Source organism: Coregonus lavaretus (assembly GCF_964263955.1).
Source record: "Coregonus lavaretus genome assembly, contig: HAP1_SCAFFOLD_57, whole genome shotgun sequence".
Classification (NCBI taxonomy): Eukaryota; Metazoa; Chordata; class Actinopteri; order Salmoniformes; family Salmonidae; genus Coregonus; species Coregonus lavaretus.
Window position 1 is genome coordinate 2,637,913 of NW_028160194.1, and position 72,089 is coordinate 2,710,001.

Below are 72,089 nucleotides of genomic sequence, written 5' to 3' on the forward strand. Positions count from 1 at the left end.
AAACGATACGTGACAGTTCACGAATAACAGACTTGAAACAAGATCCCACAAACAGGATCCCAGAAACAGACAGTTTAAATATGGCTCCCAATCAGAGACAACCAAAGACAGCTGACACTCGTTGCCTCTGATTGGGAGCCACTCAGGCCAACATAGAAAATCACATACTAGATAACCAAATGAAATGCACACCCTGGCTCAACATACAAGTGTCCCCAGAGCCAGGGCGTGACATGGTTGACTGGGTGGTACTGATACCCTCTGCAGTTTTCTGTGGGAATGAGCTAGTAGACACAACATGTATCAGATAGAGATGGTGTGATGATCAGTTTTCACCATTAGTTTGGGTGGATACTTTTTGTTTATTAAATTGTATTTTAAAACTAGATGAGTTGTTTAAGTCATTAATAGTCATTAAGGCTTAATTCAAGCCTGTTTAATTTATCTGCCAATGAAAAATATTGTGTATATGAATTTGTACTTTTGTTTTTCTTCTCTTTTGTGTAATGAATTACCAAAAAACTATGTTTCAAGTGACATATTTACTGTTGTTCTGAAGCTGAACAAGACAGGAAGTTTAAATGAGCATCACAAAGCTAAATCTGACCTATTCACTAACATGTTTTGTCAGCATAAGCAGCTGTGAGACATGCTAGAGTACTGTAACATTACTGATCTACTGAATCATTGTAGTTGTTGGGGGTTATCTTTACAGTAAATATAATGGTGGTGGATAAGCCTTCAATGCAAGCTGCATGGGTTGCCTTTCAACAAGATGATTCTGACATTTTAAAGGTTAAAAAGGTGGACTTTGTGGACTTTATCGCAATGGTGATTAACGCACTGCCAAGGTGGAGAAAATATATAGGAAGATATAAAAAATTTTGGTTGCGGCGGAACGGTTCCTGGGGCTGAAAGATTTATTGGCAAAAGAGTTACATGGAATATTGTAAAAAGCCGTACCACCATCTCAGGTCCTAGAGACTGAGAAGGGAGATATGGAGATTTAAAGGAAGGAAGAAATTGGAGTTTTGTTTGTTTTGGCAATGTACTATTTTTATTAGGGTGGAGTAAGTTAGTATCACTATTAAGTATGGATGTATTTTTTATTTAATTTATTTTGTGGTTTCAAACCGTCCAGTTGGTGGCGGCAATGCAACTTTTGGAAGTAGTCTGCCATAAAACCCACAGAAGAAGAAGAAGATGTCGCGGATGCTCTGTGGTAGTGAGGAACTTCCGGGGACGCGCGCAACATTCTTCAGAACAAAGAAAACGTCAGGACTGTGCTTTCCGTTTCTCTTTATTACTACAGGTATGTAATAGCACTTTTACACTGTCTAATATCGAAATAACGTCATAACATGTTAGATAACAAATCAGTCAAGGTATTATCACATTAAGGGAAAGGTTTTGTGTAATGTTTGTGTCAATCTGAGTGATTGAAGAACGTGATAAAATATATTTTACAAGCACACGGCGCGGCGTCCATTACACGTGTTCATTTGTGAGGCTTTCCAGGTTCGTATATAGGTCAGTGCGTTTCGCCTGGGCATGTTCAGTACAAAAACGTTTTTGAAAGTTGCAGATAGAAATGCCCTGAATAGAGCTGACATGATTCGTTAGAATCAGAGGCATGTTTGCTCTACATAATACATTTGTATCTGATCATGGCCAACTTCTCTGTCCTCCTGCTGGACGCAGCTACTTATGTGAAACTAGTCATGATAATGATTAGCCACAATAGTGGAATTTGCGGTTCGCCCTCAAAATAAAAGGCCCTCATTGAAAGTGATGCAAACTGATACAAAATATTGGAATCATGTCAAATGTTGTTACTTAATTTAAAATGAATTACAAAAACTAATTATTTTGAGAAAATAAAACGGTTGAAATCCCACTCTGTAGGTATTAGACCACATAATTGCATTGGGGGCGTTCATATATGCACTTATGAAATGGGTTGGATTGTGCTCCCATGGAACGGGTGACACCCACAGAAAACAATTCTCAAGAGTTTATACAAATGTTAGCGTCTTAGCTCTTATTGCAGGACTTTGACTGTGAAAAATCACCTTCCCAGTCAGTCTATTGCAGGGGTACTCCAGTACTATTTGAGAAGGTCCGGTCACACAAATTTCCTAGGTGGCAAAGGTCCGGATGGATATTGTCATTTATTGGTGTAGTAACAAACCCCCAACTTGTGACCCCAAACTGTTCACAATCCACTTGTTGGCGGAGAGAACATTTAGCAGTTTTAAAGCTAATATCCTGTAATTCTACACATTTTATGACAGGGCTGAGATGTTTTGTTGTTGCTGTTTTTAAGCAATTCTACATGATTCCATGTCTTATGTGTGTTAATATGATACCAGGGGTTGAAGCCCAACCAAAACAGTATTATTATATTATTTTTGGGGGCACCTGTGGTCCATATTGACCCCGTTCTGGGTCCGGACCGCATTCAACCAGTTGAGTATGCTGTTTCTTTTGTTTGTATTGGACATTCATATTGCACTGTACAGCCCTACCTATGTATTGTTCAGCCTACTCAGTGACACCCACAGAACACAACTATGTAGACTTTTCACAAATATTAGCGTCTTCACTCTATTGCAGGACTCTGAAACCCCTGTTGTCCGGGAGTTTAACCCTGTCAGCTAAATTGTCATGATAATCAGTGGTTTCAAGTTTGTCTCTGTACATTTTTGACGAGATGATCATAGCAAAAAAAAAATAATACTTCTGCATTTCCCGCTGTGCAAATGCATTGTTTCTCATTGCAAATAGGCTCAGGATAACTCCTGATAAAGTTGGGTAGCTGATAGGCCTTTTCAGAGCTTAAATAGCCAAAATGATTAGTCACAGGGCTCCCGAGTGGCGCAGCGGTCTAAGGCACTGCATCTGGCACTACAGACCCTGGTTGGATTCCAGGCTGTATCACAATCCGGCCGTGATTGGGAGTTGCATAGGGCGGTGCAAAATTGGCCCAGTGTCGGCCGGGTAAGCCATCATTGTAAATAAGAATTTGTTCTTAACTGACTTGGGCCAAACATTAGACCGGACCAAATCTGAACCAATCACTCAGACATCATTAGGCAGGTTTCCATTGACCCAGGTGCATTCGACAAAAGCAATGTTGCAAAAAATATATATTTGCGACGTGTGTAATGGAAGCGGCAGATATAAGAGAAATGTTCTAAAGCTCAACAACCATTTTTAATCGTTGGACGGGTGGGTTTTTCTTTTGTCAAAGTTTCTTTATTCTGACAGGTGAGGATTGAAACAGTGTTTTTTAAATAAATGATGATTGCCAAATCATTTTGACAGTACAGGGTGAGTCATTACATCCAGCTGTTTTTATCGACACAAGTTACAGTGTGGGAAAAACGTATTTAGTCAGCCACCAATTGTGCAAGTTCTCCCACTTAAAAAGATGAGAGGCCTGTAATTTTCATCATAGGTACACGTCAACTATGACAGACAAAATGAGGGGGAAAAATCCTGAAAATCACATTGTAGGATTTTTTATGAATTTATTTGCAAATTATGGTGGAAAATAAGTATTTGGTCAATAACAAAAGTTTCTCAATACTTTGTTATATACCCTTTGTTGGCAATGACACAGGTCAAACGTTTTCTGTAAGTCTTCACAAGGTTTTCACACACTGTTGCTGGTATTTTGGCCCATTCCTCCATGCAGATCTCCTCTAGAGCAGTGATGTTTTGGGGCTGTCGCTGGGCAACACAGACTTTCAACTCCCTCCAAAGATTTTCTATGGGGTTGAGATCTGGAGACTGGCTAGGCCACTCCAGGACCTTGAAATGCTTCTTACGAAGCCACTCCTTCATTGCCCGGGCGGTGTGTTTGGGATCATTGTCATGCTGAAAGACCCAGCCACGTTTAATCTTCAATGCCCTTGCTGATGGAAGGAGGTTTTCACTCAAAATCTCACGATACATGGCCCCATTCATTCTTTCTTTTACACGGATCAGTCGTCCTGGTCCCTTTGCAGAAAAACAGCCCCAAGGCATGATGTTTCCACCCCCATGCTTCACAGTAGGTATGGTGTTCTTTGGATGCAACTCAGCATTCTTTGTCCTCCAAACACGACGAGTTGAGTTTTTACCAAAAAGTTCTATTTTGGTTTCATCTGACCATATGACGTTCTCCCAATCCTCTTCTGGATCATCCAAATGCACTCTAGCAAACTTCAGACGGGCCTGGACATGTACTGGCTTAAGCAGGGGGACACGTCTTGCACTGCAGGATTTGAGTCCCTGGCGGCGTAGTGTGTTACTGATGGTGGGCTTTGTTACTTTGGTCCCAGCTCTCTGCAGGTCATTCACTAGGTCCCCCCGTGTGGTTCTGGGATTTTTGCTCACCGTTCTTGTGATCATTTTGACCCCACGGGGTGAGATCTTGCGTGGAGCCCCAGATCGAGGCAGATTATCAGTGGTCTTGAATGTCTTCCATTTCCTAATAATTGCTCCCACCGTTGATTTCTTCAAACCAAGCTGCTTACCTATTGCAGATTCAGTCTTCCCAGCCTGGTGCAGGTCTACAATTTTGTTTCTGGTGTCCTTTGACAGCTCTTTGGTCTTGGCCATAGTGGAGTTTGGAGTGTGACTGTTTGAGGTTGTGGACAGGTGTCTTTTTATACTGATAACAAGTTCAAACAGGTGCCATTAATACAGGTAACGAGTGGAGGACAGAGGAGCCTCTTAAAGAAGAAGTTACAGGTCTGTGAGAGCCAGAAATCTTGCTTGTTTGTAGGTGACCAAATACTTATTTTCCACCATAATTTGCAAATAAATTCATTAAAAATCCTACAATGTGATTTTCTGGATTTTTTTTTATTCTCAATTTGTCTGTCATAGTTGACGTGTACCTATGATGAAAATTACAGGCCTCTCTCATCTTTTTAAGTGGGAGAACTTGCACAATTGGTGGCTGACTAAATACTTTTCCCCCCCACTGTAGTTACATGGAAACACACCCTAGAGGGCAATTGTCCTATCTATTTTCTATGCAAACTTTTTCTAAATGTCCAGAAAAAAATCACTGGACAAGTTATTGGAAACATAGCTACTGTTTCACAAGATTGGAAAGTACAGTACAGCAGAGTACAGGAAAGAAAAGTTCAGTATAGTACAGTATAACGTAATGTACTCTGTTTAACCTGCTTTTTTTTGTTGGCAATAATCACTGATCTGGCTTTCAAGTTGGTCTATGAAAATTCAATTTTTTGTTACAAATGGACTAATTTATTGTAGCAGGCATTAGGCTATAGAAAATGAACACAGGTCTCATCAACAATCTCTCAAGCTCACGTGCTAGTGATTAACCAGCTAATCTTTATATTTCAAGATTAGCCAACTTGGATCTATTTGCTAACAAGGTTGAACAGTTGAGTTGTTATGAACACACCATTCTGTCTGTCTCCAACTGTTTGAAAAGCATGTTAGCCTGTCCACTTTGTTCAGATGTTGAAATCAAGTGGCCTACCTTATTTCTTAGAATGAGAACGAGTTGCCAATTCCTTACAGTGGATTCAGAAAGTATTCAGACCCCTCCCCTTTTTCCATATATTCAGACACATTCAGTTGTTTCTATCTTTATCTATAATTGTTATTATGGTGTGAACGGGACATACAATTGGTTTTTGATTGAAATAATACAGTGAAGACGGTTATTAAGGAAAATATTACATAGTGCTGCCTAAAACAAACTGCAACCTTGTACTAAATGGTTTTTGAGTCATTTATGAGAATTTCTGAAATCTACTATAGGTTAAGTGCACTTACATGGTTTAATTCAAAGTGTGCAATTTGTGTCTAATGTGAAATTAATAAATGGTTTGTTGTCAATGCTTAGCTACCTGATCTAATATATTTTTAGAGGATAAAGAAAGTGCCAGAAATGTCAAGACTAACTTTTGTGTCCGTTTCTCTATATTACTACTGGACGACTCAGATTAAGTCTGAGGCCGGTAACATCAACAGTGAGGACAAACCCAGCCTGCCTCTCTCCTTCCACACTGAGTCCAAACCTACAGTCACTGGGTCCTGATTGTGACAGTGGAGCCCAGTTTACTGCAGGATCCAGAGATGACATCAGTGAAGCTGGAAGACTGCAGTCAAACACTGGAGCTGAATGTCAACATTAAAGATGAAGAAGAGGAGGAGGAGATTGGGAAATCTGTTTCTCATGGTAAGAGCAGGTTCTATCTAACTATAAATTATATATTTTTTGTCAAGCAGTGGCAAATATACAGCACCTACTCATTCAAGGGTTGTTCTTAATTTTTACTATTTTCTACATTGTAGAGTAATAGTGAAGACATCTAAACTATAAAATAACACATATGGAATCATGTAGTAACCAAAAAAGTGTTAAACAAACCAAAATATATTTTTGATTTTAGATTCTTCAAAGTAGCCACCCTTTGCCTTGATGACAGATTTGCACACTCTTGGCATTCTCTCAACCAGCTTCACCTGGAATGCTTTTCCAATAGTCTTGAAGAAGTTCACACACATGCTGAGCACTTGTTGGCTGCTTTTCCTTCACTCTGCGGTCCAACTCATCCCAAACCATCTCAATTGTGTTGAGGTCGGTTGATTGTGGAGGCCAGGTCATCTGATGCAGCACTCCATCACTCTCCTTCTTGGTCAAATAGCCCTTACACAGCCTGGAGGTGTGTTGGGTCATTGTCCTGTTGAAAAACAAATGATAATCCCACTAAGCGCAAACCAGATGGGATGGCGTATCGCTGCAGAATGCTGTGGTAGCCATGCTGGTTAAGTGTGCCTTGAATTCTAAATAAATCACCAGCAAAGCACCATCACACTTCCTCCTCCATGCTTCACGGTGGGAACCACACATGTAGAGATCATCCATTCACCTACTCTGCATCTCACAAAGAAACTGCGGTTTAAACTAAAAATCTCAAATTTGGACACATCAGACCAAAGGACAGATTTCCACCGGTCTAATGTCCATTGCTCATGTTTTTTGGCCCAAGCAAGTCTCTTCTTCTTGTTGGTGTCCTTTAGTAGTGGTTTCTTGCAGCAATTCGACCATGAAGGCCTGATTCACGCAGGCTCCTCTGAACAGTTGATGTTGATGTGTCTGTTACTTGAACTATGTGAAGCATTTATTTGGGCTGCAATTTCTGAGGCTGGTAACTCTAATGATCTTATCCTCTGCAGCAGAGGTAACTCAGGGTCTTCCTTTCCTGTGACGGTTCTCATGAGAGCCAGTTTCATCAATGCGCTTGTTAGTTTTTGCGACTGCACTTGAAGAATCTTAAAGTAAAAATGGACTGTTTCTCTTTGCTTATTTGAGCTGTTCTTGCAATAATATGGACTTGGTATTTTACCAAATAGGCCTATCTTCTGTATACCACCCCTACCATGTCACTACTCAACTGATTGGCTCAAGCGCATTAAGAAATTCCACAAATGAACTTTTAACAAGGCACACCTGTTAATTGAAATGTATTCCAGGAGAATACCTCATGAAGTTGGTAGAGATAATGCCAAGAGTGTGCAAAGCTGTCATCAAGGCAAAGGTTGCTTACTTTAAAGAATACAAAATATATATATTGATTTGTTTAACACTTTGTTGGTTACTACATGATTCCATATGTTATTTCATAGTTGTGATGTTTTCACTATTATTATACAATGTAGAAAATAGTAAAAATAAAGAACCCCTGGAATGAGTAGGTGTTCTAAAACTTTTGACTGGTACTGTATGTGAATTTGGGAATATCTACTATAGGTTAAGTACCGGCACCTCAAATATCTAGTGCTTGAGCTCCTGTTCCTCTTATAGAATGTTAGCTCAACAGTATTGTGGAGCTCCTGCACCTAAATATAATAAATAAATAAATAATTAGTCATTTAGCAGACGCTCTTATCCAGAGCGACTTACAGGAGCAATTAGGGTTAAGTGCCTTGCTCAAGGGCACATCGACAGATTTTTCACCTAGTCGGCTCGGGGATTAGAACCAGCGACCTTTCGGTTACTGGCACAATGCTCTTAACCACTAAGCTACCTGCCGCAACAGTACCGGCACCCAAAATGAGTACCGGCACCTATTTCAGTCCGAGTCAAACACTGAAGTAGATAATTTAACTATTGTCATGACATAATTGACTAAGAAAAAATATCTATTTTTAGAGAATAAAGAAAGTGCCAGAACTGTCAAGACAATAACTTTTTGTGTCTGTTTCTCATTGTTACTACAGGACGACTAGAATTAAATCTGAGGCCGGTAACATCAATAGTGAGGACAAACCCAACCTGCCTCTCTCCTTCCACACTGAGTCCAAACCTACAGTCACTGGGTCCTGATTGTGACAGTGGAGCCCAGTTTGCTAAGCAGGATCCAGAGATGGCATCAGTGAAGCTGGAAAACTGCAGTCAAACACTGGAGTTGAATGTCATCATTAAAGATGAAGAAGAGGAGGAGAAGATTGGGAAATCTGTTTCTCACGGTAAGAGCAGGTTCTATCTAACTAAGTTTGTGTTATTCATTCCAACTTCCCACTGTGCATGAAAAGTTGCAGTAGAACTGTTTCATGATGAACTGTTTCAATGAGAAGGTAGATATTATTTCATGCTACTGACCCTTGCATGGTTTTACACCAGTATTGCCAGCATGTGTTTTATTCACTGGGCTATCTGGAGTGATCAGAGAGTAGACTAAAGAAGTCAAGTAGACAAACTGCCAGTGTTTTAAAGTTCTATTAAATGAGTCTGTGTAGTTACTAACCCTTGTGATAGTGAGTGGAGGATGACACTAACCCTTGTTATAGTGAGTGGAGGATGATATGGCTTCTACATCTGCATTGCTTGCTCTTTGGGGATTTAGGGTGGGTTTCTGTAAAGCACTTTGTGACAACTTCTGATGTAAAAAGGGCTTCATAAAATACATTTGATTGACATGTATATCATACCAACTGACTGGTTATTCTGTTGTTGTTCACACAGGAGACCATGTTGAGACATTCTCTACATCCAGCGAGCAACAGCAGGAAGATCACAGAGCTAAGAGGTCTCACCACTGCCCACATTGTGAGGAGAGTTTCTCCATTTTATCAAAGTTAAAAATACACCTAAAAATACACACAGGAGAGAATCTGTTTTCCTGTACTGACTGTGGGAAGAATTTCACAACATCAAAGCCTCTGACAGTTAATCAGAGAGTGCACACAGGAGAGAAGTCTTACTCCTGCTCTGACTGTGGAAAGAGTTTCTCTCAACTGGGCCACTTAAAACAACATGAACTTATACACACAGGAGAGAAGCCTTACTCCTGCTCTGATTGTGGAAAATGCTTCAGAACATCAACTGGGCTAAAAGTTCATCAGAGAACACACACAGGAGAGAAGCCTTTCTCCTGCTCTGACTGTGGAAAATGCTTCAGAACATCAAAGGTGCTAATAGTTCATCAGAGAACACACACAGGAGAGAAGCCTTACTCCTGCTCTAATTGTGTAAAATGCTTCACAACATCAACTGAGCTAAGAGTTCATCAGAGATCACACACAGGAGAGAAGCCTTACTCCTGCTCTGATTGTGTAAAATGCTTTACAACATCAACTCAGCTAAGAGTTCATCAGAGAACACACAAAGGAGAGAAGCCTTACTCCTGCTCAGACTGTGGGAAGAGTTTCTCTCGACTGGACACCTTAAAAAGACACCAAGGTAAACATAAAGGAGAGAAGCCTTACCTCTGATCTTAATGTGGCAAGAGTTTATCCTGATTTGGGCAATGTAAAAACACACCAACGGATACACACTGGAGAGAAGCCTCATCACTGCACTGACTGTGAGAAGAGATTCTACAGATTGGGCCATTTAAAAAGACACCAATGTATAAAGGTGAAATCCTCATCAGTTCTCTCAGACCAGCTAAGATTAGTCACTCCACTTAATTCTCATCTCATAAAAGAAGTGGTAACAGTTAATTGGATCAAATGAAGAAAGCGTAGAACACTATTGTAATCCTATTGTTTCTCACTGTGAGAGAACTGTGCAGAGGAAAGGGAGCGTTATAGAATGTTAGCATCTCTTTACTTTACTGATCAGTGTTCACCTGGTCAGTTTTGTTGTGTTTTGTTAGCTTCTACTGTAATGATATTGAGATTACCTTGGATTTGCCCTTAGAGTTGAATATCCTCTTTGAGGCGTCTCACAATGGAGTCTGATGGTTGACTGGGTGGTACTGCTTCCTTCTGCAGTTTTCTGTGGGAATGAGCTGTTAGACACAACATACACTGTGTGTACAAAACATTATGGACACCAGCTATTTCCATGACATTGACTGAACGCTATGATCCTTAATGATGTAGTTTTTGTGTATTTATTATAGATCCCCATTAGCTTTCAGCAAGAAACGGCAGTTGCAGTGGGCTATGGAATGAACACTGGACACTGGAGAATTTGAAAAGCATTGCCTGATTTGATGAGTTTTGTACTGATGGGAGGACTAGGGTTTGGGAAATAAACATGAGTACATGCATCCATGCTGTGTGTCAGTGTTTCAGGCTGGTGGTGATGGTGTGTTTTCATGGCACACATTGGGCCCCTTGATAAAAGTGCAGCAACTTTTGAATGCCACAGGATATCTAAACATCATTGCCAATCAGGTGCATCCCTTCATGGCAGCAGTGTATCCATCTGTAAATGAATGAGGAAAATGTGGAATTGGAATTTGGGTTACTTTGTGAATTGACTGTAATTGAAATGGAATTGACCGTGACATTTGCTAACCCTTGTGATAGTGAGTGGGGGATGATATTGCTAATCATTTTCAAAGGGAAGCTGGTTTTGAAGTTTCTGTCCTATATTTCAGAGATTAAGAAAGATAAGTAAAATATATATATATATATATATATATATAGAAATTAACACCTTTTTTGGGCACTCAGTACTTCAATATTTACTTCCACAAATGTTTTAAACTGGTACCTGCTACCTTCAGACACTTGTAGGCGTCCTAGAGCGAAACAACAGACATGAACTTGTTGGTGAGTCTCACCTTTAGATGTGTAGGCCAAACTTCTCGGATGCTACAGACAGAAGTCTCCTGGTCTGACAAACAACACTGTAGTTCTTCCACCGCAGATGAGGAAGGCCGACCTCAGAGGATGTGGTGGATTGAGACGCAGCCCATGCAAAAAATACATCTCTAGCTTAAACAGACAGATTTTGATGGGGATTGTTATTATGATGCTAATTTGATTTCCACAGGGGTGCTCTAGGGTTTGTTAAAGCACATCAACGTATACATAAGGAAGAGATGCCGGTAACACTTCCTTTTATGGGGTCCTTATTACAGTGTAATTACATGTGTAACTACACTGTAAACAAGTATTGTAGTTAACTGTAATGACACACAGTTACAATGTAATAACATGTACCTGGTAGTAATTGTGGTCTGTGATTCCGATTTATTAACAACTGTGACAAAGGTTGGGATCCCTTGTGGATGCTCTGGGTGTCTGAGATATTATAGCCTATGCTCAATGGGCTCTAATTAATATTTGCCAGCAATATACTCCCCTTCATCACACTGCTAGCTAGCCTCTGAAGCTAAGCAGGGTTGGTCCTGGTCGGTCCCTGGATGGGAGACCAGATGCTGCTGGAAGTGGTGTTGAAGGGCCAGCAGGAAGCACTCTTTCCTTTGGTCAAAACAAATAACACCCCAATGCCCCAGGGCAATGATTGGGGACATTGTCCTGTGTGCCGTCTTTCAGATGGGACGTGAAGCGGGTGCCCTGACTGTCTGCGGTCACTAAAGATCCCTTGCTACTTATCGTAAGAGTAGGGGTGTTAACCCCAGTGTCCTGGCTGAATTACCAATCTGGCCCTCATACCATCATGGCCACCTAATCATCCCCAGCTTCCAATCGGCTCATTCATCCCCCATCCTCTCCGCTGTAACTATTTCCCAGGTTGTTGCTGTAAATGAGAATGTATTCTCAGTCAACTTACCTGGTAAAATAAAAAATAATTTACTTAAACATGAATGTGCACTGTTCAAAATATATCTCCAGTCAATGTTGTTGCTAGCACTTGCCTCCAAAATAAAGCGTCCCATCTGGGTTAACTTAGTTGAGTTTATGAAAACCGATCCAACACAAGTGTCTATGTATGCGGATGACTCAACACTATACATGTCAGCTACTACAGCGACTGAAATGACTGCAACACTTAACAAAGAGCTGCAGTTAGTTTCAGAGTGGGTGGAAAGGAATAAGTTAGTCCTAAATATTTCTAAAACTAAAAGCATTGTATTTGGGACAAATCATTCACTAAACCCTAAACCTCAACTAAATCTTGTAATAAATAATGTGGAAATTGAGCAAGTTGAGGTGACTAAACTGCTTGGAGTAACCCTGGATTTTAAACTTTTCATGGTCAAAAAATATTGATACAACAGAAGCTAAGATGGGGAAAAATATGTCCATAATAAAGCGCTGCTCTACCTTCTTAACAGCACTATCAACAAGGCAGGTCCTACAGGCCCTAGTTTTGTCACACCTGGACTACTGTACAGTCGTGTGGTCAGGTGCCACAAAAAAGGACTTAAGAAAATTGCAATTGGCTCAGAACAGGGCAGCACGGCTGGCCCTTGGATGTACACAGAGAGCTAATATTAATAATATGCATCTCTCATGGCTCAAAGTGGAGGTGTTGACATGTTGGGTGCACCGAGCTGTCTGTTTGAGCTACTGGCGCACAGCTCGGTCACCCATGCATACCTTACAAGACATGCCACCAGAGGTCTCTTCACAGTCCCCAAGTCCAGAACAGACTATGAGAGGTGCACAGTACTACACAGAGCCATGACTACATGGAACTCTATTCCACATCAAGTAACTGATGCAAGTAGTACAATTAGATTTAAAAAACAGATTTAAAAAAACACCTTATCGAACAGCGGGGACTGTGAAGCAACACAAACATAGGCGCAGACACATGCATACACACACACACGATAACATACGCACTATACACACACGTACACATGGATTTTTGTACTGTAGATATGTGGTAGTGGTGGAGTAGGGGCCTGAGGGCACACAGTGTGTTGTGAAATCTGTGAATTTAAAATGTTTTTTATGAACTGCCTTAATTTTGCTGGATCCCAGGAAGTGTAGCTGCTGCCAAGGCAGCAGCTAAAGGGGATCCATAATAAATACAAGTCCCAGATGAAGAATAACATTACCCATCCTGACAACCTGGCCCTCAATTTAAAGCTTGTGGAAGTGACATCCAAGTGGGAGAATAAATACACTAGTACACCACTGATAGAATAATTTGGTAATGACTAATTATTACACTCCGATTCTTTGTGAAATGTGTTAGAATCATAAAACTACAATCTGATAATGTGTTTAGCTTAGTTAGAAGTAAAACAAGGGCTTTGGCTTATTGTTATATCTATGCAAGCAGAATGCAACTGTGAAACCAACAACAGAAAACAGGATGTGAAACTAGACACTGAAAAACATGTCCCCACCTAGGGTGAGGACAGTGAGAGAGCTTAGAGAGTTAATCATATGTGCTTGTATAAGATGCATATTTGCCCAGCTACAGAGTATTTGTGTCTTGTGAAACCAGTAAAGGAAGTCTGTGTATGTGTGACCTGATACTGGAGGAACCAGAAAAGCAACCACATGAACACAGCTGGAGTGTGAAATAGATACAGGAAGAAACAACTAGGTTGGTATAAAAAACGTTGTGCATTGTATGATTTTCAGAGCTCTCATGAATAAAGAATGACCATTGCAGTAAGGGGTCTGTTGAATTTATTTAAACTAGAGATTTATACCTCTGGGAATTATTCAAAGATTTAAGAAGTGTTTGACTTCAACCATTGAGATAACAAAATTCTCGTGACAACCACAGAGTATCTGTATAGGAAAATCATTAAGAGCAAACTGTGCTGCCAATCACAGTGTAGGGCGCGACATTTTGCGGGTGAGGAGAGCTCGTTAGAGGATAGAGGATGCTTGCATTGAAGAGCTGGGCATCGTGTTATGACCTGCATTATCTGAATTAGGCCCACAGAATTATACCTACGGAGGAGCGGCTTCTATGGAGGAACTTTGAATGTCTTTGAACTTCAGAGTTGGTTTAACGTTGGAACAGAGCAGATGTTAGCTAGCTAGCTAACTACCTTGTTTGTGCAGTGCAGTGTAGCACTAGAATTAAAAACAGGTCGTACCTTTATGTCGTTAATAAATCCAATGTGAAACGTGGTGACTATAGTATCCTTAACTAGCATTGAAAAAGTTCATCCATTTTTCTCAAATTAAACATATCTCCCTAATTTCTGAATCATGCTTGTAACGTTGTCAGTAGGATACAGTAACCTATGCTTCAGAGGGGAGGAGCAGGTAGTTTCCACACGCACACCCACTGGCAAAGGTTTCCATTTCAGCTGGCAGGCAGAAACTGGAATACGTTTCTAGAGTGAGCTTTGTTGCGATTTTTGTGGGACTGGAGAAAAATACCCGGAAAGGAAAATAAGGTTATTACCTGGATTACATGCTTTTAAAATAACTGCTGTTCCTGAAAAGTATAGAACACTTTAGTTTCCGGTTCTTTTTAACGTTATTTTTCAGTTCTGTTCCCTGAACCGGTTCCAACCCTAGAGAAATTATTTGGATGAAGGTCATGCTTAGCATAATAAACTATAAAGGGAAATAAATTGCTACAGTTTACACTTTTTTAGTAATTTAATGAAATGTTGTAATCTGATCTCGGAATGCACGGACCGTTAGTAGTGGGGGAACAGGAAGTTCCGGGCAGGCGGGCACCATTCTTCACAATAAAGAAAGCGCCAGAACTGTGCAGTCAAGAAGATAACCTTTGTGTCCGTTTCTATTTATTACTAGAGGTATGTAATAGCACGTTTAAACTTTCTAATGTCGAAAGAACATGTCATACCATGCTAGGTAACACATTCGTTAAGGTATTATCACGTTTGGTAAAGGTTTGATGTGTTATTTTTGTGTCAAACCAAGTGAAGAACGTGATAACTATTTTACAAGTCACTTAGCTAGAGACTTTGGGTTTGTCTGAGTGGGTGGACATCATTTTCTCAAGGTAATTTCATAAAGAATCAATTCATTTGAGATTTCTGTGTTCGTTTAGCATATTATTGGTTTTGTGTAAAATTCCCAAGCTGGTAAAATGGCGGCTACTCTCGGTCAGCGTCAACGGACTTCAGTGAGGACAGTGCGGGTGCATCAGATAGAGACAATTTCACGGTCGCACTACTGTTTTGAAGTAGAATGTAATGATTATCAGTTTTCTACATGTGTACTAATATTCAGACACATTCTGTTGTTTCTGTCTTTATCAATAAATGTTGCTATGGTGTGAACAGGAAATACAATTGGTTTTTGATTGAAGTAATACAGTGAAGACAAGTTTTAAGGAAATTAGCACACAGTGCTGTCTAAAACAAACTGTAACCTTGTACTAAATGGATTTTCAGTCATGTATGCATTGATCTACTATAGGTTAGGTATTAGCTCAAAAGTATTGTGGAGCTCCTGCACCTTAATATAAACAGTACAGCGCCCAAAATGTGTATTAGCACCTATTTCAGTCCAATTCAAGCACTGAATTAGATAATTGAACAAGAAAAATTTGAAAATATTTTTAGAGTATAAAGAAAGTGCCAGAACTGTCAAGACAATAACTTTTTGTATCTGTTTCTCTTTATTACTACAGGCCGATTCAGGTAAGTCTGAGGCCGGTAACATCAACAGTGAGGACAAAACCCAGCCTGCCTCTCTCCTTCCACACTGAGTCCAAACCTACAGTCACTGGGTCCTGATTGTGACAGTGGAGCCCAGTTTGCACTGCAGGATCCAGAGATGGCATCAGTGAAGCTGGAAGACTGCAGTCAAACACTGGAGCTGAATGTCAACAATAAAGATAAAGAAGAGGAGGAGAAGATTGGGAAATCTGTTTCTCAGGGTAAGAGCAGGTTCTATCTATCTAAGTTTGTTGGACATGATTTGGAAAGGCACACACCTGTCTATATACAGTGCATTCGAAAAGTATTCAGACCCCTTGACTTTTTCGACATTTTGTTACGTTACAACCTTATTGTAAAATTGAATAAAATGTTTTTTTCCCTCATCAATCTACACACAATACCCCATAATGATAAAGCAAAAACAACAACAACTGAACAATCACATTTACATAAGTATTCAGACCCTTTACTCAGTACTTTGTTTAAGCACCTTTGGCAGTGATTGCAGCCAAAGTCTTAATGTGTATGACGCTACAAGCTTGGCACACCTGTATTTGGGGAGTTTCTCCCATTCCTCTCTGCAGATCCTCAAGCTCTGTCAGGTTGGATGGGGTGCGTTGCTGCACAGCTATTTTCAGGTCTCCAGAGATGTTCGATTGGGTTTAAGTCCCGGCTCTGGCTGGGCCACTCAAGGACATTCAGAGACTTGTCCCGAAGCCACTCCTGCGTTGTCTTGGCTGTGTGCTTAGGGTCATTGTCCTGTTGGAAGGTGAACCTTCGCCCCGGTCTTGAGATCCTGAGCGCACTGGAGGAGGTTTTCATCAAGGATCTCTCTGTACTTTGCTCCAATCATCTTTCCCTCGATCCTGACTAGGCTCCCAGTCCCTGCCACTTAACAACATCACCGCAGCATGATGCTTCCACCACCATGCTTCACCATAAGGATGGTGCCAGGTTTCCTCCAGACGTGACGCTTGGCATTCAGGCCAAAGAGTTCAATCTCGGCTTCATCACACCAAAGAATCTTGTTTCTCATGGTCCGAGTCCTTTAGGTGCCTTTGGCAAACTCCAAGCGGGCTGTCATGTGCCTTTTGCTGAGGAGTGGCTTCCGTCTGGCCACTCTACCATAAAGGCCTGATTGGTGGAGTGCTGAAGAGATGGTTGTCCTTCTGGAAGGTTCTCACATTTCCAAAGAGGAACTCTGGAGCTCTGTCAGAGTGACCATCATGTTCTTGGTCACCTATATAGACAGTTGTGTGACTTTCCAAATCATCTCCAATCAATTGAATTTACCACAGTTGGACTCCAATTAAGTTTTAGAAACATCTCAAGGATGATCAATGGAAACAGGATCCACCTGAGCTCAATTTCGAGTTTCATAGCAAAGGGTTTTAATACTTATGTAAACAAGGTATTTCTGCTGTTTTTATTTTTAATACATTTGCAAAAATGTCTAAGAACCTGTTTTCACTTTGTCATTATGAGGTATTGTGTGTAGATTGATGAGGATTTTTTTTATTTAATCCATTTCAGAATAAGGCTGTAACGAATCAAATTGTGGAAAAAGTCAAGGGGTCTGAATACTTTCCAAAAGTGGACCTAGAAGTTTGTCCTTAAATATCTATATGGAGCCCATCTGGACCTTCCGCTTTACCTCCCTTCATATTGAAAATAGCATCAGATATTTCAACACCATCCAATTCCTTTTCCAGATCCAATTTAGTGTCTTCTGAAGTAGATGGAAAATCAAGACCTGACTAGTTCAGTTCTCAGGAGATTCAGAGTTGTAAAGTGTGTTGTAGTAGGAAGCAAATGTTTTGTTTATTTCTACAGGATCCATTGATAATTGGCCTTGTAAATTATGAATTGCATTAAAGGCTGAATTTTACTTCTTAATGTGCCAGGCCCGCAATTTACCAGGTTTTTCACCTTGATCATAGATAGGACTGTTTCAGCCTAGTTAAGCTGTTTAAAGCCTTTGAGGTGGGAAGTTCTTCATACTGAGCTTTAAGACCAAATCATTCCTTGTTTACTTCTACTGAGTTATCCAAAAAAGCTTCCCTCTCCAATTCTCTAATTTTGCTATCCGTCTCTCATTTTCTGATTTATTAGATTTGAAACTGGTAAAATGTATAACTTGCCCTGAAATATGTGCTTTGAAAGCCTCCCATCTGGTACTCGCTGATGTTTGGACAGTGTTCAATGTCAAATAAACATCTATATGCACTCCAACGTAATGTAAGAAGTCTGGGTCCTGTAACCATCTGGGATGCAAACGCCATCTAGAGGATCATTTTACTAGTTTTGTATCCCTATAGAATAATCACACAAGGGAATGGTCATTCAAAACAATAGTATCATATCCATTTCCTGCTACATTGGGAAGCAATGAGCAAGAAACTAAAAAGTAGTCTACATGAGAATATGATTTAAATGTTGACGAGTAACATGAATTCTCCCTTTTACTCGGGTTCTGAGTCCTCCAAGGTTCACATAGATTTAAGTCCTTAATGAAATGCTGTAATTTCTTTCTACTCTGCGAGTGGGAAGTGTCTAAACCAGAGGAGCTATCTAGATGAAGATCAATAGTGCAATTAAAGTCCCCTGCCATTAGGACCTTACCAGGAATGGAGGCTATCAATAGAAATACATTCTCATAGAATTTGGGATTATCATCATTAGGACCATAAACATTAACCAGATTAATATGCTAATTCAAAAGAGTTCCCTGTATCAAAATGTATCTACCAGCTGTATCAGTTGTAATAGTATCCTCTTGAAACGGAACAGATTAGTGAATTAAAACCATAACACCATGAGAATGAGAGGAGAAACAGGATGCTACTACTTGCCCTTGTCATCTTCTGCATACTTTAAGTAGCTCATCCTTTGTGAGTTTCTTGTAGGAACACAATAGATGAATGAAGTTGTTTAAGCCTAGTAATAACCTGTTTTAAGCTTGGATAGTTTACAAACTCCACAGACATTCCACAAAGTATATTTAAGTTTTGCATTTGAAGTCATTTAATCAAAGATGTAAACATGGAATAAGCTATAGCATAAAGGCATATCTAAAATCAGTTTAGTAACCACAAGGACCGCAGGAATATTTTGTAGTGAGGAAAATATGTAAAGATCTGTTGAAACATACATAGATATTTCCTAACAGTAAAACACTGAACCCCATTCCACTGTCTCCCTAACCAAGACCATCAACGCCTGGTGGACGACTGATCCATTAAAGGGAGCAGTCTAACCTAAGCGACGCTAAACAAAACAAAGTATCTCCTACCTTCTCTCTGCCATTACTTCTCACAAACAAAATACATATCTTGCAAGATGTTATGTGAAATATCACAACAAAAGGCCTATCTAGCAAGATAATATGTGAAATATCACGTAGTATTTGTTTGAGAAGTAGCAAAGAATAGCTCCACCTGAAACAGTAACGCTAGTTAGTGAAGCCTGAGACTAACGTTAACGTTACAGTATGGACCGTCCAAAATAGTGGTAGGTGATCCACAACACAGGGTCTGCTGCTAGTAGCTACCAAGTAACAATATGACCCATACGTATAGCGGTAATGTAGTATACCATGATACATTTATAAACCAAAAAAAGTATAAAAGATCAGAAATGAACAGCCTATGTGAGAAAAAGAGAGAGTTGAATATGTGCTACGTTACCCAAAGGCCCTTTGCACATGATGTTTGCACCTGAGTGTCAATCATTTTAGTCCAAGGATATGATCGAAAGGCCTCCATCATTCTTAAATGGAAGAAGTGTGGAACCACCAATACTTTTTCAAGAGCTGGCTGCCCGGACAAACTAAGCTATAGCGGGAGAGAAGGGCCTTGGTCAGGGAGGTCACCAAGAAGCCGGTGGTCACTGAGTTCCTCTGGAGATGGGAGAACCTTCCAGAAGGACAACCATCTCTGCAGCACTCCACCAATCAGGCCTTTATGGTAGAGTGGCTCGACGGAAGCCACTCCTCATGAAAAGGCACATGACTGCTCGCTGGGATTTTGCCAAAAGACACCTAAAGGACTCTCAGACCATGAGAAACAAGATTCTCTGGTCTTATGAAACCAAGATTGAACTCTTTGGCCTGAATGCCAAGCGTCACTTCTGGAGGAAGCATGGTGGGGGCAGCATCATGCTGTGGTGGTGTTTTTCAGTGGCAGGGACTGGGAGACTAGTCAGGATAAAGGGAAAGATGAACAGAGCAAAGTACAGAGAGACCTGAAAATAGCTGTGTGGCGACACTCCCCATCTAACCTGACAAGCTTCAGAGGATCTGCAGAGAAACTCCTCAAATACAGGTATGCCAAGCGTCATACCCAAGAAGACTTGAGGCTGTAATCACTGCCAAAGGTGCTTCAACAAAGTACTGAGTAAAGTCTGAATACAATTTTTTTGTTATTTTAGCAAAAATTGTGTCATAAAACGTAGCGGTCAAACAGGGAAATGCTTCCAATCATTTTTCATTTTTATTCATTTTAGAAACACTTAAAATAAGGGCTGTTTTGTGTAGGCTTACCCTGGCGTGACTTTTAGCAATATATTCGGCTCTATTTCCTCTCAGATTATAAAACACTAGTTATCATCAAAGTAGACATCATGCAAAACAACAAATCACTGCTGCAATCTCCTGCACGTCATCTCTAGCTGACACCTTTGCTAACAGGTATTGTGTCAATTTAAAACTTGCACAAGACAGTTCACAGAATTGACCATTTAAATAAATGTATCCTATTTATTCATTACAAAATTTAGCTAACATTAGATAGTTAACCCAGAGATCCTTACCTTTGACTCGATTCGGCAATTTTGTCCAGATCATCATGGCATTTGTAGTTCTTTATGATAGCTACATTAGCAGCTAATTACCATTTCATTTTTGTAGGGGTAAATACAGGCCAATATATTGATAAAAGTCACCTTGTCCTAGAGAGATTCACACGGTTATCAAAACGCCACGCCAGGATAAGCCTACATGAAACACAGCCCTTCTTTTAAGTGTTTCTAAAATCCCCTATGAGAGAAATGAATGGTGTAAAAATGATTGGAACCATTTCCCTGATTGACTGCTAGGTTTTATGGGTATTATCATTTATACTGTGGTACTCCATTGGTGTGTAGCTACCCGAAGCTAGTGGGGTGTGGATGAGGTGAGACACGTGGTAAGATGGCAGACAAGAAAAAAGTGGAATGGGGGATTGCAGTGGGGGATGCACAAACCTTCTGGAAGATCTGATGAAGGAGAAGATGGAGGACAAAGGAGAAAAGTGGAATATGTTTTGAGTGAATATGGAATGGAAGATCACACAGAACTTTTAGAAGAGCTACAGGAGGAAAGTGAACGTGACGAGAGTGAGGATGAATTAACTGTGGTGGCAGGTGCAGTGATGACCGCTGAGAAGGAGCTGAGTGTAGAGGGAAGCAGTGTGGTGAGGGAGGTTATAGTCTAGTGTATAAAGAGGGATACGTCCTCCAGTAGCTCAGAGATGGAACCTGGTGAGAGTGAGGATGAATTACCTGCGGTGAGGAACTCCGAGTTCAGGCCTCGTTCCAAGGATGATAAGGATGAATCTGGCCCAGTGGGAGTGATATTTGTAGAGAGAATAGATCCATATGTGGTGTCAGGTTAGGTGGAGAAGAGGTTGGGGACTGTTGAGTTGGTGAAGGTAACTCTGAGTGGACTCGTGATGATTTATTGTTTCTCCTCTGCTCAGAGGGAGCGGGTGCTGCGGATTATGTGATTAGAGACAGGAATTGTGACTTGAATTGCTCTCTGGAACAGGGTGGCATTGAAAGGAGTGATAACGGGGTTAGGTTTAAGTGTTGAGGATGTGCAGTTGAAATGGAAGATTCCAGATGTCTGTGACACCCTCCATTTGATGAGACGTAGATCTGGTGTAGAGCGTGGGGAAACAGAGAATACATTATTTGTCATGCTGGATTTTGATGCATAGTCTCTGCCAGATAAGACCAAGGTAGGAAGTGTCAGTTATCCCGTGAGCGATTTTGTTCCGTAAATACTACAGTGTTTTAGGGGTGAAGTTTATGGGCCTGTTGCAGCAGTGTGTAGGCGTGAGATGCCTAGATGTGACAAGTGTGCAGGAGGGCATGAGATGAAGAAATGTGTGGTATCGGTGGAGAAAGTTCTGTGTGTTAGTTGTGGGGGTGCTAACGGGCTGGAGATCTGAGGTGTCAGGTGAGAGAAAGGCAGATTGAGGTTGCCAGGGTTACAGTAGTACAGAAAGTGTTGTATGCCGAAGCAGTGAAGAGAGTGGTAGAGGAAGATGGGTACAGGGTGAGGGATCTTGAGAGGATTCCTGTGAGTAGGCAGAGACCAAGAGAGAGTGCTGGGAAGAATATGTGCTTCGGTAAGGTGGGCTTTTTAGCATTTATAGCAATGGTTGTCAATTGTACTGCAGAAATTGATCAAAAGTCCCAGAAAATAGAGGCTGTGGTGGCAGCGGCAGAGAAGTACTTGGGATTGAGAGGATTTACTGCAGAACAGCTGCAGGGGGTGTTGAGTGGTAGTGGTCTGGCGTAGGACTAGATGGTGTTAAATAGTGGAATGGGGTGGTTGGTTTTTGTCGTGAAAATTTCCACGAAGGGACTCAAAGTAAAACTTAAATTAATAATTATTTTTTATCAGCAAGCTGGACAGGTTTCAACAAACTTAAAAGCAAAAGGCCAAAATCGCTGCTGCAGTGTGTGCAAACCTGGTCAAGACCTACAGGAAACATATGATCTCTGTAATTGCAAAAAAAGGTTTCTGTACCAAATATTAAGTTCTGCTTTTCTGATGTATCAAATACTTATGTCATGCAATAAAATGCAAATTAATTACTTAAAAATCATACAATGTGATTTTCTGGATTTTCTGAGCTCTATGGAAAATACCTTCGACCTCATGGCTTGGTTTTTGCTCTGACATGCACTGTCAACTGTGGGACCTTATATAGACAGGTATGTGTCTTTCCAAATAATTTCCAATCAATTGAATTTATCACAGGTGGACTCCAATCAAATTGTAGAAACATCAAGGGTGATCAATGGAAAAAGGATGCACCAGAGATGTCCACATACTTTTGGTCATGTAGTGTATGTTTTCCCGCGATTGTATTTTGAAATAGTGATATACCTGGCTTGGCCTCTACTTGTCGCAGACAGGCTCAACTCAACAATAATCTGCCCAAATTGCACACGCTGCCTTTCCTTCTGACTGTAGACAATCCACAACTTATTTATTTTTCAAGAAGCTAATGACCCTGTGGCCAAATCATGGTTTAGTAGCCTATTTTGAATGTTTATATTTATTTATTTATAGACAGGAGTAGGCTAATTAGGCTATATAATTTTGGCAATTTAATTCAATTTACGCACGTAACCTCCATTCACTATTCGACTGCATGCTACGGATGACATGCTTGTTTTGGTGGGCCGTTCTAAATCAAAAATAATTCCACACATATATTAGTGGGCTGTATGTAAAGACCAGATTAAATTGAGAATAGTCTGATGGTTGAGAATATTATCAAGGGGGCTCGTCAAATTGTGAACGAGAGACTGATGAAGTGTGTGCAGCCTGCGAAAGAAACAGAGCAGAGCTCGTGCCTTTAGAGTCGCATCATGCAGCCTTAGAATGTATAAAAAATCTAAACATATAGCCTAATGTTTATATCCCAACTAAAGTTAAACAAATAACTCTAAATTATGCATATAGGAGGAGCTGTTTCTTAACGCTGAACACAGAATAGTGCGCATTTCCTCAAATATTTTGGGGAATATTTTTTTTATTTAAGCTATGTTCAATTGTCTTCTTACTATATAGCCAGATCAGGGCCTAACATAAGGACAAATCAGAATATGCTATTCTGTTCTTCTGAAATAGACTACATTTTCTTTATATGTTTCTTTAGACATGTATAAAATAAATAATGGATTTATTGTGATGGTGTAGGCTATATTAAATTGATTTATTATACTTTAATAAATGTAGATGTTTCAAAAGGTCCACATCAGTGTCTTGTAGGCTATGCATGGAAGCCAGGAGATGCTGAACATGTTTAGGTTAATTACCGGTCAATTACCATGAGACCGGTAGTTATTTCTTTGACAATCACTGGCTGACATGGACGCCAGAGCAGTAGTAAGGCTTCTCTCCTGTGTGTATACGCTCATGTGTTTTAAAAGTGGCCAAGTCGAGAGAAACTCGCCCCACAGTCAGTGCAGAAGTAATGAACCAACTAAAAACAAAGGCTGAATGTACTGCCTATATTTTGAGGGAAACGCACTGTCTATTATTTAATTTGATCAGGGCAGGGCAGGGCAGCACATACAGTGGGGAGAACAAGTATTTGATACACTGCAGATTTTGCAGGTTTTCCTACTGACAAAGCATGTAGAGGTCTGTCATTTTTATCATAGGTACACTTCAACTGTGAGAGACGGAATCTAAAACAAAAATCCAGAAAATCACGTTGTATGATTTTTAAGTAATTAATTTGCATTTTATTGGATGACATAAGTATTTGATACATCAGAAAAGCAGAACTTAATATTTGGTACAGAAACCTGTTTGCAAATACAGAGATCATACGTTTCCTGTAGGTCTTGACCAGGTTTGCACACACTGCAGCAGGGATTTTGGCCCACTCCTCCATACAGACCTTCTCCAGATCCTTCAGGTTTCGGGGCTGTCGCTGGGCAATACAGACTTTCAGCTCCCTCCAAAGATTTTCTATTGGGTTCAGGTCTGGAGACTGGCAAGGCCATTCCAGGACCTTGAGATGCTTCTTACGGAGCCACTCCTTAGTTGCCCTGGCTGTGTGTTTCGGGTCGTTGTCATGCTGGAAGACCCAGCCACGACCCATCTTCAATGCTCTTACTGAGGGAAGGAGGTTGTTGGTCAAGATCTCGCGATACATGGCCCCATCCATCCTCCCCTCAATACGGTGCAGTTGTCCTGTCCCCCTTTGCAGAAAATCATCCTCAAAGAATGATGTTTTCACTTCCATGCTTCACGGTTGGGATGGTGTTCTTGGGGTTGTACTCATCCTTCTTCTCCCTCCAAACACGACGAGTGGAGTTTAGACCAAAAAGCTCTATTTTTGTCTTCCTCCTCTGGATCATCCAGATAGTCATTGGCAAACTTCAGACGGGCCTGGACATGCGCTGGCTTGAGCAGGGGGACCTTGAGTGCGCTGCAGGATTTTAATCCATGACGGCGTAGTGTGTTACTAATGTTTTTTTTTTTTTTTACTCCTGAGTGGCGCAGTGGTCTAAGGCACTGCATCGCAGTGCTAACTGTGTCACTAGAGATCCTGGTTCGAATCCAGGCTCTGTCGCAGCCGGCCGCGACCAGGAGACTCATGGGCGGCGCACAATTGGCCCAGCGTCGTCCAGGGTAGGGGAGGGAATGGCCGGCAGGGATGTAGCTCAGTTGATAGAGCATGGCGTTTGCAACGGCAGGGTTGCGGGTTCGATTCCCACGGGGGGCCAGTATAAAAAAAAAAAAAAATATTCACTAACTGTAAGTCGCTCTGGATAAGAGCGTCTGCTAAAATGACTAAAATGTAAATGTAAATGTAAATGTTTTCTTTGAGACTGTGGTCCCAGCTCTCTTCAGGTCATTGACCAGGTCCTGCCATGTAGTTCTGGGCTGATCCCTCACCTTCCTCATGATCATTGATGCCCCACGAGGTGAGATCTTGCATGGAGCCCCAGACCGAGGATGATTGACCGTCATCTTGAACTTCTTCCATTTTCTAATAATTGCGCCAACAGTTGTTGCCTTCTCACCAAGCTGCTTGCCTATTGTCCTGTAGCCCATCCCAGCCTTGTGCAGGTCTACAATTGTATCCCTGATGTCCTTACATAGCTCTCTGGTCTTGGCCATTGTGGAGAGGTTGGAGTCTGTTTGAGTGTGTGGACAGGTGTCTTTTATACAGGTAATGAGTGGAGAACAGGAGGGCTTCTTAAAGAAAAACTAACAGGTCTGTGAGAGCCGGAATTCTTACTGGTTGCTGGTGATCCTTTACTTATGTCATGCAATAAAATGCAAATTAATTACTTAAAAATCTAACAATGTGATTTTCTGGATTTTTGTTTTAGATTCCGTCTCTCACAGTTGAAGTGTACCTATGATAAAAATTACAGACCTCTACATGCTTTGTAAGTAGGAAAACCTGCAAAATCGGCAGTGTATCAAATACTTGTTCTCCCCACTGTATATACAGTGCATTGGGAAATTATTCAGACCCCTTGACTTTTTCCACATTTAGGTATGTTACAGCCTTATTCTAAAATAGATTAAGTTGTTTGTTTCCCTCATTAATCTACACACAATACCCCATAATGACAAAGCAAAAACGTGTTTTTATCAATTGTTGCTAACATTTTTTTAACAAATATAATAAAACATACGGAAATATCACATTTACATAAGTATTCAGACCCTTTACGCAGTACTTTGTTTAAGCACCTTTGTCAGCGATTACAGCCTCGAGTCTTCTTTGGTATGACGCTACAAGCTTGGCACACCTGTATTTGGAGAGTTTCTCCCATTCTTCTCTGCAGATCCTCTCAAGCTCTGTCAGATTGGATGGAGAGCGTCGCTGCACAGCTATTTTCTGGTCTCTCCGGAGATGTTAGATTGGGTTGAAGTACGGGCTCTGGCTGGGTCACTCAAGGACGTTCAGAGACTTGTCCCAAAGCCACTCCTGCGTTGTCTTGGCTGTGTGCTTAGGGTAGTTGTCCTGTTGAAAGGTGAACCTTCGCCCCAGTCTGAGGTCCTGAGCATTCTGGAGCAGGTTTCATCAAGGATCTCTCTGTACTTTGCTCCGTTCATCTTTCCCTCGATCTTGACTAGTGTCCTAGTCCCTGCCGCTGAAAAACATCCCCACAGCATGATGCTGACACCACCACGCTTCACTGTAGGGATGGTGCCAGGTTTCCTCCAGATGTGATGCTTGTGATTCAGGCCAAAGAGTTCAATATTGGTTTCATCAGACCAGAGAATCTTCCTTCTCATGGTCTGAGAGTCTTGAGGTGGCAGGTGCCTTTTGGCAAACTCCAAGTGGGCTGTCATGTGCCCTTTCCTATTCCAAGATGGCGTAGCAGTGCGGTCGCATTCTTTGTTGTGTGTCTGTGTAAATAGCCAGTTTTTTGTATTTTTCGTACATATTTTCCTATCACACTTTTCATCCTTCTACAACATATACTTTCCTGCAACCCGCCTCACTCAATGTGGAACGGATTCTATTATTGACTTACCCTTATCTGGAATCTCCAGTTGAAACTAGCTAGCCAGCTAACTAGCTACTTGCTATTAGCCATTGTTAGCGGTTTTCACCCAGAACATCGGATTCTACTTCCGGAATAACTGATTCACTGGACATTTAACACCGGATCACAACTAGCTAGCCGCAACCGATTGGATGTTGCTGTTTGGCTGATCACCACTGCCCCAGAAGCAAGCACCAGTTAGCCGTGAGCTAGCCTCGAGCCAGGCCCATATCCCGGCTATCTACCTCTCTGTCTACCGGACGGGAGTAGCCAGCTAACTAGCTACTTGCTATTAGCCACCATCAGCAGTTTTTCACCATTGTCTGTGGCCTGCACTACCTCTAGCCTGGACTATTATCAGCCAGTCTGCACTGTCTGCACAGCGTGTTATCGACCCAGAACATCGGTTTTTCTGCCTGAATCACTGGACTTTTAACACCAGATCATCGCAGCTAGCTGCAACCAAATGGACGTTGTTGTGGGTAATCAGCCTTGAGCTAGCCTAAAGCCCATCACCCGGCTATCTACCTCTCTGTCAACCGGACGGGATCTCCTAGTGTTTACACGGAGCCCCGCCGATCCAACACGACTGGTCTGCCGACGAAATCAGCTCTGCTGAAATCGTCTGATGTGGTTACAGCAGGCTTCCCATTACGACGTCGACCACGAAGACCCATCTGCTAGCCCTGGCCCGCTAGTACACGCTAGCCATGGCCTCTTGCTCGCCAGTGCTATAGCAGCCTCCGAACTACCTCCGAACTCTCCTATTGCTGTTCACCGGACCTTATGATAACTCAGCTATACAGCTGATGTCTGCTGGACTGTTCCTTTCTACGGTACCGCATCCTGTTTATGTTTAGCCTCAGCCCAAACCTTGTTGCCATTACTAGCTGTTGTCTTAGCTCTCTCGAATAACACCTGTGATTGCTTTATGCCTCTCTCCCATGTCAATATGCCTTGCTTATTGCTGTTTCGGTTATTTCTTATTGTACTATTTCACTGTAGATCCCCCAGCCCAGCTCAACCTACCTTAGATAGCTCCTTTGTCCCACCCCCCATACACACGGAGACCGACTCAATCGGTGCCTCCAGTGATGCTATCTCTTTCATCGTTACCCAATGCTTAGGTTTACCTCCACTGTACTCATATCCTTCCATATCCTTGTCTGTACATAATGCCCTGAATCTTTTCTACAACACATGGAAATCTGCCCCTTTTTTTTTCTCTGTACTCAACACACTAGAAGACCAGTACTTAAAGCCTTTAGCCGTATTCTTATTCTACTCCTCCTCTGTTCCTCTTGTGATGTAGAGGTTAACCCAGGCCCTGTAGCCCCCAGTATCACTCATACTCCCCAGGCGTTATCATTTGTTGACTTCTGTAACCGTAAAAGCCTTGGCTTCTTGCACGTTAACATCCAAAGCCTCCTCCCTAAGTTTGAGTTATTCACTGCGTTAGCACACTCCGCCAACCCTGATGTTCTAGCAGTGTCTGAATCCTGGCTTAGGAAGGCCACCAGAAATGTCCATCTCCAACTACAACATTTTCCGTCTCGATAGAACTGCCAAAGGGAGTGGGGTTGCAATCTACTGTAGAGAGAGCCTGCAGAGCTCTATCGTACTATCCAGGTCTGTGCCCAAACAGTTTGAGCTTCTACTTCTAAAAATCAACCTTTCCAGAAATAAGTCTCTCACTGTTGCCGCTTGCTACAGACCCCCCTCAGCCCAGAGCTGTGCCCTGGACACCATATGGGAACTGATCGCCCCCCATCTATCCTCAGAGTTCGTACTGCTTGGTGACCGAACTGGGATATGCTTAACACCCCGGCCAACCTACAATCTAAACTAGATGCCCTTAATCTCACACAAATTATCAACGAACCTACCAGGTACAACCCCAAATCTGTAAACATGGGCACCCTCATTGATATCATCCTGACAAATATATCCTCTAAATAGACCTCCGCTGTCTTCAACCAGGATCTCAGCGATTACTGCCTTATTGCCTGCGTCCGTAATGGGTCCGCGGTCAAACGACCACTCCTCATCACTGTCAAACACTCCCTAAAACACTTCAGCGAGCAGGCCTTTCTAATTGACCTGGCCCGGGTATCCTGGATGGATATTGACCTCATTCCGTCAGTAGAGGATGCCTGGTTGTTCTTTAAAAGTGCTTTCCTCTCAATCTTAAATAAGCATGCCCCATTCAAAAAATTATCCTCAGACTTGACTGCCCTTGACCAGCACAAAAACATCCTGTGGCGTACTGCATTAGCATCGAACAGCCCCCGCGATATGCAACTTTTTAGGGAAGTCAGGAACCAATATACACAATCAGTTAGGAAAGCAAAGGCTAGCTTTTTCAAACAGAAATGTGCATCCTGTAGCACTAACTCCAAAAAGTTTTGGGACACTGTAGTCCATGGAAAATAAGCGCACCTCCTCCCAACTGCCCACTGCACTGAGGGTAGGAAACACTGTCACCACAGATAAATCTACAATGATCGAGAATTTCAACAAGCATTTTGCTACGGCTGGCCATGCTTTCCACCTGGCTACCACTACCCCGGACCCCAGCTCTGCACCCTCCGCTGCAACGTGCCCATGCCCCCCCCTATAAAAAAAAAATCTGGACCCCTACAAATCAGCAGGGCCAGACAATCTGGACCTTTTCTTTCTAAAATTAGCCGCCGAAATTGTCACAACCCCTATTACTAGCCTGTTCAACCTCTCTTTCGTAACGTCTGAGATCCCAGGAGATTGGAAAGCTGCCGCGGTCATCCCCCTCTTCAAAGGGGTGACACTCTAGATCCAAACTGTTACACACCTATATCCATCCTGCCCTGCCCTTCGAAAGTATTTGAAAGCCAAGTTAACAAACAGATCACCGTCCATTTCGAATCCCACCGTACCTTCTCCGCTATGCAATCCGGTTTCCGAGCTGGACATGGGTGCACCTCAGCCACGCTCAAGGTGGGATGGGGGTGCCACAGGGTTCAATTCTCGGGCCGACTCTATTCTCTGTGTATATCAATGATGTCCTTCTTGCTGCTGGTGACGCTCGGATCCACCTCTATGCGCACGGCACCATTTTGTATACATCTGGCCCTTCATTGGACACTATGTTAACAAACCTCCAAACGAGCTTCAACGCCATACAACACTCCTTCCGTAGCCTCCAACTGCTCTTAAACACGAGTAATACTAAATGCATGCTCTTCAACCGAACGCTGCCTGCACCCGCCCACCCGACTAGAATCACTACTCTCGGCGGGTCTGACCTAGAGTATGTGGACAACTACAAATACCTAGGTGTATGGTTAGACTGTAAACTATCCTTCCAGACTCACATTAAGCATCTCCATTCAAAAGTTAGATCTAGAATCGGCTTCCTATTTCGCAACAAAGCCTCCTTCACTCATGCTGCCAAACATGCCCTCGTAAAACGGACTATCCTACCGATCCTTGACTTTGGCGATGTCATTTACAAATCAGCCTCCAACACTCTACTCAGCAAATTGGATGTAGTCTATCACAGTGCCATCCGTTTTGTCACCAAAGCCCCATATACTACCCAACATTGTGACCTGTACGCTCTTGTTGGCTGGCCCTCACTACATATTCGTCGCCAAACCCACTGGCTCCAGGTCATCTATAAATCACTGCTAGGCAAATCCCCATCTTATCTTAGCTCACTGGTCACCATAGCAACACCCACCCGTAGTCTGCGCTCCAGCAGGTATATCTCACTGGTCATCCCCAAACCCAACACCTCCTTTGGCCGCCATTCCTTCCAGTTCTCTGCTGCCAATGACTAGAACGACCTGCAAAAATCTCTGAAGCTGGAGACTCTTATCTCCCTTACTAACTTTAAGTGTCAGTTGTCAGAGCAGCTTACCGATCACTGCACCTGTACACAGACATTCTGAAATTAGCCCACCCAACTACCTCATCCCCATATTGTTATTTATTTTGCTAATTTGCACCCCAGTATCTCTATTTGCACATCATATTTTGCACATCTATCATTCCAGTGTTAATACGAAGTTGTAACTATTTTGCACTATGGCCTATTTATTGCCTTATCTCCATAACTTACTACATTTGCACACACTGTATATATATTTTCTGTTGTATTTTTGACTTTATGTTTTGTTTACTCCATATGTAACCCTGTTGTTGTTTTTATCGCACTGCTTTGCTTTATCTTGGCCAGGTCGCAGTTGTAAATGAGAACTTGTTCTCAACTGGCTTACCTGGTTAAATAAAATTACTGAGGAGTGGCTTCCGTCTGGCCACTCTACCATAATGGCCTGATTGGTGGAGTGCTGCAGAGATGGTTGTCCTTTTGGAAGTTTCTCCTATCTCTACTCTGGAGCTCTGTCAGAGTGACCATCGGCTTCTTGGTCACCTTCTTGACTAACGTCCTTCACCCCCGATTGCTCACTTTGTCCAGGCGGCCAGCTCTAGGAAGAGACTTGGTGGTGTGTGTGTATGTACAGTGAGGGAAAAAAGTATTTGATTCCCTGCTGATTTTTTACATTTGCCCACTGACAAAGACATGATCAGTCTATAATTTTAATGGTAGGTTTTTTGAACAGTGAGAGATAGAATAACATTTTTAAAAACATCCAGAAAAACTAATGTCAAAAATGTTATAAATGTATTTGCATTTTAATGAGGGAAATAAGTATTTGACCCCTCTGCAAAACATGACTTAGTACTTGGTGGCAAAACCCTTGTTGGCAATCCCAGAGGTCAGACATTTCTTGTAATTGGCCACCAGGTTTGCAGACATCTCAGGAGGGATTTTGTCCCAGTCCTCTTTGCAGATCTTCTCCAAGTCATTAAGGTTTTGAGGCTGACGTTTGGCAACTCGAACCTTCAGCTCCCTCCACAGATTTTCTATGGGATTAAGGTCTGGAAACTGGCTAGGCCACTCCAGGACCTTGATGTGCTTCTTCTTGAGCTACTCCTTTGTTGCCTTGGCTGTGTGTTTTGGGTCAATATCATGCTGGAATACCCATCCACGACCCATTTTCAATGCCCTGGCTGAGGGAAGGAGGTTCTCACCCAAGATTTGACAGTACATGGCCCCGTCCATCGTCTCTTTGATGCGGTGAAGTTGTCCTGTCCCCTTAGCAGAAAAACACCCCCAAAGCATAATGTTTTCACCTCCGTGTTTGACGGTGGGGATGGTGTTCTTGGGGTCATAGGTGTCGTAGAAATATTTGACTCAAAAATAGTCATCTCAAAAATATCTCTCAAGACATCGGAGCTTGTGAATCTAAGAATTAGACTTTATTATTTGCATAACAAAGCCGAGCTTGCTCCATGGAGCAACAACTGTCTCTCTTTGGCTTAGAGCTCCCTTTTTATACACACAAATGCATAATCATGTTACATAGCATATACAGTCCCTCCCCTTAGGGCAAATGATAACTTATTTTAGTGCCACTCTACCCTTATCTTTCAACGTCCAGATGTCACATGTGGTTTACTCCAAAAGGTCATGGGCGCTTTTCCATAGGAAGCCTCTTCCCTAATCTCATTATATTGGTAGCAGACCCTTTCCCTAATCTCATTATATTGGTAGCAGACCCTTTCTTTACAAATAATACACGTACATACATTAAGGCATTTATCATTTACCACCCTCCCTGGCCCTTGAGATTATGTGCATGTGGCCATGTGTCAGGTCATAGGGTCATAAGCAAAACAAATGATGACACTAGGTCCATTGTTACTCCAATCTCCACACAGCCATCACATGTCATTGACATACCCAGACCAGCTGCAGGGAGTTTATGAAAAACACATAAATGTCTCTGCTCTGTATTAACCCTTCAACTGGTTCTCAATCCATAAACATTTTAAGGCATATAGGTGTTTAATTCTACAACATATGTACTTTAAAATCATCCATATAGGCAGCATTCCTCCTCCTCCAAACACGGCGAGTTGAGTTGATGCCAAAGAGTTTGATTTTGGTCTCATCTGACCACAACACTTTCACCCAGTTCTCCTTTGAATCATTCAGATGTTCATTCAGATGTTCATTGGCAAACTTCAGACGGGCCTGTATATGTGCTTTCTCGAGCAGGGGGACCTTGCGGGCGCTGCAGGATTTCAGTCCTTCACGGCGTAGTGTGTTACCAATTGTTTTCTTGGTGACTATGGTCCCAGCTGCCTTGAGATCATTGACAAGATCCTCCCGTGTAGTTCTGGGCTGATTCCTCACCGTTCTTATGATCATTGCAACTCCACGAGGTGAGTTCTTGCATGGAGCCCCAGGCCGAGGGAGATTGACAGGTCTTTTGTGTTTCTTCCATTTGCGAATAATTGCACCAACTGTTGTCACCTTCTCACCAAGCTGCTTGGCGATGGTCTTGTAGCCCATTCCAGCCTTGTGTAGCGCTACAATCTTGTCCCTGACATCCTTGGAGAGCTCTTTGGTCTTGGCCATGGTGGAGAGTTTGGAATCTGATTGATTGCAAAAGGTGGCTTTTATACAGGTAACAAGCTGAGATTAGGAGCATTCCCTTTAAGAGTGTGCTCCTAATCTCAGTTCGTTACCAGTATAAAAGACACCTGGGAGCCAGACATATTTCTGATTGAGAGGGGGTCAAATACTTATTTCCCTCATTAAAATGCAAATCAATGTATAACATTTTTGACATGCGTTTTTTCTGGATTATTTTGTTGTTATTCTGTCTCTCACTGTTCAAATAAACCTACCATTAAAATTATAGACTGATCATTTCTTTGTCAGTGGGCAAACGTACAAAATCAGCAGGGGATCAAATACTTTTTTCCCCTCACTTTCTTATCTATCTAAAAAATACTATGGTATTTATGGTATAAATAAACCTTTATAATCAAAGTACAGCGTCAGCGGATCTTTTTATCATCACAGCATTATCAGCATAGTTGTCTTTACACCACACTATCTATCTATTTATATATATATATATATATATATATATAGATATATAGATATATATATATATATATAGATATAGATAGATGCATATATATATAAAATACTATGGTAGTGGGGGAACAGGAAGTTCCGCCATTCGTCAGAATATAGAAAGCGCCAGAACTGCGATGTCAAGAAGATAACTTTTGTGTCCGTTTCAACTCATTACTACAGGTATGTAATAGCACAGTTAAACTTTCCAATGTCTAAAGAACATGCATACCATGCTAGGTAACACATCCATTAACATATTACCACGTTTGGTGAAGGTTGCTATGTGTTGTTCAGTGGGGAAAAAAAGTATTTAGTCAGCCACCAATTGTGCAAGTTCTCCCACTTAAAAAGATGAGGCCTGTAATTTTCATCATAGGTACACGTCAACTATGACAGACAAAATGAGAAAAAGAAATCCTGAAAATCACATTGTAGAATTTTTTATGAATTTGTTTGCAAATTATGGTGGAAAATAAGTATTTGGTCAATAACAAAAGTTTCTCAATACTTTGTATATACCCTTTGTTGGCAATGACACAGGTCAAACGTTTTCTGTAAGTCTTCACAAAGTTTTCACACACTGTTGCTGGTATTTTGGCCCATTCCTCCATGCAGATCTCCTCTAGAGCAGTGATGTTTTGGGGCTGTCGCTGGGCAACACAGACTTTCAACTCCCTCCAAAGATTTTCTATGGGGTTGAGATCTGGAGACTGGCTAGGCCACTCCAGGACCTTGAAATGCTTCTTACGAAGCCACTCCTTCGTTGCCCGGGCGGTGTGTTTGGGATCATTGTCATGCTGAAAGACCCAGCCACGTTTCATCTTCAATGCCCTTGCTGATGGAAGGAGGTTTTCACTCAAAATCTCACGATACATGGCCCCATTCATTCTTTCCTTTACACGGATCAGTCGTCCTGGTCCCTTTGCAGAAAAACAGCCCAAAAGCATGATGTTTCCACCCCCATGCTTCACAGTAGGTATGTTGTTCTTTGGATGCAACTCAGCATTCTTTGTCCTCCAAACACGACGAGTTGAGTTTTTACCAAAAAGTTCTATTTTGGTTTCATCTGACCATATGACATTCTCCCAATCCTCTTCTGGATCATCCAAATGCACTCTAGCAAACTTCAGACGGGCCTGGACATGTACTGGCTTAAGCATGGGGACACGCCTGGCACTGCAGGATTTGAGTCCCTGGCGGCGTAGTGTGTTACTGATGGTAGGCTTTGTTACTTTGGTCCCAGCTCTCTGCAGGTCATTCACTAGGTCCCCCCGTGTGGTTCTGGGATTTTTGCTCACTGTTCTTGTGATCATTTTGACCCCACGGGGTGAGATCTTGCATGGTGCCCCAGATCGAGGGAGATTATCAGTGGTCTTTTATGTCTTCCATTTCCTAATAATTGCTCCCACAGTTGATTTCTTCAAACCAAGCTGCTTACCTATTGCAGATTCAGTCTTCCCAGCCTGGTGCAGGTCTACAATTTTGTTTCTGGTGTCCTTTGACAGCTCTTTGGTCTTGGCCATAGTGGAGTTTGGAGTGTGACTGTTTGAGGTTGTGAACAGGTGTCTTTTATACTGATAACAAGTTCAAACAGGTGCCATTAATACAGGTAACGAGTGGAGGACAGAGGAGCCTCTTAAAGAAGAAGTTACAGGTCTGTCTCCTGAGTGGCGCAGTGGTCTAAGGCCCTGCATCGCAGTGCTAACTGTGCCACTAGAGATCCTGGTTCGAATCCAGGCTCTGTCGCAGCCGGCCGCGACCGGGAGACTCATGGGCGGCGCACAATTGGCCCAGCGTCGTCCAGGGTAGGGGAGGGAATGGCCGGCAGGGATGTAGCTCAGTTGACAGAGCATGGCGTTTGCAACGCCAGGGTTGTGGGTTCGATTCCCACAGGGGCTAGTATAAAAAAAATATGTATTCACTAACTGTAAGTCGCTCTGGATAAGAGCGTCTGCTAAATGACTAAAATGTAAATGTAAATGTCTGTGAGAGCCAGAAATCTTGCTTGTTTGTAGGTGACCAAATACTTATTTTCCACCATAATTTGCAAATAAATTCATTAAAAATCCTACAATGTGATTTTCTGGAAAATGTTTTCTCAATTTGTCTGTCATAGTTGACGTGTACCTATGATGCAAATTGGTGGCTGACTAAATACTTTTTTTCTCCACTGTACCATGCTAGGTAACAAATTAATTAAGATATTACCACGTTTGGTGAAGGTTGCTATGTGTTGTTTTTGTTTCAAACCGAGTGAAGAACGTGATAACTATTTTACAAGTCACATAGCTAGAGACTTTGGGTTTGTCTGAGTGGATGTACATCATTTTGTCAAGGTAATTTCATAAATAATTTATTTATTTGAGATTTCTGAGTTCATTTAGCATGTTATTGTTTTTTTGTCAAAATTCACGAGCTGGTAAAATGCCGGCGCCCTTTCGGTCAGCGTCAACGGACTACAGTGCGGACAGTGCGGGTCCATCAGAGAGCGACAATTTCACGGTTGCACTACTGTTTTGAAACTTAATATAATGATTATCGGTTTTCTACATGTGTAGAACTATTCAGACACATTCCGTTGTTTCTATCTATAAATGTTAATGGTGTGAACAGGAAATACAATTGCTTTTAACGCCCTTCTCCCCCGATTGCTCACTTCGGCCAGCTCTAGGAAGAGTCTTGGGGTGTGTGTGTGTGTGTGTATATATATGTATATATATATATATATATATATATATATATATATATATATATATATGTGTGTGTATATATATATATATATATCAGTTGAAGTCGGAAGTTTAGTCATTAAAACTCGTTTTTCAACCACTCCATAAAGTTCTTGTTAACAAACTATAGTTTTGGCAAGTAATGACAAGTAATTTTTCCAACAATTGTTTACAGACAGATTATTTCACTTATAATTCACTGTATCACAATTCCAGTGGGTCAGAAGTTTACATTCACTAAGTTGACTGTGCCTTTAAACAGCTTGGAAAATTCCAGAAAATGATGTCATGGCTTTAGAAGCTTCTGATATTCTAATTGACATCATTTGAGTCAATTGGAGGTGTACCTCTGAATGTATTTCAAGGCCTACCTTCAAACTCAGTGCCTCTTTGCTTTACCATGGGAAAATCAAAATAAATCAGCCAAGACCTCAGGAAAAAAATGGTAGACATCCACAAGTCTGGTTCATCCTTGGGAGCAATTTTCAAATGCCTGAAGGTAACACGTTCATCTGTACAAACAATAGTATGCGAGTATAAACACCATGGGACCACACAGCCGTCATACCGCTCAGGAAGGAGACCCGTTCTGTCTCCTAGAGATGAACGTACTTTGGTGCGAAAAGTGCACATCAATCCCAGAACAACAACAAAGGACCTTGTGAAGATGCTGGAGAAAACAGGTACAAAAGTATCTATATCCACAGTAAACCGTGTCCTATATCGACATAACCTGAAAGCCCACTCAGCAAGGAAGAAGCAACTGCTCCAAAACCACCATAAAAAAGCCAGACTATGGTTTGCAACTGCACATGGGGACAAATATCGTACTTTTTGGAGAAATGTCCTCTGGTCTGATGAAACAAAAATATAACTGTTTGGCCATAATGACCATCGTTATGTTTGGAGGAAAAAGGGGGATGCTTGCAAGCCGAAGAACTCCATGCCAACCGCGAAGCGCAGGGGTGGCAGCATCATGCTGTGGGGGTGCTTTGCTTCAGGAGGGACTGGTGCACTTCACAAAATAGGTGGCATCATGAGGAAGGAAAATTATATGGATATATTGAAGCAACATCTCAAGATATCAGTCAGCAAGATAAAGCTTGGTCGCAAATAGGTCTTCCAAATGGACAATGATCCCAAGCATACATCCAAAGTTGTGGCAAAATGGCTTAAGGACATCAAGTCAAGGTATTGGAGTGGCCATCACAAAGCCCTGACCTCAATCCTATAGAAAATGTGTGGGCAGAACTGAAAAAGCGTGTGCTAGCAAGGAGTCCTACAAACCTGACTCAGTTACACCAGCTCTTTCAGGAGGAATGGGCCAAAATTCACCCAACTTATTGTGGGAAGCTTGTGGAAGGCTACCCGACACGTTTACCCAAGTTAAACAATTTAAAGGCAATGCTACCAAATACTAATTGAGTGTATGTAAACATCTGACCCACTGGGAATCTGATGAAGGAAATAAAAGCTGAAATAAATCATTATCTCTACTATTATTCTGAAATTTTCACTTAAAATAATAATAATAATAATAAAGTGGTGATCCTAACTGACGTAAGACTGGGAATTTTTACTAAGATTAAATGTCAGGAATTGTGTAATACTGAGTTTAAATGTATTTGGCTAAGGTGTATGTACACTTCCGACTTCAACTGTACATTGTGTAGTGTGTACTTTGTAATGTTAATTATTTGTTGTCAATTCTTAGCTACCTGATCTATTAAAATGAGATCAGTGTTTGACTTGGACAGAAGCTCAACAGAGCTGAATATCAGCACCTGAAATGTCTACTGCTTGAGCTCATGTTCCTCTTATAGAATATTAGCTCAAAGGTATTGTGGGGCTCCTGCACCTAAATATATACCGTACCGGCACCCAAAATTAGTACTTTTTCAGTCAAACACTGAATTAGATGATTGAAAAATACAAAATATTTTTAGAGAATAAAGAATGTGCCTGAATTGTCAAGACAATAACTTTTGTTTCCGTTTCTCTTTATTACTACTTGCCAACTCAGGTATAAGTCCGGTAACATCAACAGTGAGGACAAACCCAGCCTGCCTCTCTCCTTCCACGCTGAGTCCAAACCTACGGTCAGTGGGTCCTGATTGTGACAGTGGAGCCCAGTTTGCACTGCAGGATCCAGAGATGGCATCAGTGAAGCTGGAATACTGCAGTCAAACACTGGAGCTGAATGTCAACATTAAAGATGAAGAAGAGGAGGAGAAGATTGGGAAATGTGTTTCTCATGGTAAGAGCAGGTTCTATCTAATTAAGTTTGTGTTTGTTCCAACTTCTCACTGTGCATGAAAAGTTGCAGTAGAACTGTTTCATGATGAACTGTTTCAATGAGAAGGTAGATATTATTTCATGCTACTGACATGGTTTGACACCAGTATTGCCAGCATTTGTTTTATTCACTGGGCTATCTGGAGTGATCAGAGAGTAGACTAAAGAAGTCAAGTAGACAAACTGCCAATGTTTTAAAGTTCTATGAAATGAGTCTGTGTAGTTACTAACCCTTGTGATAGTGAGTGGAGGATGATATGGCTCATAATTTGCATGACTTTTGTCCCTTTTTAGCTTTCGACTCTTACCAACTTTTAGAATAGTTCCCCCCCCCCCTTTTGTATTGTACAGCCTACTGATATGTAAACATATGTCACCTGGTCCAGCCAGAAGAGGACTGGCCACCCCTTTGAGCCTGGTTCCTCTCTATGTTTCTCCCTGGGTTCCTGCTTCATAGGGAGGTTTTAGTAGCCACTATGTTGTCTCTGTCTTGTGTAATAGTAGTGAAGACATCAAAGCTATTCAACAACACATATGGAATCGTTTAGTAGCCAAAAAAGTGTTAAACATATCAAAATATATTTTATATTTTAAGTTCTTCTAAGTAGCCACCCTTTGCCTTGATTACAGCTTTGCACACTCTTGGCACACCTGGAATGCATTTCAATTAACAGGTGTGCCTTGTTAAAAGTTAATTTGTGGAATTTCTTTCCTTCTTAATAAATTTGAGCCAATCAGTTGTGTTGTGACAAGGTAGGGGTGGTATGCAGAAGATAACCCTATTTGCTAAAAGACCAAGTCCATATTATGGCAAGTTCATTATAGTTATCAGCCTCAGAAATTGCAGCCCAAATACATTATTCAGAGTTCAAGTAACAGACAAATCTCAACATCAACTGTTCAGAGGAGACTGCGTGAATCAGGCCTTCAAGGTCGAATTGCTGCAAAGAAACCACTTCTAAAGGACACCAATAAGAAGAAGATACTTTCTTGGGCAAAAAAACACGAGCAATGGACATTAGACCGGTGGAAATCTGTCCATTGGTCTGATGAGTCCAAATGTCTGATTTTTGGTTCCAACAGCCGTGTCTTTGTGAGACACAGAGTAGGTGAACGGAAGATCTCTGCATGTGTAGATCCCACCGTGAAGCATGGAGGAGGATGTGTGATGGTGTGGGGGTGCTTTGCTGGTGACACTGTCTGTGATCTATTTAGAATTCAAGGCACACTTAACCAGCATGGCTCCACATCATTCTGCAGTGATACGCCATCCCATCTGGTTTGCACTTAGTGGGACTATCATTTGTTTTTCAACTCCTACAGGCTGTGTAAGGGCTATTTGACCAAGAAGGAGAGTGATGGAGTGCTGCAACAGATGACCTGGCCTCCACAATCACCCGACCTCAACCCAATTGAGATTTGGGATGAGTTGTACCGCAGAGTGAAGGAAAAGCAGCCAACAAGTGCTAAGCATATGTGGGAACTCCTTCAAGACTGTTGGAAAAGCATTGAAGTTGATTGAGAGAATGCCAAGAGTTTGGAAAGCTGTCAAGGCAAAGGGTGGCTACATTGAATAATCTAAAATACAACATATGTTTAACACTTTTTTGGGTTACTACATGATTCCATATGTGTTATAGAATAGGTCTGATGTCTTCACTATTATTCTACAAGGTAGAAAATAGTAAAAAAATAAAGAAAAACCCTTGAATGAGTAGGTGTGTCAGCCTTTGACTGGTACTGTATATTACACCAATAAATTTGATTGACATGTATATTAAGTCGCTCTGGATAAGAGCGTCTGCTAAATGACTAAAATGTAAATGTAAATGTACACCAACTGGCTGGTTCTTCTGATGTTGTTCACACAGGAGACCGTATTGAGACATTCTCTACATCCAGAGAGCAACAGCAGGAAGATCACAGAGCTAAGAGGTCTCACCACTGCCCACATTGTGAGGAGATTTTCCCAATTCTATCAAAGTTAAAAATACACCTACAAATACACACAGGCAAGAATCTGTATTTCTGCACTGACTGTGGGAAGAATTTCACAACATCAAAGGCTCTGACAGTTCATCAGAGAGTGCACACAGGAGAGAAGCCTTACGCCTGCTCTTACTGTGGAAAATGTTTCTCTCGACTGGCCGACCTAAAAATACATGATCGTATACATACAGGAGAGAAGCCTTACTCCTGCTCTGTGTGTGGGAAGAGTTTCTCTCAACTGGGCCACTTAAAAACACATGAACGTATACATACAGGAGAGAAGTCTTACTCCTGCTCAGACTGTGGAAAGAGTTTCTCTCAACTGGGCCACTTAAAAACACATGAACATATACACACAGGAGAGAAGCCGTACTGCTGCTCTGACTGTGGAAAATGTTTTAAATCATCAGCGGAGCTAAAAGTTCATCAGAGAACACACTCAGGAGAGAAGCCTTACTTCTGCTCTGACTGTGGAAAATGTTTTATAACATCAGCTAAGCTAAAAGTTCATCGGAGAACACACACAGGAGAGAAGCCTTACTCCTGCTCTTACTGTGGAAAGAGTTGCTCTCGACTGGGCGACTTAAAACTACATGAACGTATGCATACAGGAGAGAAGCCTTACTCCTGCTCGGATTGTGTAAAATGCTTCACAACATCAACCAATCTAAAAATGCATCAGAGGGTGCACACAGGAGAGAAACCTTACTTCTGCTCTGACTGTGGAAAATGTTTTATAACATCAGCTAAGCTAAAAGTTCATCGGAGAACACACACAGGAGAGAAACCTTACTACTGCTCTGACTGTGGGAAGAGTTTCTCTCAACACCTTAACTTAAAAACACATCAACGTATACACACAGGAGAGAAGCCTCAGTTGTCTCAGACAAGTTGAGATTAAAGTCACTCCATCACTTAATTCTCACCTCATAAAGGAAGTGGTAACAGTGAATTTGATAACATTAACACTCAATTGTGATCCTCTGTAGCTCAGCTGGTAGAGCACGGCGCTTGTAACGCCAAGGTAGTGGGTTCGATCCCCGGGACCACCCATACACAAAAAAAAAAAAAAAAAAATGTATGCACTCATGACTGTAAGTCACTTTGGATAAAAGCGTCTGCTAAATGGCATATTATTATTATTATTATTGTAATCCTATTGTTTCTCACTGTGAGAGAATTGTGACACAATTTTAGTGTGTTTTGTTATCTTCTACTGTAAAGATATTGAGATGACCTTGGATTTGCCCTTAGGGTTGAATACACTCAGTGAGGTCTGATAGATGACTGGGTGGTGCTGCTTTCCTCTGCAGTTTTCTGGGGGAATGAGCTAGTTCGGACACTCATCGGTACAACACAAGACATGCAGCAAGAGGTTTCTTCACAGTCCCCAGGTCCAGAACAGACGCTGGGAAACGCACAGTATTAAATAAAGCCATGACTACATGGGACTCTCTGCCAGGTAACTCAAACTAGCAATAAAACCAGATTCAAAAAAACATAAAATAAAATAAACCTTATGGCACATTTAAAAAATAACAACAGGAACTTTTAGCTCAGCTGATGTTGTGAATTATTTTACACATCTCATATGTATATACTGTATTCTATAATATTCTACTGTATATGCCGCTCTGTCATTGCTTGTCCATATTCAGTTGAAGTCGGAAGTTTACATACACTTAGGTTGGAGTCATTAAAACTCGTTTTTCAACCACTCCACAAATTTCTTTTTAACAAACTATAGTTTTGGCAAGTCGGTTAGGACATCTACTTTGTGCATGACACAAGTCATTTTTCCAACAATTGTTTACAGACAGATTATTTCACTTATAATTCCCTGTATCACAATTCCAGTGGGTCAAAAGTTTACATACACTAAGTTGACTATGCCTTTAAACAGCTTGGAAAATTCCAGAAAATGATGTCATGACTTTAGAAGCTTCTGATAGGCTAATTGACATAATTTGAGTCAATAGGAGGTGTACCTGTGGATGTATTTCAAGGTCTACCTTCAAACTCAGTGCCTTTTTGCTTGACATCATGGGAAAATGAAAAGAAATCAGCCAAGACCTCAGAAAAAAATGTGTAGACCTCTACAAGTCTGGTTCATCCTTGGGAGCAATTTCCAAACGCCTGAAGGGACCACGTTCATCTGTGCAAACAATAGTATGCAAGTATAAACACCATGGGACCACGCAGCCGTCATACCGCTCAGGAAGGAGATGCGTTCTGTCTCCTAGAGATGACATGCAAATCAATCCCAGAACAACAGCAAAGGACATTGTGAAGATGCTGGAGGAAACGGGTACAAAAGTGTCAATATCCACAGTAAAATGCGTCTTATATCGACATAACCTGAAAGGCCGCTCAGCAAGGAAGAAGCCACTGCTCCAAAACCGACATAAAAAAAGCCAGACTACGGTTTGCAATTGCACATGGGGACAAAGATCGTACTTTTTTTGAGAAATGTCCTCTGGTCTGATGAAACAAAAAACTGTTTGGCCATAATGACCATTGTTATGTTTGGAGGAAAATAATGTTATGTTTGCAAGCAGAAGAACACCATCCCAACCGTGAAGCACGGGGGTGGCAGCATCATGCTGTCGGGGTGCTTTGCTGCAGGAGGGATTGGTGCACTTCACAAAATAGATGGCATCATGAGGAAGGAACATTATGTGGATATATTGAAGCAACATCTCAAGACATCAGTCAGGAAGTTAAAGGTTAGTCGCAAATGGGTCTTCCAAATGGACAATGACCCCAAGCATACTTCCAAGTTGTGGCAAAATGGCTTAAGGACAACAAAGTCAAGGTATTGGAGTCGCCATCACAAAGCCCTGACCTCAATCCTATAGAACATTTGTGGGCAGAATTGAAAAGGTGTGTGCGAGCAAGGAGGCCTACAAACCTGACTCAGTTACACCAACCCTGTCAGGAGGAATGGGCCAAAATTCACCCAACTTATTGTGGGAAGCTTGTGGAAGGCTACCCGACACGTTTGACCCAAGTTAAACAATTTAAAGGCAATGCTACCAAATACTAATTGAGAGTATGTAAACTTCTGACCCACTGCGAATGTGATTAAATAAATAAAAGCTGAAATAAATCATTGTCTCTATTATTCTGACATTTCACATTCTTAAAATAAAGTGGTGATCCTAACTGACCTAAGACAGGGAATTTTTACTAGGATTAAATGTCAGGAATTGTGAAAAACTGAGTTTAAATGTATTTGGCTAAGGTGTATGTAAATAAGGTATTGTTTTTAATAAATGTGAAAACATTTCTAAGAACCTGTGTTTGCTGTTGAGGATGATATGGCTCATAATTTGCATGACTTTTGCCCCTTTTTAGCTTTTGACTCTTACCAACTTTTAGAATAGTTTCCCCCCCCCCCCCCCCCCTTTTGTATTGTACAGCCTACTGATATGTAAACATATGTCACCTGGTACAGCCAGAAGAGGACTGGCCACCCCTTTGAGCCTGGTTCCTCTCTATGTTTCTCCCTAGGTTCCTGCTTCATAGGGAGTTTTTAGTAGCCACTATGTTGTCTCTCCTGGCTATCATAAGATGAATGCACTAGCTGTGGGTCTCTCTGGATGGGAGCATCTGCGACGTTACTAAATTGTAAATGTAGTGCATGATGATGTATTTGATGTATTTTTTGTGTTTCCTGTTTGTACCCCAGGAAGAGTAGCCGCTGGGGATCCTAATAAAATACTCCATTGTACTGAATGTATCAGATAGAGATGATGTGATGATCAGTTTTCACCATTAGTCTGTTTTTGGGCCATTTATGAATGCGTTATTCAATGTGTTTCTATTGGATATAGTAGTAAAGGCCAAATTCATTTTTAAATATATATTTTTATAACTAAAGGGGTCCTAAAATTCAAAATCAAAGGGAACGTTATAGAATGTTAGCCTCTCTTTACTTTACTGATCAGTGTTCACCTTGTCAGTTTTGGTGTGTTTTGTTAGCTTCTACTGTAATGATATTGAGAGGACCTTGGATTTGCCTTTAAGGTTGAATATCCTATTTGAGGCGTCTCACAATGGAGTCTGATGGTTGACTGGGTGGTACATCACATTTACATTTTAGTAATTTAGCAGACGCTCTTATCCAGAGCGACTTACATGAGCAATTAGGGTTAAGTGCCTTGCTCAAGGTCACATCTGCAGTTTTCTGTGGGAATGAGCTAGTAGACACAACATACACTGAGTGTACAAAACATTAAGGACGCCTGCTCTTTCCATGACATAGACTGACCAGGTGAACCCAGGTGAAAGCTGTGATCCTTAAAGATGTTGTTGTGGTGTATTTATTATGGATCCCCATTAGCTTTCAGCAGAAAACAAGAAACTGCAGTTGCAGTGGGCTAAGGAATGAAAACACTGGACACTGGAGAATTTGAAAAACATTGCCTGGTCTGATGAATCCCCGTTCCTGCTGTTTCACACTGATGGGAGGACTAAGGTATGGAGCAAACCATGAGTACATGCATCCATGCCGTGTGTCAGCATTGCAGGCTGGTGGTGTGGGGTGGGATTTCATGGTACTCATTGGGCCCCTTGATAAAAGTGGAGCAATGTTTGACTGCCACAGGATATCTAAACATCGTTACCAATCAGGTGCATCCCTTCATGGCAGCAGTGTATCCATCTGCAAAATACACTGCTCAAAAAAATAAAGGGAACACTTAAACAACCCATCCTAGATCTGAATGAATGAAATAATCTTATTAAATACTTTTTTCTTTACATAGTTGAATGTGCTGACAACAAAATCACACAAATTATGAATGGAAATCAAATGTATCAACCCATGGAGGTCTGGATTTGGAGTCACCCTCAAAGTTAAAGTGGAAAACCACACTACAGGCTGATCCAACTTTGATGTAATGTCCTTAAAACAAGTCAAAATGAGGCTCAGTAGTGTGTGTGGCCTCCACGTGCCTGTATGACCTCCCTACAACGCCTGGGCATGCTCCTGATGAGGTGGGGGATGGTCTCCTGAGGGATCTCCTCCCAGACCTGGACTAAAGCATCCGCCAACTCCTGGACAGTCTGTGGTGCAACGTGGCGTTGGTGGATGGAGCGAGACATGATGTCCCAGATGTGCTCAATTGGATTCAGGTCTGGGGAACGGGCGGGCCAGTCCATAGCATCAATGCCTTCCTCTTGCAGGAACTGCTGACACACTCCAGCCACATGAGGTCTAGCATTGTCTTGCATTAGGAGGAACGCAGGGCCAACCGCACCAGCATATGGTCTCACAAGGGGTCTGAGGATCTAATCTCATTACCTAATGGCAGTCAGGCTACCTCTGGCGAGCACATGGAGGGCTGTGCGGCCCCCCAAAGAAATGCCACCCCACACCATGACTGGCCCACCGCCAAACCGGTCATGCTGGAGGATGTTGCAGGCAGCAGCACGATCTCCACGGCATCTCCAGACTCTGTCACGTCTGTCGCGTGCTCAGTGTGAACCTGCTTTCATCTGTGAAGAGCACAGGGCGCCAGTGGCGAATTTGCCAGTCTTGGTGTTCTCTGGCAAATGCCAAACGTCCTGCACGGTGTTGGGCTGTAAGCACAACCCCCACCTGTGGACGTCGGGCCCTCATACCACCCTCATGGAGTCTGTTTCTGACCGTTTGAGCAGACACATGCACATTTGTGGCCTGCTGGAGGTCATTTTGCAGGGCTCTGGCAGTGCTCCTCCTGCTCCTCCTTGCAAAAAGGCGGAGGTAGCGGTCCTGCTGCTGGGTTGTTGCCCTCCTACGGCCTCCTCCACGTCTCCTGATGTACTGGCCTGTCTCCTGGTAGCGCCTCCATGCTCTGGACACTACGCTGACAGACACAGCAAACCTTCTTGCCACAGCTCGCATTGATGTGCCATCCTGGATGAGCTGCACTACCTGAGCCACTTGTGTGGGTTGTAGACTCCGTCTCATGCTACCACTAGAGTGAAAGCACCGCCAGCATTCAAAAGTGACCAAAACATCAGCCAGGAAGCATAGGAACTGAGAAGTGGTCTGTGGTCACCACCTGCAGAACCACTTCTTTATTGGGGGTGTCTTGCTAATTGCCTATAATTTCCACCTGTTGTTTATTCCATTTGCACAACAGCATGTGAAATGTATTGTCAATCAGTGTTGCTTCCTAAGTGGACAGTTTGATTTCACAGATGTGTGATTGACTTGGAGTTACATTGTGTTGTTTAAGTGTTCCCTTTATTTTTTCGAGCAGTGTAGATTTTTTCAGCAGGATTATGCCCCATGCAACAAGCCTTGTCCAGGAATGGTTCCAAGAACATGACAGTGAATTCAGCTTACTGCAGTGGCCTGCCGAGTCACCAGATCTCAATCCAATTGTGCATCTGTGGGAGGAGATGGAATGAGCTATTCGGAGTAGAGATCCACTCCCAGCCAACCTGACACAACTGTGGGAAGCATTGCAGTCAACATGGGCCAGCATCCCTGTGGAACGCTCTCAACACCTTGGAGAGTCCATGCCCCGACGAATTGAGGCTATTCTGAGGACAGGGGGGGGGGGGGGGGGCAACTCAATATTAGGAAGGTGTTCCTAATGTTTTGTACACTCAGTGTATATCAGATAAAGATGGTGTGATGATCAGTTTTCAGCATTAGTTTGGGTGGATTATTTTATATTACTAAACTTTTATTAATTGTAAAAAGGCTATGAATCGACTACTTGTGTTTTTTAAATAATCTTTTAAAATTAGATTCATTATTTTATTCATTGATTATGAATGTATTTGGATAACTGTATTGAAGTTAATTGATCTGGCCGCAGGTAGCCTAGCGGTTAAGAGTGTTGGGCCAGTAACTGAAAGGTCGCTGGTTTTCAATCCTGAGCCAACATAGTGAAAAATCTGTCGTTGTGTCCTTGATCAAGGCAATTAACCCTAATTGGTTCTGTAAGTTGCTCTGGATAAGAGCATCTGCTAAATGACTCAAATGTAATGAAAAATACTGTTTGTACATTAATTTGATCTGGGCAACATCTTTTTGTGTATAATTAAATGAAACAAACTGTTTTAAATCAAATAGTTAGTGTCTATATATGAACCAAATGTTATCCCATTCACATTCTCTCAAACAAATGGCCTATACTGTATATACAAAACACAACATTACCTCTTTGTTTACCCTGGACAGAGGGACAGGGCCATAGTAGGCTAGACTATGTAGCTGCTGTTGTTAGTAGCCTGTAGTTTCCATGCAATACAGCAGGTCAGATCGCTAGTGTTTAGTTGTATAGGCTTCTACATTCATGCAAGAGTTTTTGCTTGTGTCTGTCGGGAGTGATGTGTTATCAGGCTTGCTAAATAACTACCGGAGGGAAGAGCGCTCCTTGAGTTTTGTGCCCGGTCCGCGCGACATGATCGAGAGACGCAAAGAGCCAGCATTAGCACTCCGATGTGAAGGACAGCCCTTACAAAAATGTACCATCGTAGTACAACGAACAACAAAATTCCAAGGTACTATAACGTTTTTTGGGTCACTACCATGTCAGGGAAATACCATGGTAGCTGCACTAGTACCATGGTATTTTCCTGCAATGGTACTGAACAAAAAAACACAGATTTTTGTAAAAAATGATACTAGGCCAAGAAACATGGAGAGAAGAAACTGCCAGATGTGTCATAATAGGACACACATTTGATATGGAACATTGGATACATTCAGCAGGGTGGGAAAAAACACAGTCAAACACGTTTTAAATGTATTGTCGGAAGGGCTGTGGTCACCATTAATGTAATACATTAAATATATACATCAGACGGTATTGGGGAGCTATTTCATAGGGTGTTCACAGGTACATTATTTTCCCATTTCAATCTTATACCAACCAGATTGAATTTACAATATAGGGGGGTTGGCAACTAGGTTTGGCCTCCAGTCAATGTGTTGCTGAGCTTGTAGCTAGTCTGCAGGCCAGAACATAATTAGCCTATTAACAAATTGCCTATAGCTGCCCAATTCATAGTCCTACACAGTGTAGCTACACTACACATTTAACACGTGGTTAGTGGGCTAATCAATTCACTGACCATAACACAATGATGTCCATCTGATTACAGTGGTAAAATCACCAATGTCTATATTAATAGTCCTACCTGTTCTATTAAAATATATTCATTGTATTTCTCCAATATCAAACCAGTGTGTCTTGTTTGCAACGAAACTGTCGCTGTTTGGGAAGAGTTCAATCTGAGATGTTATTATGAATCTAAGCATGGTACCTTCAGAAGTAGATTCAGAAGTCCGACGCAGAAAGGAAGGTAGGCCTAAGGAGTGAACACCCTGTGTGTTTTACAGTGGCCATTTTATTATGTACATATTGTATTATTATTGAACCTTTATTTAACAAGGCAGTTCTTATCGAATTACACAAATCCACAAGGAGTCAGTAGAAACCATATTTAATAAGAGCGTCTGCTAAATGACTCAAATGTAAATGTAAAAATGTGTACATGTGTGTTTTTGCCCTCACATACCTTATTCCATTCAAAGGCTTGAGTTGCTTAGTTGAATCCACTGTGTGAGTGTTAGGGCAAAAACTAAAAAGGGCACCCCTTTGTGTCCCCTGGACCAGGATTGGGAAACACTGTAGTACATTGCAACAAGTGTGATGATGCAAATTTTATGCAATTATCATTTGCCTCATTTGCATCATCACACTTGTTTCTCTGTACTGAAATCTTGAAAACTTAATTGCTAACATGCAACATTTTTGCCGTTGTATTAACAGTGGACTAATGAACAAAATACAACATTATATCGTTGTTTTTTTTAACATCCCTTTCATAGCACCTACCACTACATTAAAGGAGTAGTTCACTATTTTACAACTTGAAGTCCTATATGTAAGGTTTATATACAGGGGACGTCGGTGTGTACTCAAGATTCGAAGGTATGTACTCAGGAGAAGAATCTCTGATTTTAGCAGCGCCATTTTTACACCTTCGCGGCATTGAACTGTGGTTCTTCAATGTTTTCCTGCCCCTGTTGAAAAGATAAAACATTTGTGGATCTTTAGAAAATGTCTCCTGTATCTGCCGTTTCCATCATGTTGCAATGATTTCTTTGCTAAATGTTTTTTGGTCAAATAAACCTAGGCCAATGGAAAACTGTCTACTGATGCCATCTCTAGATCCTGCAATGCAAACTAGGCTCCACTGTCACAATCAGGACTAGGTGACTGTAGGTTTAGAATCAGTGTGAAAGGAGAGAGGCAGGCTGGGTTTGTCCTCACTGTTAATTTGTCAAATCTGGATAGGATCCCAGTCCTAAATAGAAGTCTGAGATCAACTTCCTGGTCCCCTGTGAATGCCACACCCCCTCCCATTGTACCGTATGTATCAACACATTTTGAACAATGGCTGCCGAATATGCTGTGGTCCTTACTAACACAATAGGAAAGGTTGTGGTTGATGTGGGCCATCACATGTGAGTACTCAGGTCTTTCACTCTGAGCATTCATATCAATGAAAGGTACATCACTGCCACCATCTGGTGGTTCTGTCCTGGTGAGATCACAGGGTCAAAGAAAACTTGGTATGACTGTAGTCACTCCAGGCACTCAGACCATAAGAAGCATTAATACGGTCAGATCTAATATGGAAGAACTGAATACAACCATAAGAACCATTCATACTGTCAGATCTAATATGGAAGAACTGAATACAATCATAAGAACCATTCATACTATCAGATATGATATTGAAGAACTGAATACAACCATAAGAACCATTCATACTGTCAGATCTAATATGGAAGAACTGAATACAAAAGAGGAGGAGAGGTTGACCAGTACAAATTCATGTACAAACATTATTTTTCATTGGCAGATCAATGCAGTTTTCCAAACATATTCATCATCAGTTTTTTGGTAAGATTTTAACTGAACAAAAATATAAACACAACATTCAACAATTTTACTGGGGTACAGTGCATATAAGGAAATCAGTCAATTGAAATAAATTCATTAGGCCCTATTCTATGGATTTCACATGAATGGGCAAGGGCGCAGCCATGGGTGGGCCTGGGAAGGCATAGGCCCAACCATTTGGGAGCCAGGCCCACCCATCAGCCAATAAGAATGATTTTTCCCCACTAAAGGGCTTTATTACAGATAGAAATACTCCTCAGATTCATCAGCTGTCCGGGTGGCTGATCTCAGATTATCCTGCAGGTGAAGAAGCCAGATGTGGAGGTCCTGGGCTTGCACGGTGACACATGGTCTGCGGCTGTGAAGCCAGTTGGACGTTCTGCCAAATTCTCGGTAGAGAAATGTACATTCAATTCTCTGGCAACAGCTCTTGTAAACATTCCTGCAGTCAGCATGCCAATTGTGCACTCCCTCAAAATGTAGACATCTGTGGCATTGTGTTGTGTGACAAAACTGCACATTTCAGAGTGGCCTTCTATTGTACCCAGCACAAGGTGCACCTGTGTAATGATCATGCTGTTTAATCAGCTTCTTGATATGCCACAACTCGCAGGTGGATTGATTATCTTGGCAAAGGAGAAATGCTCACTAACAGAAATGGAAACAAATTTGTGCACCAAATTTGAGAGAAATAAGCTTTTTGTGCGTATGGAAAATATCCAGGATCTTTTATTTCAGCTCATGAAACATGGGACCAACACTTTACATGTCAAGTTTATATATTTTTTCAGTATAGTTTTAGAAGACAATTCACTAAATACGTAGTCATTTCATTTTGTCACATGTTTGGTAAACAACAGGTGTAGACTAACAGTGAAATGTTGACCAACAATGGAGAACACAATACAACAATTATAATAATAGGAAAAAGATTGTAGCACAAGGAATTAATACACGATGAGCAATGGTAGCTTGGCTATATACATGGGGTGCCAATACCTAGTCAATGGTAGCTTGGCTATATACATGGGGTGCCAATACCTAGTCAATGGTAGCTTGGCAATATACATGGGTGCCAATACCTAGTCAATGATAGCTTGGCTATATACAGTGCAATCTGAAAGTATTCAGACCCCTTGACTTTTACCACATTTTATTACGTTACAGCCATATTCTAAAGTTGGTTAAATAGTTTTTTTCCCCCTCATCAATCTACACACAAGACATTTTTCCTAATTTATTAATAAAAAACTGAAATATCTAAGTATTCAGACCCTTTACTCAGTACTTTCTTGAAGCACCTTTGGCAGCGATCACAGCATCGAGTCTTCTTGGGTATGATGCTACAAGCTTGGCACACCTGTATTTGGGGAGTTTCATTCATTCTTCTCTGCAGATCCTCTCAAACTCTATCAGGTTGGATGGGGAGCGTTGCTGCACAGCTATTTTCTGGTCTCTCCGGAGATGTTCAATCGGGTTCAAGTCTGGGCTCTGGCTGGGCCAGGTGAACCTTCGCCCCAGTCTGAAGTCCTGAGCGCTCTGGAGCAGGTTTTCATCAAGGATCTCTCTGTACTTTGCTCCGTTCATTATTTCCTCGATCCTGACTAGTCTCCCAGTCACTGCCTCTGAAAAACATCCGCACAGCATGATACTGCCACGACCATGCTTCACCGTAGGCATGGTGCCAGGTTTCCTCCAGAAGTGACGCTTGGCATTCAGGCCAAAGAGTTCAATCTTGGTAACAACAGACCAGAGAATCTTGTTTCTCATGGTCAGAGTCCTTTAGGTGCCTTTTGGCAAACTCCAAGCGGGCTGAACTCTGGAGCTCTGTCAAAGTGATCATCGGGTTCTTGGTCACCTCCCTGACCAAGGCCCTTCTCCTCCGATTGCGCAGTTGGCCGGGCGGACAGCTCTAGGAAGAATCTTGGTGATTCCAAACTTCTTCCATTTAAGAATGGAGGAGGCCACGGTGTTCTTGGGGACCTTCAATGCTGCAGACATTTTTTGGTACCCTTCCCCAGATCTGTGCCTCATCACAATCCTGTCTCGGAGCTCTACGGACAATTCCTTCAACCTCATGGCTTGGTTTTTGCTCTGACATGCAATGTCAACTGTGGGATGTTATATAGACAGGTGTGTGCCTTTTCAAACCATGTCCAATCAATTGAATTTATCTCAGGTGGACTCCAATCAAGTTGTAGAAACATCTCAAGGAATATCAATGGAAATAGGATGCACCTGAGCTAAATTTCGAGGTTCATAGCAAAGGGTCTGGAATACTAATGTAAATAAGGTTTTGCAAAAATGTCTAAACCTGTTTCCACTTTGTCATTATGGGGTATTGTGTGTAGATTGATGAGGGATTTTTGTTGTTGTTTGTAAAAAAATTTTAAAAATTACAATAAGGCTGTAACTTTTTTTTTGGTTGAAAAAGTCAAGGGGTCTGAATACTTTCAGAATGCACTGTATAGACTAACTATTTCACTTTAAACACTTTGTTATATTTATGCACAAGAGAAGAAGAGGTTGCCCAGCACAAATTAATGTACAAACATGATTTTTCATTACATATTTGTAATTTAGCAGATGCTCTTATCCAGAGCGATTTATAGAACCAATTGGGGTTAATTGCCTTGCTCAAGGCCACAATGACAGATTTTTGACCTAGTTGGCTCGGGATTCAAACCAGCGACCTTTCAGTTACTGGCCCAACACTCTTAACCGCTAGGCTACCTGTTAAATACATAACACAATACGTGACATAAGTAGAATACAGAACACTTGAAACATTACAGGACATTTTTCATGATGGAAATTGAAATATTAAAATGTGATTTAAAAAAAGCAGTGGGTAGAGTGGCGTTTCGCAGGCGGTTTGTACGGGCAGTTATACAGGACAGTTTGTGGCTGTTTCTCAGGAGCCTGGTGGTGCAGTTACCTCTTTTTGGAGGGAGCAGGTCATTCAGTGGATGGTCAAGAGTGTGCATGTCCTTCACCAGGTGCACTGCAGCCAGTTCTCGCCTGCTCTGCAGTGACGGGAGCTGTGGTTGGGCTGCTCCACCTCTGGAGATGATCCTCAAGGCCCTCCTCTGCACCCTGTCTAGTTGGGCCTGCTGCTTTTTACTGCATCCAACTAACAGCACTCCACCGTATTCCAGAACAGTCAAAAAGGCGTTTCGAGGCATTTCTCACTGGCTGCTCCACATGTCACCACTGAGGTTAGAGTCTAGATTAAAATCAAGATACTTGGTTGTTGTTACCACTGGTACTTCCTGTCCTCCTAGGATTAGTGGTGCAGGTTGTGGATGGTCCTCTGACCAAGGGCTAAATGTGCCAGTTGCCATCACCCTCTGCCCTCTTTCAGTGGTGTAGCTGTGGAGCCAGGCTAGTAACCTTGGACACAGTTCAATGTCAGTCAGATGTTGCAGGAACTATGCGTGATCTACTCGATCAAAGGCTTTGGACACATCAGCAAGTAACACCCTCACCATTGTTGGGTTTATGGAGACTGTAGCTGTCAGCCAGGAGTATGTGGCTTTCACAAGGGCGGTAGTAGTGCTGGACTTTTGGAGGTAGTCATACTGAATCGTGCACTCAGATAACACCTCCTACTGGCAGGGGACAGTTTTAACAATGTGTTTGATGACAGGGGCTAGATCTTCTGCATGCTCTTTAGTAGCCAGGCTGGAATTCCATCAGGCCCACATGCTTTACGTGCTTTGAGTCTGTTTAGAGCTTGCTTTAACTGGCCAATGCTGCACAGCTCAACCTGCCTTGTAGACATGGGCAGGGGGAAGATGGCAAGAGGTGTGGTGCTTGTCCATGTCTCAGCAAAGAAGCCATTCAAAACATCAGCCACGTTGTCGTCTTCAATTCCCTCGACCTGTGACCTGTATTCTCCCTCCTGATGTTTTCTTTGGTCCCAGTCCATTGTTAATGAAGTCCCACCATTCCTTAGGGTTTTTCTTGTTTAGGTCCTGGATTTCAGTTTTGTAGAAGATTGTCTTTGCTTCCTTGATAATCATTTGCACTGTGTTTCTGTATTTTCTCCATGTCATTGTTTCTCTCCATCTGTTGAAAATATTCTGCATTTTCCTGATGGCAGCCTTTATTCTTTCAGTCATCCAGGGCTGGTCCAGTATTGTTGTTTTCTTATTTCTTATTGACATGCATACATCAAGTGCAGTTTGAATGCAGGAGTTGAACGTCTCCACCTTTGCATCGATGCTCTCCACCTCATATATGGCAGACCAGTCAGTACTGGCCATACATCGTGCAAAGGTCTCCTTTCTGTTCTGGGTTACCAGATGTCCTTTTTTCCGCTGCACCTCTCTTCTCCCTCCTGATGTTGTGTTTGGAGAGAACAGCAGACATTTGTGATCACTGGATCCGAGAGGAGTAAGGACAGTGGGTTGTGTTGATCAGATCTAGGATGGAGTCCCCTCTGTGGTCTTGTCTTTGGCCACTTGTTTCATGTCTGGATGGGAGTTTGTCAGCATCTTGATGGGCAGGTGATTAAAGTCTCCACACAGGATGAGACTTATGAGATAATCCACAGTGTTCTGCTGCAGTGTTTTGTCATGTGCCCATGGTGGATGTTAGAGCACTCCACTACCAGAGATGAAACTGAGCTGGGGTGTTGTTTAGGACGGAGCTGAAGACACTCAAACTCTTCTTTCTCTAGGTCAGTTATTCTTCTCTTTGCCTGCATACTGTGATTCACATACATAGCCACGCCCCCTCCTCGCATCCCCTCTCTGGACCTGTCATTTCTGAACAGCTGATAGTCTTTGTCATCAGAACAGCCTCAATTTGTCGGGGCATGGACTCTACAAGGTGTCGAAAGCGTTCCACTGGGATGCTGGGCCATGTTGACTGCAATGCTTCCCACAGTTGTGTCAAGTTGTCTGGTAGTGTATTTCTACTCAGAATAGCTTGTTCCATCTCCTACAACAGATGCACAATTGGATTGAGATCTGGTGCCTCGGAAGGCCACTGCAGTAAGCTGAATTCACTGTCATGTTCGTGGAACCTTTTCTGGACAAGCCTTGTGGCATGGGGCATAATCCATCTAAAAAAATATATTTGCAGATGGATAACTTCTGCCATGAAGGGATGCACCTGATTGACAATGATGTTTAGATATCCTGTGGCATTCAAACGTTGCTCCACTTTTATCAAGGGGCCCAATGTGTGCCATGAAAACACACCCTACACCACCACCACCATCCTGCAATGCTGACACACGGCATGGATGCATGTACTCGTGGTTTCCTCTATATCCTAGACCTCTCATTATCTTTACAGTAGGAGCTATCTAAGCACTGCGAAACTGACAAGGTGCACACTGATCAGTTAAGAGATTCTAACATTCTACAACTTTCCCGTACCTCTGCACAGTTCCCTCACAGTAAGAAACAATAGGATTACAATAGAGTGTATCCCATCCACTACCACTTCTTATGTATACACGTTGGTGTCTTTTTAAATTGCCAGATATGTAGAATCTCATCTCACAGTCAGAGCAGGAGTATGGTTTCTCTCCCGTGTGTGTTCTCTGATGAAGTCTTAGCTCAGTTGATGTTGTGAAGCATTTTACACAGTCAGAGCAGGAGTAAGGCTTCTCTCCTGTATGTATACGTTCATGTATTTTTTATTTGCCAGATTGAGAGAAACTTGACCCACAGTCAGAGCAGGAGTAAGGCTTCTCTCCTGTGTGTATACGTTCATGTATTTTTAATTTGCCAGATTGAGAGAAACTTTTCCCACAGTCAGAGCAGGAATAAGGCTTCTCTCCTGTATGTATACGTTCATGTATTTTTAAGTCGCACAGTCGAGAGAAACTTTTCCCACAGTCAGAACAGGAGTAAGGCTTCTCTCCTGTGTGTGTTCTCTGATGAAGTCTTAGCTCAGTTGATGTTGTGAAGCATTTTACACAGTCAGAGCAGGAGTAAGGCTTCTCTCCTGTGTGTATACGTTCATGTATTTTTAAGGGGCCCAGTCGAGAGAAACTTTTCCCACAGTCAGAACAGGAGTAAGGCTTCTCTCCTGTGTGTGTTCTCTGATGAAGTCTTAGCTTAGTTGATGTTGTGAAGCATTTTACACAGTTAGAGCAGGAGTAAGGCTTCTCTCCTGTGTGTATACGTTCGTGTATTTTTAAGGGGCCCAGTCGAGAGAAACGCTTCCCACAGTCAGAACAGGAGTAAGGCTTCTCTCCTGTGTGTATCCTTTGGTGTGATTTCAAGCTTTCCTGCTGAGAGAAACCCTTCCCACAGGCAGAGCAGGAGTATGGCTTCTCTCCTGTGTGTATACGTTCATGTATTTTTAAATTGCCAGATTGAGAGAAACTTGACCCACAGTCAGGGCAGGAGTAAGGCTTCTCTCCTGTGTGTATCCTTTGGTGTGATTTCAAGCTTTCCTGCTGAGAGAAACCCTTCCCACAGGCAGAGCAGGAGTATGGCTTCTCTCCTGTGTGTATACGTTCATGTATTTTTAAGGGGCCCAGTCGAGAGAAACGCTTCCCACAGTCAGAACAGGAGTAAGGCTTCTCTCCTGTGTGTGTATGTTCATGTCGTTTTAAGTTGTCCAGTTGAGAGAAACTCTTCCCACAGTCAGAGCAGGAGTAAGGCTTCTCTCCTGTGTGTATTCGTTCATGTATTTTTAATTTGCCAGATTTAGAGAAACTTTTCCCACAGTCAGAGCAGGAATAAGGCTTCTCTCCTGTGTGTGTTCTCTGATGAAGTCTTAGCTTAGTTGATGTTGTGAAGCATTTTACACAGTCAGAGCAGGAATAAGGCTTCTCTCCTGTGTGTGTTCTCTGATGAAGTCTTAGCTTAGTTGATGTTGTGAAGCATTTTACACAGTCAGAGCAGGAATAAGGCTTCTCTCCTGTGTGTGTTCTCTGATGAAGTCTTAGCTTAGTTGATGTTGTGAAGCATTTTACACAGTCAGAGCAGGAGTAAGGCTTCTCTCCTGTGTGTATCCGTTGGTGTGATTTCAAGCTTTCCTGCTGAGAGAAACCCTTCCCACAGTCAGAGCAGGAGTATGGCTTCTCTCCTGTATGTATACGTTCATGTGTTTTTAAGTTGCTCTGTAGAGAGAAATTCTTCCCACAGTCAGAGCAGAAGTAAGGCTTCTGTCCTGTATGTATTAGCCGGTGACAGTTTAAGGTATTCAATCGGGAAAAACTCCTTCCACAGTCAGAGCAGGAGTATGGCTTCTCTCCTGTGTGTGTTCTCTGATGAAGTCTTAGCTCAGTTGATGTCGTGAAGCATTTTACACAGTCAGAGCAGGAGTAAGGCTTCTCTCCTGTGTGTATACGTTCATGTTGTTTTAAGTTGCCCAGTCGAGAGAAACTTTTCCCACAGTCAGAGCAGGAGTATGGCTTCTCTCCTGTATGTATACGTTCATGTTGTTTTAAGGTGTCCAGTCGAGAGAAACCCTTCCCACAGTCAGAGCAGGAGTAAGGCTTCTCTCCTGTGTGTGTTCTCTGATGAAGTCTTAGGTTAGTTGATGTTGTGAAGCATTTTACACAGTCAGCGCAGGAGTAAGGCTTCTCTCCTGTATGTATACGTTCATGTTGTTTTAAGGTGTCCAGTCGAGAGAAACTCTTCCCATAGTCAGAGCAGGAGTAAGGCTTCTCTCCTATGTGCACTCTCTGATGACCTGTCAGAGCCGTTGATATTGTGAAATTCTTCCCACAGTCAGTACAGGAATTCAGATTCTCTCCTGTGTGTATTTGTAGGTGTATTTTTAACTTTGATAGAATTGAGAAACTCGCCTCACAATGTGGGCAGTGGTGAGACCTCTTAGCTCTGTGATCTTCCTGCTGTTGCTCTCTGGATGTAGAGAATGTCTCAACATGGTCTCCTGTGTGAACAACAACAGAAGAACCAGTCAGTTGGTGTGATATACATGTCAATCAAATGTATTTTATGAAGCCCTTTTTACATCAGAAGTTGTCACAAAGTGCTTTATAGAAACCCAGCCAAAAACCCCAAAGAGCAAGCAATGCAGATGAAGAAGCCATATCATTCTCCACTCACTATCACAAGGGTTAGCAACTACAGAGACTCATTTAATAGAACTTTAAAACATTGGCAGTTTGTCTACTTCCCTTCATTAATCTACTCTCTGATCACTCTAGATAGCCCAGTGAATAAAACAAATGCTGGCAATACTGGTGTCAAACCATGTACAGTGAGGGAAAAAAGTATTTGATCCCCTGCTGATTTTGTACGTTTGCCCATTGACAAAGACATGATCAGTCTATAATTTTAATGGTAGGTTTATTTGAACAGTGAGAGACAGAATAACAACAAAGAAATCCTGAAAAACGCATGTCAAAAATGTTATTAATTGATTTGCATTTTAATGAGGAAAATAAGTATTTGACCCCTCTGCAAAACATGACTTAGTAATTGGTGGCAAAACCCTTGTTGGCAATCACAGAGGTCAGACGTTTCTTGTAGTTGGCCACCAGGTTTGCACACATCTCAGGAGGGATTTTGTTCCAATCTTCTTTGCAGATCTTCTCCAAGTCATTAAGGTTTCGAGGCTGACGTTTGGCAACTCGAACCTTCAGCTCCCTCCACAGATTTTCTATGGGATTAAGGTCTGGAGACTGGCTAGGCCACTCCAGGACCTTAATGTGCTTCTTCTTGAGCCACTCCTTTGGTGCTTTGGCCGTGTGTTTTGGGTCACTGTCATGCTGGAATACCCATCCACAACCCATTTTCAATGCCCTGGCTGAGGGAAGGAGGTTCTCACCCAAGATTTGACGGTACATGGCCCCGTCCATCGTCCCTTTGATGCGGTGAAGTTGTCCTGTCCCCTTAGCAGAAAAACACCCCCAAAGCATAATGTTTCCACCTCCATGTTTGACGGTGTTGATGGTGTTCTTCGGGTCATAGGCAGCATTCCTCCTCCTCCAAACACGGCGAGTTGAGTTGATGCCAAAGAGCTCCATTTTGGTCTCATCTGACCACAACACTTTCACCCAGTTCTCCTCTGAATCATTCAGATGTTCATTGGCAAACTTCAGACAGCCCTGTATATGTGCTTTCTTGAGCAGGGAGACCTTGCGGGCACTGCAGGTTTTCAGTCCTTCGCGGCGTAGTGTGTTACCAATTGTTTTCTTGGTGACTATGGTCCCAGCTGCCTTGAGATCATTGACAAGATCCTCCCGTGGGTCAAATACTTATTTCCCTCATTAAAATGCAAATAAATTTATAACATTTTTGATATGCGTTTTTCTGGATTTCTATGTTATTATTCTGTCTCTCACTGTTCAAATAAACCTACCATTAAAATTATAGACTGATCATGTCTTTGTCAGTGGGCAAACATACAAAATCAGCAGGGGATCAAATACTTTTTTCCTCACTGTAGGGGCCTAAGCTATTGATGGATTCAAGATAAGGTCGTGGTTATTGATCTCAGATTCTTAGTGTCAAAGTAGCCTTTCATTTTGGTCATTTGTGAGGTATTAAAAAAGATTCTGCGAAAGTCTCCAGTCATCTAAAATGATATAGAATTGCATGAAATCCATTAATAAAATAACACATTTTTCCCTGACTCTAGGCTTCTAGGAAATTCCTGGATATTGGCGGGAACTGGAAGAAGCTGTGGTACACATTGATCCAGACCATCCCAAACATGCTCAAAGGGTGACATGTCTGGTGAGTATGCAGGCCATGGAATTGGGACATTTTCAGCATGTTCAATTGTGTACAGATCCTTGCAACATGGGGCCGTGCATTATCATGCTGAAACACGAGGTGATGGAGGTGGATGAATGGCAGGACAACAGGCCTCAGGATCTTGTCATGGCATCTCTGTGCATTCAAACTGCCATCGATAAAATGCATTTGTATTAGTTGTCTGTAGCTTATGCCATGCCATACCATAACCCCGATACCACCATGGGGTACTCTGTTCACAACATTGACATCAGCAAACCGCACGCCCACACAACGCCATACACGGTGGTCAGCAGTTGTGAGGCTGGTTGGGCATACTGCAAAATTCTCTAAAACAACATTGGAGGCAGCTAATGGTAGAGAAATTAACCTAACATTCTCTGGCAACAGCTCTGGTGGACATTCCTGCAGTCAGCATGCCAATTGCATGCTCCCTCAAAACTTGAGACATCTGTGGCATTGTGTTGTATGTATGCGTGGCATTTTTGTATTTGTTAGGGATCCCCATTAGATGCTGCCAAGCACATACTCAGCTACTCTTGTCCCCAGCACAAGGTGCACCTGTGTAATGATGATCATGCTATTTAATCAGCTTCATGATATGCCACACCTGTCAGGTGGATGGATTATGTTGGCAAAGGAGAAATGCTCACTAACAGGGATGTAAACAAATTTGTGCACAACATTTTAGAAATACGTTTGTGTCTGGAACATTTCTGGGATCTTTTATTTCACCTCATGAAACATGGGACCAACACTTAACATGTTGCGTTTATATGTTTGTTCAGTGTATACAGTATTTCAAAAAAAAAAATCATACAAACTATCAATAACAACATTTAAATTAAATCAGCCTGCTTTTCTGTTCTAATCAGGTCCATTCACAGGCTCAGAAGGATCCTGTGAGGGTGGAACATTTTCTGGCAACAGTAGTCCTTGCAGGGCTTCTGCCGTGAAGTCTTGGAGGCCCAAACACTTCTCAGCTACAGATATAATGATGTCCAGCTTCTTGGACTTATTGTGCAGTAAAATTAATAACTGTGGCTATAAATACAAAAAAATCCACCTTCAAAATAAGTGTATCCAGATCACTTGATTGACGTACAACATTTGCAACTGGTTGCAGTGCATCCACCGCCATATCTTCTTCAGAACTGTGGCCTCTTGCTACTATAACTCTCTTCACCGCCTCCACATAGGAGATTTGCTGTACAGCCCTGATCCTTGACACCTCAACCTCTTTCACCCTAACAGGGCACTCTGGGAATTCAGGAATATGACCCCCACCATAGTTACAACATTATACATTCACATGCTCTTCAATAACATATTCCTTCTGTCTGCAAACACTTGACATGTGGCCAAACTTTTTACATTTCTTGCATTGCATCAGGTTTTACACAAACTCTCTTATGGGGTATATTATATATCCCAGCTTTACATAGGGTGGTAGATACTCTTCATCAAACATCAAAAATAAAGATGAGCGCTGCTCTTTTTTCACATTCTCCATCCTTCTTCTTCGGGATTTGGTTGGCGGAGCGCATTCAACTTTTAGGTGCATACACTGCCACCTACTGTACTGTTGTGTGAGGCCATTCAGAGCCTATATACATTAAATTAATTGATACGGTAATTAATACAAAATTGCAGTATTAGCCTGCTCTACAAAATGTGAGGCTAAATGTTCTTGGTTCGTGCAGATGACTGACCTCCTCAGACCAATTGGCAGTACGCCCAGAACATTGTTCTGGGATCCAAAAGGGATATCTCAGTTTCAAGGTCTCAGCTTGGAGAGAAGAAGCCTTGTGCGGTATTGGTCGGTCACATGCAGGAACCAAATGTTAATGATTAATTAATTATTAATAAAGCTAAAATCATGCAAATATAACTTGTCTGTGTAAGCAGTATATAGGACAACTAACGGGACTGCCCCGGCAGAGCTCCCGACCGACGTGTACTATGGTGCTTTTACGTTTGTTGGAACCTCTCCAACAAGGGACTCATTTGACTTTGAGTCCCTTCGTGGCGATTGTCCACGACAAAAACCCACCACCCCATTCCACTATTTAACACCATCTAGTCCTACGCCAGACCACTACCACTCAACACCCCCTGCAGCTGTTCTGCAGTAAATCCTCGCAATCCCAAGTACTTCTCTGCCACTGCCACCACAGCCTATATTTTCTGGGACTTTTTTTATCCATTTCTGCAGTACAATTGACAAACATTGCTATAAATGCTTCCTTACTGAAGCACATATTCTTCCCAGCACTCTCTCTTGGTCTCTGCCTACTCACAGGAATCCTCTCAAGATCCCTCACCCTGTACCCATCTTCCTCTACCACTCCCTTCACTGCTTCGGTATACAACACTTTCTGTACTACTGTAACCCTGGCAACCTCAATCTGCCTTTCTCTCACCTGACACCTCAGATCTCCAGCCCGTTAGCACCCCCACAACTAACACACAGAACTTTCTCCACCGATACCACACATTTCTTCATCTCATGCCCTCCTGCACACTTGTCACATCATGGCATCTCACTCCTACACACTGCTGCAACAGGCCCATAAACTTCACCCCTAAAACACTGTAGTATTTACGGAACAAAATCGCTCACGGGACAACTGACACTTCCTACCTTGACCTTATCTGGCAGAGACTATCTATCAAAATCCAGCATGACAGATAATGTATACTCCGTTTCCCCACGCTCTACACCGGATCTACGTCTCACCAAACGGAATCTTCCATTTCAACTGCATGTCCTCAACACTTAAACCTAACCCCGTTATCACTCCTTTCAATGCCACCCTGTTCCGTAGAGAAATTCAAGTCACAATTCCTGTCTCTAATCAAGTAATCCGCAGCGCCCGCTCCCTCTGGACAGAGAAGAAACAATAAATAATCACGAGTCCACTCCGAGTTACCTTCACCAACATTTACATTTTAGTCATTTAGCAGACGCGCTTATCCAGAGCGACTTACAGTTAGTGAGTGCATACATTATTATTAATATATTTTTTTATACTGGCCCCCTGTGGGAATCGAACCCACAACCCTGGCGTTGCAAACGCCATGCTCTACCAACTGAGCTACATCCCTGCCGGCCATTCCCTCCCCTACCCTGGACGACGCTGGGCCAATTGTGCGCCGCCCCATGGGTCTCCCGGTCGCGGCCGGCTACGACCAACTCAACAGTCCCCAACCTCTTCTCCACCTAACCTGACACCACATATGGATCCATTCTCTCTACAAATCTCAGTCCCACTGGGCCAGAATCATCCTGGGAACGAGGCCCGAACTCGGAGTTCCTCACCGCAGGTCCTTCATCCTCACTCTCACCAGGTTCCATCTCTGAGCTACTGGAGGACGTATCCCTCTTTATACACTAGACGATAACCTCCCTCACCACACTGCTTCCCTCTACACTCAGCTCCTTCTCAGCTGTCATCACTGCACCTGCCACCACAGTTAATTCATCCTCACTCTCGTCACGTTCACTTTCCTCCTGTAGCTCTTCTAAAAGTTCTGTGAGATCTTTCATTCCATATTCACTCAAAACATATTCCACTTTTCTCCTTTGTCCTTGTCCACCATCTTCTCCTTCATCAGATCTTCCAGAAGGTTTGTGCATCCCCCACTCCACGTTTTTTCTTGTCCGCCATCTTACCACGTGTCTCACCTCATCCACACCCCTCTAGCTTCGGGTAGCTGCACACCAATGGAGTACCACAGTATAAATGATAATAGCCATAAAACCTAGCAGTCAAACAAGGAAATGGTTCCAATAATTTTTTACACCATTCATTTTTCTCATAGGGGATTTTAGAAACACTTAAAATAAGGGCTGTGTTTCATGTAGGCTTACCCTGGCGTGGCGTTTTGATAACCGTGTAAATCTCTCTAGGACAAGGTGACTTTTATCAATATATTTGCCTATATTTACCCCCACAAAAATGAAATGGTAATTAGCTGCTAATGTGGCTATCATAAAGAACTACAAATGCCATGATGATCTGGACAAAATTGCCGAATCGAGTCAAAGGTAAAGATCTCTGGGTTAACTATATAATGTTAGCTAAATTTAGTAATGAATAAATAGGCTACATTTATTTAAATGGACAAATCTGTGAACTGTCTTGTGCAAGTTTTAAATTGACACAACACCTGTAGCAAACGTGCAGGAGTTTGCAGTGATTTGTTGTTTTGCATGATGTCTACTTTTATGATAGTTAGCGTTTTAAAATCTGAGAGGAAATAGAGCAGAATATATTGCTAATAGTCACGCCAGGGTAAGCCTACACGAAACACAGCCCTTATTTTAAGTGTTTCTCAAATGAATAATATACTCCTGAGTGGCGCAGTGGTCTAAGGCACTGCATCGCAGTGCTAACTGTGCCACTAGAGATCCTGGTTCGAATCCAGGCTCTGTCGCAGCCGGGAGACTCATGGGCGGCGCACAATTGGCCCAGGGTCGTCCAGGGTAGGGGAGGGAATGGCTGGCAGGGATGTAGCTCAGTTGGTAGAGCATGGCGTTTGCAACGCCAGGGTTGTGGGTTCGATTCCCACGGGGGGGCCAGTATAAAAAAATTTTATTCACTAACTGTAAGTCGCTCTGGATAAGAGCGTCTGCTAAATGACTAAAATGTAAATGTAAAATGAATAAAAAGGAAAAATGAATGGAACCATTTCCCTGTTTGACGGGTAGGTTTTATGACACCATTTTTGCAAACATAATAATAATAAAAACTGTATTCAGACTTTACTCAGTACTTTGTTGAAGCACCTTTGGCAGTGATTACAGCCTCAAGTCTTCTTGGGTATGACGCTATAAGCTTGGCATACCTGTATTTGGGGAGTTTCTCAGCAGATCCTCTCAAGCTTGTCAGGTTAGATGGGTAGTGTCGCCACACAGCTATTTTCAGGTCTCTCTGTACTTTGCTCCGTTCATCTTTCCCTCGATCCTGACTAGTCTCCCAGTCCTTGCCACTGAAAAACATCCCCACAGCATGATGCTTCCACCACCATGCTTCACCGTTGGAATGGTGCCAGGATTCCTCCAGACGTGACGCTTGGCATTCAGGCCAAAGAGTTCAATCTTGGTTTCATCAGACCAGAGAATCTTGTTTCTCATGGTCTGAGAGTCCTTTAGGTGTCTTTTGCCAAACTCCCAGCGGGCAGTCATGTGCCTTTTCATGAGGAGTGGCTTCCGTCTAGCCACTCTACCATAAAGGCCTGATTGGTGGAGTTCTGCAGAGATGGTTGTCCTTCTGGAAGGTTCTCCTATCGCCACAGAACTCTGGAGCTCTGTCAGAGTGACCACCGGCTTCTCAGTGACCTCCCTGACCAAGGCCTTTCTCCCCCGATTGCTTAGTTTGTCCGGGCAGCCAGCTCTAGAAAAAGTATTGGTGGTTCCACACTTCTTCCATTTAAGAATGATGGAGGCCTTTCGATCATGTCCTTGTACTAAAATGATTGACACTCAGGTGCAAGCCTAACATCATGTGCATAGGGCCTTTGGGTAACGTAGCACATATTCAACGATCTCTTTTTCTCACGTAGGCTGTTCATTTCTGGTCTTTGAAACTTTTTTTGGTTTATAAACGTATCATGATATACTACGTTAACACCCGTTCGTCGGGTGAGGTTGTGTCTCTCTCTGGCGGGAGGTAAGCTTGGCTTATATGGCTTATATGGTGTAGAGTAAAGCTTAAACTATGTAGTTAGATTGTAGTTAGGTATTGTAGGTAGTTATCGTGGGTTGTTGTATGTAATTATTGTAGGTAAGTATTGTATTCGACTGAGCCCGGTGAAGCACGAGGCTAGCTAGCTACCCACTACCTGGACTAGCTAGCGTCTGCGGAAGCATAGTTCCCGCTCAGCCCAGTCAAAACTGTTCGCTGCTCTGGCACCCCAATGGTGGAACAAGCTCCCTCACGACGCCAGGACAGCGGAGTCACTCACCACCTTCCGGAGGCATTTGAAACCCCACCTCTTTAAGGAATACCTGGGATAGGATAAAGTAATCCTTCTACCCCCCCCCCCCCCAAAAAAAAATGTAAAGTGGTTATCCCACTGGCTATAGGGTGAACGCACCAATTGGTGAGTCGCTCTGGATAAGAGCGTCTGCTAAATGACGTAAATGTGCCCTTGAGCAAGGCACTTAACCCTAATTGCTCCTGTAAGTCGCTCTGGATAAGAGCGTCTGCTAAATGACTAAAATGTAAATGTAAATGGGTAGCTACTGGTAACTATTAGCAACTGTGGATAGTTGTTTCACGCTTAAGAGTGCCTGTAATTAACGTAAGTGAGGGAGGCCCCGCTCTCTCGCTTTCCCAGATGTTTAGTTCATTTCATTCCGATCTCCTTTGCATTTTCTGTAGCCTGTCAACTATACCTCTGTCTATCCCTGTTGTCTCCTCTCCGCACAGGCTATACAAACGCCTTACACCGCGTGGCTGCTGCCTCTCTAACCTGGTGGTCCCTGCACGCACGACCCCCGTGGAGTTCCAGGTTTCCGGCAGCCTCTGGAACTGCCGTTCTGCGGCCAACAAGGCAGAGTTCATCTCAGCCTATGCTACCCTCCAGTCCCTCGACTTCTTGGCGCTGACGGAAACATGGATTACCACTGAAAACACTGCTACTCCTACTGCTCTCTCCTCGTCTGACCATGTGTTCTCGCATACCCCGAGAGCATCTGGTCAGCGGGGTGGTGGCACAGGAATCCTCATCTCTCCCAAGTGGACATTCTCTCTTTTTCCCCTGACCCATCTGTCTATCTCCTCATTTGAATTCCATGCTGTCACAGTCACTAGCCCATTCAAGCTTAACATCCTTGTCATTTATCGCCCTCCAGGTTCCCTTGGAGAGTTCATCAATGAGCTTGACGCCTTGATAAGTTCCTTACCTGAGGATGGCTCACCCCTCACAGTTCTGGGTGACTTTAACCTCCCTACATCTACCTTTGACTCATTTCTCTCTGCCTCCTTCTTTCCACTCCTCTCCTCTTTTGACCTCACCCTCTCACCATCCCCCCCTACTCACAAGGCAGGCAATACGCTTGACCTAATCTTTACTAGATGCTGTTCTTCTACTAATCTCACTGCAACTCCCCTCCATGTCTCCGACCACTACTTTGTATCCTTTTCTCTCTCGCTCTCCTCCAACACTACTCACTCTGCCCCTACTCAGATGGTAATGCGCCGCCACAACCTTCGCTCTCTCTCTCCCGCTACTCTCTCCTCTTCCATCCTATCATCTCTTCCCTCTGCTCAATCCTTCTCCCTCCAATCTCCTGATTCTGCCTCCTCAACCCTCCTCTCCTCCCTTTCTGCATCCTTTGACTCTCTATGTCCCCTATCCTCCCGGCCGGCTCGGTCCTCCCCTCCTGCTCTGTGGCTTGACGACTCATTACGAGCTCACAGAACAGGGCTCCGGGCAGCCGAGCAGAAATTGAGGAAAACTAGACTCCCTGCGGACCTGGCATCTTTTCACTCCCTCCTCTCTACATTTTCTTCCTCTGTTTCTGCTGCTAAAGCCACTTTATACCACTCTAAATTCCAAGCATCTGCCTCTAACCCTAGGAAGCTCTTTGCCACCTTCTCCTCCCTGCTGAATCCCCCCCCCCCCCCCTTCTCTCTGTGGATGACTTCGTCAACCATTTTGAAAAGAAGGTTGACGACATCCGATCCTCGTTTGTTAAGTCAAATGACACTGCTGGTCCTGCTCACACTGCCCTACCCTATGCTTTGACTTCTTTCTCCCCTCTCTCTCCAGATGAAATCTTGCGACTTGTGACGGCCGGCCTCCCAACAACCTGCCCGCTTGACCCTATCCCCTTCTCTCTTCTCCAGAGCATCTCCGGTGACCTTCTCCCTTACCTCATCTCGCTCATCAACTCATCCTTGACCGCTGGCTATGCCCCTTCCGTCTTCAAGAGAGCGAGAGTTGCACCCCTTCTCAAAAAACCTACACTCGATCCCTCCGATGTCAACAACTACAGACCAGTATCCCTTCTTTCTTTTCTCTCCAAAACTCTTGAGCGTGCCGTCTCTAGCCAACTCTCTTGCTATCTCTCTCAGAATGACCTTCTTGATCCAAACCAGTCAGGTTTCAAGACTGGTCATTCAACTGAGACTGCTCTTCTCTGTGTCACGGAGGCTCTCCGCACTGCTAAAGCTAACTCTCTCTCCTCTGCTCTTGTCCTTCTAGACCTGTCTGCTGCCTTTGATACTGTGAACCATCAGATCCTCCTCTCCACCCTCTCCGAGTTGGGCATCTCCGGCGCGGCTCACTCTTGGATTGCGTCCTAACTGACTGGTCGCTCCAGCAAGTGGCGTGGCGAGAATCTGTCTCCGCACCACATGCTCTCACCACTCGTGTCCCCCAGGGCTCAGTTATAGGCCCTCTCCTATTCTCGCTATACACCCAGTCACTTGGCTCTGTCATATCCTCACATGGCCTCTCCTATCATTGCTACGCAGACAACACACAACTAATCTTCTCCTTTCCCCCTTCTGATAACCAGGTGGCGAATCACATCTCTGCATGTCTGGCAGACATATCAGTGTGGATGACGGATCACTACCTCAAGCTGAACCTCGGCAAGACGGAGCTGCTCTTCCTCCCGGGGAAGGACTGCCCGTTCCATGATCTCGCCATCACGGTTGACAACTCCGTTGTGTCCTCCTCCCAGAGTGCAAAGAGGCTTGGCGTGACCCTGGACAACACCCTGTCTTTCTCCGCTAACATCAAGGCGGTAATCCGATCCTGTAGGTTCATGCTCTACAACATTTGGAGAGTACGACCCTGCCTTACACAGGAAGCGGCATAGGTCCTAATCCAGGCACTTGTCATCTCCTGTCTGGATTACTGCAACTCGCTGTTGGCTGGGCTCCCTGCCTGTGCCATTAAACCCCTACAACTCATCCAGAATGCCGCAGCCCGTCTGGTGTTCAACCTTCCCAAGTTCTCCAACGTCACCCCGCTCCTCCGCACACTCCACTGGCTTCCAGTTGAAGCTCGCATCTGCTACAAGACCATGGTGCTTGCCTACGGAGCTGTGAGGGGAACGGCACCTCCGTACCTTCAGGCTCTGATCAGTCCCTACACCCAAACAAGGGCATTGCGTTCATCCACCTCTGGCCTGCTGGCCCCCCTACCGCTGCGGAAGCAAAGTTCCCGCTCAGCCCAGTCAAAACTGTTCGCTGCTCTGGCACCCCAATGGTGGAACAAGCTCCCTCACAACGCCAGGACAGCGAAGTCACTCACCACCTTCCGGAGACACTTGAAACCCCACCTCTTTAAGGAATAACTGGGATAGGATAAAGTAATCCTTCTGTACCCCCTTACCCCACCCCAAAGAAAGACAAAAAGAAAAACATATTGTAAAGTGGTTATCCCACTGGCTATAAGGTGAATGCACCAATTTGTAAGTCGCTCTGGATAAGAGCGTCTGCTAAATGACGTAAATGTAAATGTAGTCCGTTAACGCTATATGTATCCGCCATTTTGTTACTTGGTAGCTACTAGCAAAAGACCCTGTGTTGTGGATCATCTACGACTATTTTGGACGGTCCATACTGTAAAGTTAGTCTCAGGCTTCACTAACTAGCGTTACTGTTTTAGGTGGAGCTATTCTTTGCTACTTTTCAAACAAATACTACGTGATATTTCACTTGCTAGATAGGCCTTTTGTTTTGTTTGTGAGAAGTAATGGCCGAGAGAAGGCAGGAGATACTTTGTTTTGTTTAGCGTCGCTTAGGTTAGACTGCTCCCTTTAATGGATCAGTCGTCCACCAAGCTACACTCTACGATTAGGGGGAGGTGGGAGAGGAAGCGTTGGTTGTCTCGGTTAGGGAGACAGTGGAATGGAGTTCAGTGTTTTACTGTTAGGAAATATTTATGTTTGTTTCAACAGATCTTTACATATTTTCCTCACTACAAAATATTAATGCGGTCCTTGTGGTTACTAAACAGATTTTAGATATGCCTTTATTCTATAGCTTATTCCATGTTTACATCTTTGATTAAATGACTTCAAATGCAAAACTTTAATTTATTTTGTGGAATGTCTGTGGAGTTTGTAAACTATCCAAGCTTAAAACAGGTTATTACTAGGCTTAAACAACTTCATTCATCTATTGTGTTCCTACAAGAAACTCACTTGTTGAAGGATGAGCTACTTAAAGTATGCAGGAGATGACAAGGGCAAGTAGTAGCATCCTGTTTCTCCTCTCATTCTCATGGTGTTATGGTTTTAATTCACTAATCTGTTCCGTTTCAAGTGGATACTATTATAACTGATACAGCTGGTAGATACATTTTGATACAGGAAACTCTTTTGAATGAGCATATTAATCTGGTTAATGTTTATGGTCCTAATGATGATCATCCCAAATTCTATGAGAATGTATTTCTATTGATAGCCTCCATTCCTAGTAAAGTCCTAATGGCAGGGGACTTTAATTGCAATCTTGATCCTCATCTAGATTGCTCCTCTGGTTTAGACACTTCCCACTCGCAGAGTAGAAAGAAATTACAGCATTTCATTAAGGATTTAAATCTATGTGAACCTTGGAGGACTCAGTACCCGAGTAAAAGGGAGTACTCATGTTACTCGTCAACATTTAAATCATATTCTCATGTAGACTACTTTTTAGTTTCTTGCTCATTGCTTCCCAATGTAGCAGGAAGTGGATATGATACTATTGTTTTGAATGACCATTCCCTTGTGTCATTATTCTATAGGGATACAAAACTAGTAAAAGGATCCTCTAGATGGCGTTTGCATCCCAGATGGTTACAGGACCCAGACTTCTTACATTACGTTGGAGTGCATATAGATGTTTATTTGACATTGAACACTGACCAAATGTCAGCGAGTACCAGAAGGGAGGCTTTCAAAGCACATATTTGGGGGCAAATTATACATTTTACCAGTTTCAAATAAAATAAATCAGAAAATGAGAGAATTGGAGAGGGAAGCTTTTTTGGATAACTCAGTAGCAGTAAACAAGGAATGATTTGGTCTTAAAGCTCAGTATGAAGAACTTCCCACCTCAAAGGCTGCAAACAGCTTAACTAGGCTGAAACAGTCCTTCTATGATCAAGGTGAAAAACCTGGTAAATTGCTGGCCTGGCACATTAAGAAGTAAAATTAAGCATTTAATGCAATTCATAATTTACAAGGACAATTATCAATGGATCCTGTAGAAATAAACCAAACATTTGCTTCCTACTACAACACACTTTACAACTCTGAATCTCCTGAGAACTGAACTAGTCAGGTCTTGATTTTCCCTCTACTTCAGAAGACACTAAATTGGATCTGTAAAAGAAATTAGATGGTGTTGAAATATCTGATGCTATTTTCG

The 72,089-nt window shown here is 42.6% G+C and overlaps 1 protein-coding gene across 1 annotated transcript; it reads left to right on the forward strand.

Annotated features, from left to right (window-relative positions):
- The first annotated feature begins 14,848 nt into the window (after positions 1–14,848).
- Positions 14,849–42,912, forward strand: LOC311122047 (uncharacterized protein). Its single transcript, XM_084196462.1, has 4 exons — positions 14,849–14,924; positions 15,777–16,015; positions 38,827–39,060; positions 40,970–42,912. The coding sequence occupies exons 2-4, from the start codon at positions 15,913–15,915 to the stop codon at positions 41,980–41,982; spliced, it is 1,350 nt and encodes a 449-aa protein (XP_084052588.1). The 5' UTR covers positions 14,849–14,924; positions 15,777–15,912; the 3' UTR covers positions 41,983–42,912.
- The last annotated feature ends 29,177 nt before the right edge of the window (positions 42,913–72,089 follow it).

What these genes read in the sequence shown, in the direction of transcription:
- LOC311122047 (XM_084196462.1), top strand. Translation starts at nt 15,913, where the DNA reads ATGGCATCAGTGAAGCTGGAAGACTGCAGTCAAACACTGGAGCTGAAT. An exon ending in TGGGAAATCTGTTTCTCAGG is followed by an intron (nt 16,016 to 38,826) that starts GTAAGAGCAGGT and finishes TTGCCAACTCAG; the next exon opens with GTATAAGTCCGGTAACATCA. An exon ending in TGGGAAATGTGTTTCTCATG is followed by an intron (nt 39,061 to 40,969) that starts GTAAGAGCAGGT and finishes TTGTTCACACAG; the next exon opens with GAGACCGTATTGAGACATTC.